The sequence below is a fragment of the Hibiscus syriacus genome, unplaced genomic scaffold (genome assembly GCF_006381635.1).
Source record: "Hibiscus syriacus cultivar Baekdansim isolate YM2019G1 unplaced genomic scaffold, ASM638163v2 tig00110831_pilon, whole genome shotgun sequence".
Lineage (NCBI taxonomy): Eukaryota > Viridiplantae > Streptophyta > Magnoliopsida > Malvales > Malvaceae > Hibiscus > Hibiscus syriacus.
In genome coordinates, this window is record NW_024062882.1 from 4,582,784 (window position 1) to 4,654,872 (window position 72,089).

The 72,089-nt window shown below is 33.3% G+C and overlaps 6 protein-coding genes across 7 annotated transcripts in view; 4 read left to right on the forward strand and 2 right to left on the reverse strand.

Annotated features, from left to right (window-relative positions):
- Positions 1-5,162, forward strand: part of LOC120142719 (phytochrome-associated serine/threonine-protein phosphatase-like) — a 13,279-nt gene extending 8,117 nt beyond the window's left edge. The window contains exons 10-11 of the mRNA XM_039157232.1: positions 626-780; positions 5,152-5,162. Of these exons, the coding sequence (XP_039013163.1) occupies positions 626-709 (84 nt within the window). The 3' untranslated portion in view covers positions 710-780; positions 5,152-5,162. The remainder of the gene's footprint in view (positions 1-625; positions 781-5,151) is intronic.
- A 2,039-nt stretch (positions 5,163-7,201) lies between these two features.
- LOC120142758 (protein Rf1, mitochondrial-like) lies at positions 7,202-8,995 on the forward strand. Its single transcript, XM_039157268.1, has one exon. The coding sequence runs from the start codon at positions 7,942-7,944 to the stop codon at positions 8,911-8,913; it is 972 nt and encodes a 323-aa protein (XP_039013199.1). The 5' UTR covers positions 7,202-7,941; the 3' UTR covers positions 8,914-8,995.
- Positions 8,996-13,331: 4,336 nt separating this feature from the next.
- On the forward strand, positions 13,332-14,564 carry LOC120142660 (E3 ubiquitin-protein ligase PUB23-like). The gene has a single exon (XM_039157189.1). It carries the CDS (start codon positions 13,371-13,373, stop codon positions 14,562-14,564), a length of 1,194 nt encoding a protein of 397 aa, XP_039013120.1. The 5' UTR covers positions 13,332-13,370.
- An 11,906-nt stretch (positions 14,565-26,470) lies between these two features.
- LOC120142772 (transcription factor SRM1-like) lies at positions 26,471-29,865 on the forward strand. Its single transcript, XM_039157278.1, is given in 4 exon segments — positions 26,471-26,534; positions 26,795-27,212; positions 29,230-29,579; positions 29,582-29,865. Coding segments are annotated over 3 exon segments (861 nt in total). The 5' UTR covers positions 26,471-26,534; positions 26,795-26,829; the 3' UTR covers positions 29,710-29,865.
- Positions 29,866-43,523: 13,658 nt separating this feature from the next.
- On the reverse strand, positions 43,524-45,994 carry LOC120142770 (transmembrane protein 53-like). 2 transcript variants are annotated; one of them, XM_039157276.1, is made up of 5 exons: positions 45,878-45,994; positions 44,818-45,726; positions 44,590-44,695; positions 43,979-44,184; positions 43,524-43,850 (listed from the first exon to the last, which is right to left on the reverse strand). In XM_039157276.1, the coding sequence occupies exons 2-5, from the start codon at positions 45,564-45,566 to the stop codon at positions 43,565-43,567; spliced, it is 1,347 nt and encodes a 448-aa protein (XP_039013207.1). In that variant the 5' UTR covers positions 45,567-45,726; positions 45,878-45,994; the 3' UTR covers positions 43,524-43,564. The 2 variants fall into 2 exon arrangements, with proteins under 2 accessions (XP_039013207.1, XP_039013208.1); XM_039157277.1 differs by lacking the exon at positions 45,878-45,994 and having other exon boundaries at positions 44,818-45,840.
- Positions 45,995-61,101: 15,107 nt separating this feature from the next.
- Positions 61,102-63,021, reverse strand: LOC120142746 (FAD synthetase 2, chloroplastic-like). Its single transcript, XM_039157255.1, has 5 exons — positions 62,762-63,021; positions 62,276-62,328; positions 62,053-62,188; positions 61,774-61,949; positions 61,102-61,659 (listed from the first exon to the last, which is right to left on the reverse strand). Exons 1-5 carry the CDS (start codon positions 63,004-63,006, stop codon positions 61,133-61,135), a joined length of 1,137 nt encoding a protein of 378 aa, XP_039013186.1. The 5' UTR covers positions 63,007-63,021; the 3' UTR covers positions 61,102-61,132.
- Between the last annotated feature and the right edge of the window lie 9,068 nt (positions 63,022-72,089).

A 72,089-nucleotide genomic window follows, 5' to 3' on the forward strand; every position in this document is an offset into this window, starting at 1 on the left:
AAATTTAATTCAAACACTTAATACTTCTTAATTAAGCTGATGACAAGTCAAATATAACTTCAAATTCAACTTATCAACTCTATTTCAAGATTTCACTCAAGAATTCAAAATCTTTAATATCTTCTAACTCCTTTATCTTTTGATTTTAAGATAATTTAAGCTTTCCTTAAGCTTAGTTATCATCTAATGATCAAAACTCAACTTAAATTTCAGCTAATAATCAACAACAACTAAATCTCACCTTTGCTTGAGCTTTCACGTGGAGAAAAGAAGAAGAAGATGAAGATGGAAGATAGAAGAGTAATCTGGAAACTTAATTTTCCAAAATGTATGCTCCACATGGGTATTATAATACTCATTAATTATTATTTTATTATTTCCTTTGTTCAATTACTCATTTGCCTTTTGACTCCTTTAATATTTACTAACAACTTTCAGGAAATATCTCTACATAAATCATTAAAAATTTTAACAATTATATTTTTGAAATTTTACAATTTAATCACTAACCCGTATTTTAGGATGTTACAAATCGAGTGAGATGCTAAACCAGCATAGAACTGGTTTAACCGGCAAAAATACATGATCTTTCATGATGCTTACTGTTTTTAGCACCCCGTTTCAGGAGAGAAAAGTTAAGTACTTCACTGAAACAGAGGAGAATAATCAGATGAGAGGACCGAGGACCGGAGTCCCGTATTTCTTGTAATCGAAGGCAGAGATACATACAGCAGTAGCTGTAATATTATCCAAGCATTTGATTATTGAAAGAAGGAAAGCGTCGTTTACATAAAACGATTTCGTCTTCGTCCTTCGATTTCATTTTCGCTTTTTGGTTTCTTTTTAATAGATGCTGCCTGCTGCTGCTCCTTGGTGTTAGTTTGGCATGTAGGTGTTTCATCTTGTGTATATTGCTTCATCTGTTCTCTAATTCTAAAATTTGGTCGTTGTTTCCTTTTCATGTTTTTCTTTTCATTTTATTTACCCTATATTGGGGTTAAAGGAAAAAGTGCAATTTAGTAAATAACTTAGTAATTTAATCCTAAATTGTTTGATGTAGGAACAAATAAACAAGATTTGATGTATGAATCGAAGTTTACTGTTTTTTTTATATATAATTGAGGCTTAATTTGATAAATATTATTCATTAATTTTAGGGTAAAAGTATTTTATGAAAATAAATTATTTTAAAATGCTTTTTAAAATGCATGCAAATTATATTATCAAGCTTTGGTAATTGAATACTAATTTTAAATCTATGAAAGTTAAATTATTAATCTTTTATTTCTATGAAAATAAATTCTTTTAAACGCATATTTGGGTTTTTTTATAAGGAAAAAAATGTCAAGGGCCAGGGCTTTGTTTTTTATGGTTTAAAATAGAGTTAATCGCATCATATTGTCCCCTAACTATAATATCCATTTTAAGTTAGTCCTTAAACTTTTAAATATTCTGATTTTACTGCCAAATTATGACTCATTCTAAGTTAGTCCGTAAACTTTTGAACATTCTAATTTCATCGTTAAACTATGATCCTCTTTTTGAATTGGTCCCCAAACTTTTTGAATATGCCAATTTCATCTCCAAACTCTTCCAAAAAAATGTAATTAGTTTCAATCATGGTTGAACCTAAATTTTTGTTTTTTTTGAAAATAATATAACTTGGCCTAAAGATTTTATTAACAAGGGATGTGACTAGTATGTACATATAGTTTGGGATGAAATTGGAATGTTTAAAAAGTTTGGGGATTAATTTAGAATAAAGGTCATAGTTTGGGGATGAAATTGAAATATTCAAAATGTTTGAGGATTGATTTAGAATAAATAGTCATAGTTTAGGGATAAAATTGAAATATTTAAAAATTTAGGGACCAATTCAAAATAAGGGTTATACTTTGAGAACATATGATGCAATAAACTCTTTAAAAAATAAAAAAGAAAAAACTATCCAATCAAATATTCACTTTTTATTTGCGTTTATACTTTGAAAAATTATTATTTTTTTCTGTTAAGTGGCTATAAATTTATAGATTATTCTTATCCTCGAGTAGATTAATGATGGAGGCATATTAGAAACACGACAAACATTCCTAATTAATATTTAAAAAGAAAACATTATGATAATCAAATGGATTAATATAATACCTTATGCGTTATCACCTGGAGTAAGTCAATGGTCTAAAATGATATAGATTGATAATTTTAGGTATCAAATGATAAATTTTTTATTTTAGATACCAAAAGTGATAACAAATATAATTTTGGGATAAAATGAACATTTCAACTCTTTCAAATTTATGAAATAACAAAACAAGTACTTAATTAAAGAATATGTTAAATTATAGTTTAAAAGCATAATTTTAAGAAATATTCTTAATTAATGTTTAAAACAATAATCTTTAAAAATAAATTCATGTACAAATATTCTTAATTAATATTACTATGGAGGCGATTTAAAATCTGACGAATATTCTTAATTAATATTTAAAAAATATTATGTACAAATCAAAAGAATTTAGTAATTAAATGATGATTATTATCTTTGGAGATCTTGAGTTGAAGCATCAGCGAGTGCACGTTCATTGTTAAATAAATAAATTTTTAGAACATATACTACCACTTATAATCATCTAGATTAATCCAAAAAATAAAAAATAAAAATTTATAACATTTACTTGAGGAATAAAAAGTTATATCCATTTCCCTCAATTGTCTAACACTTTATGATATGTTGATATATCAATCCAATGAAAAAAAACAATTATTCAATCAAAATTCTAACTTTTATCTTCAAAAACATTAAATATTTTTTTTATTTCCGTCGAGTGCTAACAATATTATTATTATTTTAATTATTAAATATGGATCTAGATTCGAAATCAGATAAATGTTTTTATCAATATTTAAAAATTTGAAATTAGAATATATCATAATCTTTTAAGGAATTAAAAAGTAAATTACATTATCAATTAGTGATTACGGCATTTTTGTATCACGTAAAATATTTTTCGAAAAATGTTCTTTATTTTCTAGTGTTTTATTGGAGGAAAACTAGTCGATCAATGTAAAATATTTTTCTGGTCAACAGAATTTTCTTTGCATTTGGAAAATTACTTACATATTAATTTTTCATAAGTCGTTTTCTGAACTTTTTACTTCAAAGAATAAATTCTCAAATTGATTTTATTTTATGTATTTAATATTAAATAATATTTTAATATCATTTTAATAAAATTATTAATTATTAAAATATATTTAATAATTTTTTTAATATTATAATAATATACTTAAATTATATTATAATAATATAAGATACTATATTTTTATTTTTAATATTATATAATAAATTAATAAATTTTATATTATTTATTAACTTAATAAAAATAATACTATTAAATTATTAATAACAAATAATATTATTAATGTATTTAATATTAATATAATAATATAATAATATTTTAATAAATATATTTAAAATATACTAACTAATAATTTTCAAAATATAATTTATAATATTCTTGTTTTAATAGAATGTATTAATCTTAACATTTTTATTTATAAAATTATTAAAATAATACTTTAATAATAATAATAATGAATAAATTATTCTAATATTTCAATAATGATAAGAATAAGTTTTTATGATAAATAATATAATTTATTGTATTAAATATTTGTAATAAATATTTTTTTTAAATTTTATCCACTAGTGGAAATTTCTTTACGCAACATTTTTCAAACATCGTAAAATATTTTCTAAAAACTATTTTCTAGAAAATGTAATTCATTTTAAGGAAAACATTTTCTACAAAATGTTTTCAGTGAAAACAAACGAACCCTTAGTTTAAGTAAAATTGCTATAATGATATGTTAAAAATATCATACAAAGTGCAAAAAAAAATTAAATAGGATGTTTGTTATAATATTCATTAGAAATTATTTGAATCATGTGTCACTTCTGAAAGACACCTAGATTATATGTCAACTTCTAGAATGTTATTAATTATCTCTGCTATCGTGTATGCATAAAGTATGAAGAATATATCTTGTAATTTATATGACTTTCAGAAGTTTTCGTGTATTTCAAACGACTTTAAAAAATCCTCGTACAATAATACTATAACAAACACCTTATTTTCACTTCATATGACCATAAGAAATCCAAAAAAAAATCACTCTTAGTTTAATGGGATAATTTTTTTTTATTTTTTTTTAAATAAAATTAAAGATATAAAATTGAGTTCAAGTCAGGCTTGAGTTAAATTTTATATTGGGTGGAGAGTGAAAAACCTATGACTCAACTTTATAGAGGGGATAATAGTATATTTTTCAATATAAATTTATGGATAATTGCTACAATATTTAATATCTATATAGTTTTTTTAATTTGATCCTTATTTTACATCAGATCAAGTTAGATCAAGTTTATACTCTAAAAATTCGAATTAAATCAATTTCAGATAAAGAAAATATGTTCTTCATATAGGATCAGATAAATGTATATATTTTTTGGGTCAAATCAAATTCGGGTCGGACATAACTTAATCCAACCCGACCCATTATCATCTCTACTAAGGTTATTTAATGACAGTGGCAGGTACACTAAGCTCCCATAGGGCCAAGTGTAGGGATGGACATTTAAACCCGACCCGATCGAGTCGATTTTTTATAAAAAATTTCAGGTTCAGGTCGGGTTTTTTTTATGTGGTGTTTGGGTCGGGTTGGGTTCGGGTTTAGGGTGAAAAAATCCGACCCGAAAAAATATAATTTTACCCTATATATTTAGGGATAATTACAATAATACCCCTCACTCTATATATTTTTTCAATTAAGCCACTGTTTTTATTAAATAAAAATAATTTTTTTATTATTTCGGGTCGGGTCGGGTTTCTATGTCATATATTCGGGTCGGTCGGGTGAAAACTTGTTTTGGTCGGGTCGGGTCTCGGGTGGAGACTCTCTTGCTCTCGGGTCGGGTCGGGTGGACCAAAAACCCGACCCATGCCCATCCCTAGCCAAGTGCATCCCATTATTTTAGAAAAATTGTTAAATTTAGTTAGAAAAAAAAAACATTTTGTTTACCCGTTATTTTAAAAAAATTAAAAATTTAAATTTCATTTTTAAATTTATGGTTTCGCCGCTGTTTAATAGGTTGATATTTTTTCTTTTTATTTTTCATCCCACCTTTCGAAGCAGATCTACAGTGCTTAGCTGGTACACTGGTTTTAATATGTTTCATAAATATTATAAATTTAGGTGTTAATTAACACATGAATTATTAATTAAATTTAGGTACTATAAATTTGGGGGTGGCATGTACACTTTCACCCCAAATTTATAAGTGATTTTAATAATCAGCGTTCTAGATTTAATTAATTTTTTAATATATAATAAAGATTAAAGATAGCTATATTTAATGAACAAACAATTTATATAAATTTATCCAAAATTTAAGAGAGAGATATGATTTGAACGAAAATTACATTTGTAAGTATTATGGCGACTCAAGATCAGGGTAGTCGAGTAGGGCGAGTCACATTCATTGGATGTATCATCTTAGTCTTCTTTTATTGTCTTTGTAGTAATTTCATTAATTGTACTTTTTATACGTTTCTAGCATTGGAATTTATGAAGGCCTAGAACTAAGGTAGCGGAGTAGTGTTCCCTTAGTTTAGGTTCTAACCCATTTGACTTTATCCCTTCTCGAAGCCTGCTATCGTTGAATTCTGTGTATACTGCTCATCATGTTTCATCTTTATATTTTTGGTCGGGTCTTATGTTTCTGTCTATATGCAGATATTTTTATGCAGGGGTTTATTTGCAGGGATTACTTCTCATTACAAACGTGCATATGATGACTGCATATGAAGATTGTTCAACTACGTATTTTATTTATTTATTTAAGCATGCATTATATTTTATCTTTATTATTAATTTTTTGAATGGCCGGAGGTCTTCCACGGAAGCTGCTCTCAACCTGGCGTTAGTGGACAGCTTACTACCCTATCTCCCCCTTATCCCATTGCATATGAGAATACGGTTTTGTTGTTGTTGTTGTTGTTGTGTCGTAAACTCTATTAACTGAATAGATATTATCTATATTGAATACAAACAAATAAAAATATTATAATTATATAAGATTAAATTATAAAATTTAAAAGTAAATAGGATTTAATTTTAAATTATTTTTTTTAAGAATTATATTAACTAAAAAATTTAAGAAATTTGATATTTGATTGATCTTTTTTGCATTAAAATCAACTGATTTTTTTTTCTGAATTAATCATTGGTATCTGATCTATTGACCGACTAATCTAGATCGGGTACTGCAGAAGCGAGGGTGACCCTCCTAATCCAGTTTGCTCCATTCGCAAATGCCATGATTTGAACCCCTAATCAACTGATTTTTTTAATAGTAAACAAGAATATAACAAACCCATGATTCCTCATATGCAAGCTTAAATTAAACTAGAAACTCAAAAATATAACACATAAAAATAGATTAACGTAATATAAAGTTGGAACATTTATTTCATAATAAGCCAATATAATCAATTTCTTACACTCAACCTATAACAGTAAAGGAATACCAATTAGGTCATAAACGGGGAAAATGTTTTTTCAATTTAGAGAAGGTATCAGAAAGGGCAAAAGTTGGAGCAGTGGTTACAACATCCATTGGAGTAAATCTCTTGTTGATACAAAGGCTTTGCCTGAGGGAAACGAAGTTGGAAGAAAGAGGGAATTGTGAATCTTTAATTGGAGAAAACTTGAGTCGAATTAGGGATAAATTTTAGGGTTTATAGGGGAAACTTTTGAGATTCTTGAATCGATTTCTCTTTCTTATTTGGATTTAAGGCTTGAATCAACTCATAGTCATGGGCTTTGACTGATCAAGAAGAAGAAAAAGAAGGGCTAATGGGAGTTAAATGTCACACGTAAGTAAAAATTAACGGGAGGCAACGATAGAGATTTTACTAAAAACGAACTAAAAGTTTGATGAATGTATTGTAAGTTTCAAAAGTTGATTGATCAAAATGCAAACGCCCTAAAAGTTTAGAGACTATTTATATACTTTACCCTAATAATAATAATAATAATTTAATCAAATTAACGGTTAAAATCGAATAAATTTTTAAATTTCGTATTATCTTCCCAAATTACGAACTGGGAGTCTGGGAACTACGACGATGAAGGCAGACCTAGGTTTACATACGATGAAGAGAATATCCTCCGCAATTCCTGCTTCGATTCTACCTTTCAGTGGTAAACTTTTCCGTTTTCTTTCTCTAAGCTGCCCATTTCGTGTTTCCTTTCCAGTTATTCTACTGCTTCCGATGAATATGTCAAAATGAGTATGTCTAAATCCACACATCTCGAGGCATTGGTCATAGATAAGTGCAAATCGAGATCCCTTGAGCTCTGGGTTTTTTCTATTCCATGATTTCGATGAGACCATTTCCCTCAATTGTGACTTTCAACCATCTGCTTGGAGCACTGTCCAAGATGAAACACTATGCACTTGTTGTTTCCGTGTGTAAACAGATGATGGGCTGTAGTGAATTCCAGCCTGATATCTTTGTAATGACCATTTGGCTCTGTTGTTTGTGCAATTTGAAGAAAGTGGACTTTGGTCTCTCTGTGTTTTCTATGATTATAAAACTTGGTCTTCAGCCTAACCATTATACCACGAATGCTCTGCTTCTTGGACTGATTGATGAGGGTAAGATTGCTGAGGCAAGGGGTTGTTTTGGAAAATATTGAAGAACGGTTATCGATATGATCAATACACTTATGCTATTATTATCAGGGGACTTTGTAACTCAGGGAATAGTCGTCTTGCAGTTGTTTTTGCTGATAAAGATGAATGTAAATGGAAGCTTTTAACCTAATGTGATATGGTATAATACAATTATTGATGGATTTTGTAAAGAGAAACAAATGGATAAGGCTTTGATTATATTTCAAGATATGTTAGATCGGAGAATTGAGCCAAATGTTGTTACTTTTAGTTCGTTAGTTAATGGGTTTTGCAGTGCTGGCCATGGGGATGAATCAAAACGATTATTAGCTGCCATGGTTGACAAGGGGATTTCTCCTAATGTGTATACCTTAAATGCTTTTATTTCTCCTCTTTGCAAGGATGGGAAGATCCAAGAAGCAATATCCCAATTCGATTTAATGACCCAAAGAGGCATAAAGCCTAATGTAGTCACTTATAATATGCTAATCTGTGCCTTATGCAAGTTTGGTGAGTGGAGACTGACCACAAAATTCTTTGAAAATATGATTGGATCTGAAATTTCACCCGATGTTGTAACTTTTCATTCCATGATAGACAGTTTATGCAAGGAGGGGAACTCATCGAAGGCTAGTGAAATTCTGGAACTAATGAATCGTAAAGGTGTGAAACCAGTTGCCTTCGCCTATAATTCTTTGATTCATGGATTTTGTCATTCAGGGAAATGGGAAGAAGCGACAAGTTTGCTAAATAGAATGATGAATGAAAGAGACAATCCTAATGTAGTAACTTTCAATTCTTTTATCAATGCTTTATGTAGGGAAAAGAGAACCGAAGAAGCCAATACCATGTTGGGACTAATGTGTCAAAGAAATGTAAAAGCAGACATCCTCGTCTACAATTCCTTGATTCATGGATTTTGTCATTTAGGGAAATGGGAAGAAGCGACAAGTTTGCTTCATAGAATGATGAATGAAAGAGTCAATCCTGATATAGTAACTTTCAATTCTTTTATCAATGCTTTATGCAGGGAAAAGAGAACCGAAAAAGCCATGACCATGTCGGAACTAATGCGTCAAAGAAATGTAAAACCTGACGTTGTCACCTACAATTCTGAGTTATGGATTTTGTCATTCAGGGAAATGGGAAGAAGCGACAAGTTTGCTCCATAGAATGATGAATGAAAGAGTTGATCCTGATGTTGTGACCTTCAATTCTTTTATCAATGCTTTATGCAGGGGAAAGAGAACCGAAGAAGCCAATTCCATGTTGGAACTGATGTGTCAAAGAAATGTAAAACCAAACGTCGTGACCTACAATTCTTTGATTCACGGATTTTGTCATTTAGGGAAATGGGAAGAAGCGATGAGTTTGCTTGATATGATGATGAATGAAGGAGTCCATCTGGATGTTGTGACCTTCAGTTCATTAATCAATTGTTTATGCAAGGAAAAGAGGACTAAAGAAGCCATTACAATGTTTGAACTAATGATTCAGAGAGATAAAACCCGACATTGTCACCTACAGTTGTTTAATACATGGATTGTGCAATTCAGGCCAATGTGAAGAAGCAACAAGATGGCTTACTAAGATGGTCGCTGAACATATTGTTCCTGATATTAAAACTTTTAACATTTTGTTGGATGCTATTAGCACACAAGGAACAACCGATAAAGCTCGTGAAGTATGGAAGCAGATGGATCAAAAAGGTGTGACGGGTAATGGATTTACATACAGAATAATGATCAGAATGTATTGTATGCTTGGTGAAATGAATAAGGCAAAGGATGTCTTTGATTCAATGGCAACTCAGGGTTTTGCACCTGATTTAATGGCGTATAAGATGTTGATCAACGGATATGCGAAGATCAAAAGAAAAGAGGAGACTGTGAGGCTTGCTGAAGAGATGCTTGAAAAGGGATTGACACTTGATGTGGAAACTCATAACATGCTAAGAGGGTTGACAAGGCTATGAAAGTTGTATGTTACAGATGGTAAGGAGATTAATTAATTAGCATTTCATCCTTTTTCTTATTTTTTCTTTGAGTTTTTTCAAGGATTTTGCTCACATGGAACTTAACCTTTTTGTGCACTTTGTGGAACTTATTCTTTTGGGTGATTGCTGTAATTTTCTTCTTTATGCTGCAGGTTGTAAGTTGATTGAGAAATAACTCTCTCATAATAATATGATGCGTCGGACAGGATGCATCTCCTTTGTCTTTATGTGATTACATTGCACGATAGATATTGCGTTGATAATTTCTATAAAATGTCATTGTCTTATGGTAAAAAATATTGCGTTGATAATTTCATGCTGCATAGTTAGGCAGTAGGCCCGTCTGGAGGGGAAGGCTTTGGTTGTAGATTCCTGGCATCAGTTCCATTGGACTGCTCCAACCACTGTTCTTGCTGCAACGGCTGTCCCTACTACTGCTGTTCCCTCTGCTTCAACCAATGTTGAAACAGACTTGCTGAATGTTCTGTCTGATTCATTTGCCATCATCCGAGTTACACCTGAAAACCATGCTACTGATTCTGATGCCAGTTCCAACTCCGATGCTATGACCTACCTTTGATACTAATCAGCAGCCATCTAATTTTGGAAATCAGGGTTTCGATGATTCATTTGGTGTTCTTTTAAAGTTGACCCACTCCCAACTACGCTACTTACATGCCTACTTTCTGGCCTGGAACAAACCAACATGCTGTAGTTCCTCAGCCACCTTCTACAAATTCTGAGACAATCGCAAACTTCAACTTTGAGGACTCATTCTCTACCAAAAAAAAAATAGACATACATACTGCTTCTTCTCCCTTGTCATCTAGAATCTTTTTTCTATTTAGACTTGAGCCTGAGGTGGACATGGAATCTTGAAGTTAGTTGGGGAAAATGTACTGCTCAATGTTTGCCAATTTCAATGGTCGCCTGTTATTAATTTTGCTAGATAAAAACTGACAGGTAGCTTCTATAATACTTCTTTTAGCTTCTTTTTTGTAATCCTTACAACGAAAATTGGATTCTTGAACATCTTTCCTCAATATTTTTTCTACTAAACCATAATGATTGTTAAGCACAAGCATTCGAGTTTTGTTGGTGTTTGCGAACATATCATTCATAATACCTTGGTCATAATTCATTTACTCATCTTTTAATATATATTTCATACAGGCATATGCAGCTGTGGGCATGCTGCACCAAAATTATGCAAATATTCTTTTGATGCTTTTGTGCGTACGTCATGGTTTTGATCATGGCAATGACATTTCCAAATGAGTTGCTCTGATGAATCTACTGAACTTCTTGGAAATGTATGCTTTTATCTGTCTCGTATGCAATTGGAGTCTTTCTTGAACGTAATATTTCTTTCTAAATCTGGCTCTATTGCCTCATCATCTGAATGTTGTTACAGTAGAAATTACATCTCTGTATTTTGTGTATGATGGTATATTGATGAATGTTGGCAAGCACCTTGTCATTATAACTTTTAAGATTTTAAGACCAAAGGTCATGCAGTTGCAACTCAATGTGTTTAATCTGGAAACGTTAACAGACCTTTTAACATTGTTGAATGAGCACTGTGGATTTCTACAAGTATTATTTTTCCTTTTGCCACTCGGTTATAACTTTCTTTTTTCATTTTTAGTCCTCTTTGGTATAGGCAGTAGATCTGAAATATTTTTCAATCCCATTCTCATAGTATCTCCTTTCCATGCTGTTGCTACCATTTGCAGTCATGTTTTCTGCCACCTGTGCCTGTCGAAATATCCAACTGGTGATGATAATTCCTGCCCTGCACCTGAATGTAAAGAACTACTTAAAGCTACTCTTAGGAGCTGTCTTGCAGGTGATCTTAATGGTAGTTCCAACCACCGAAGACCTGGCCATTGATCGAGCACGTAGAATCAATCAGATTCGTCCTGTTACTGTAACTCGGATCACCATCAAAGACAGTGGGAGATCGAATGTTCTCACAGCAGGTATTTCTCTATATATTTTCTGTGAAGGGCCGGAAATGTTTATCGGATATCGTCGCCAGGATCGGAACTGACTTGCCGCTTTGATTTGGGATGTAAACCTTTTTGGCTGTATTGATTCGGATGCCATTACCAAGGATTGCTGCATAATAATGTTCAAGTATCATCAACACTTGGGGTTCGAATGATATCGGTATCTCGATCCTCTTAGCAAGCACGGCGAACATAAATCAATTAGATTCGAAAAGATGAAATAGTGCAAAGATACACTAAAAGTTGATACCCCTGACATATGCAGTGTTCGTACCCGAGACCTTAATGAAATAAAATAAATTCTTTAACCACTTAGTTCGTATCATTTCTTTACAATTTAATTCCACATAGAATTAATCACGTTATTAACTTTTCTTTACCTATTCACAACCTAACATTCAGACTCTTATTAGTTACATTAATTATAAGATTAATTCACAATAATGATCGTCATTTTCATTGAATTATTCATTCCCGGTTGATTACGCAGCCTAATTGGCACTCCTTTCTGAATTTGTCGCCCATTGACGGCGTTCTCCGTTTTCCAAGTAAAAAAGCTCGAGGTTGATTGATCCAGATACTCTCAACACATCGAACCAATACCAAACCAACAATTTAGTTTTTATTATTCCAGATAATTAATTATAATCGAGTGGATTTCGTTTAAATATCTTTTTATAAATTGTATAAATGTACGAGAAATAAACCAAAAGTACCACTATAGAAATATTTTTTTAAAATTTTTTAATATTTTTTAACTGAATCAGTACTCAATTGATTAATGACAAGTTTCTGAGACCTCAAAAAAATTGGAATAAATTTTTTAGTTATTGAAATCGTTTGATTCGTGCTTATAGATATATAAAACATATTCTCCAATGATTTTTCCCTGGATAAGTATGGCACTAGTGGTACAATTTAATAAATTCAGTGATTATATTTGAGTATGTCATATATTAATTAGTTGATTATTGTTTGCGTATAAAAATTGAAGTATATGCTAATTTCAATTGTATCTTCAGCATGGTTAAAAGACAGGATTAAATTATCTATATTTAAAATAATATGTATTTATTAAATATTTAATCTAAAAATGTGGAAGAGTGAAAGTATAATTTAATTAAGTTTAAATTAACATGACTTAAAATACTAATAAAAATCTTGAGAATGGCAAAAAGTATCTCATACATTTATGGATGTTGATGGATAAAGTTCATTTTTTAGTTCATCCAAATCCAAAATTAAATTACTCCATCTATACCCGTCTCGACCCGAGTTTAGAAGGATCCATTTGACCCTAAAACTCGGATCGAGTTTTCATATTAAAATTTACACTCGACTCGACCTAATCCGAATTGTACCTGAAATTTCGAAGCGCTGGTTGTACATATTCTTTAGCCTTTAAATGTAGTAATACATATTGCATACTATATAGTCGTCAACCTTGAGCCTTTCAATTGCATGGAAAAAGTCAGCTCCTTTCTTGTTTTGACTTTCTCATGCAACGCTTTTATAATCTAACCCTTCTAACTTCATCTTCCTCTTCAAAGTTCATCAATCCAGTTCTCAGGTCTTTCTTAAACAAACTTAACCCTTTTTTTTTCTTTGGGTTGTTTTCAAAATGGATGAAATCGATGTTCCTCCATTTTTTATCTGCCCAATCTCTCTGGAGATCATGAAGGATCCCGTCACGGTTTCGACAGGGATTACGTACGACAGGGAAAGCATCGAGAAATGGCTGTTTTCCGGCAAGAACACTGCCTGTCCAGTTACGAAACAAGCTATTTCGGATTGCGAACTTGTCCCCAATCATACCCTGAGAAGATTGATTCAATCTTGGTGCACGTTAAATGCTAGCCATGGCATTGAACGAATCCTGACGCCGAAGCCACCCATCGGAAAAGCTCAGATTTCAAAACTCCTCGACGATGCCAAGTCGCCGTTGCAACGGATGAAGTGCCTCCGGCGGCTTCGATCTATCGCTTCCGAGAATGGTACGAACAAGAGGTGCATCGAGTCTTCCGGTGCCGTCGAGTTCTTGGCTTCGATAGTGAGCGAATGCGACTCCACGGCGGCTGACGAGGCTTTGAACACTCTCTACAATCTCCAACTCTCGGAAGCTGCTCTCAAGAATCTTATGGGGAGGAATGGTGATTTCGTAGCGTCATTAACGAGAGTAATGCAGCACGGTAGCTACGAGTGCCGGGCTTACGCGGTGTTCGTGTTGAAATCGATGCTCGAAATAGCCGATCCGATGCAACTCATCGGCTTGAGACCCGAACTATTCGTCGAGCTGGCTCGAGTTTTACGTGACAAAATTTCCCAACAGGCCACGAAAGCTACATTGAAGTTGCTGGTAACCATTTCTCCATGGGGAAGAAACAAGATCAAGGCTGCCGAAGCAAGCGTGGTTCCGGTATTGATCGACATGCTTCTCGATTCATCACAAAAAAGGCCTTGTGAGATAATTCTAACGGCGCTAGACGAAGTTTGTCGATGCGCGGAAGGCCGGACGGAGCTCCTAAATCACGGAGCGGGGCTTGCCGTTGTTTCAAAGAAGATACTTAGGGTTTCTCAGGTTGCAAACCAGAGGGCAGTGAGGATCTTGTGGTCCATTTCCAAGTTCTGTGGCACATGTGATGTGGTTCAAGAGATGGTGCAGTTAGGGATCGTGGCTAAATTGGGCTTGGTGCTTCAAGTGGAATGTGGGCACAAGACTAAAGAGAAAGCTAGAGAGGTGCTCAAATTGCATGCCAAACTATGGATGAATTCTCCTTGTATTCCAACTAATCTGCTCTCCTCTTATCCAGCTTGATATTGCTAATGTGGTATTGTTTTAGGGATGTCAAGGGGTTGATTTTCCGTTGATCCGAACTTGATCCGATATCATAATAATAAAATTTGATTCCGATCCGATCTATGATTAAAAATAATTTTATACATCTTTAACTCGACTTAAAATTTAATAAAAATAAATAAATCCAAATTTAATCCAACCTGATTTAATAGAATTTTCAATTTTACACGTATCTATTTTTTAAAATAGAATAAAAGACCAATTTATTATGTATAATAACACGAAATTGAAGTGAATTTTACAGTAAGTTTAGTATTCTTCATACTATATTTTTTCATCAAAATCTAAGTAATAATATATAAATACATAAAACTGTTATTCATAATTATTATAGAGCAGGATGAGACACATTCTTTCTAAATCCGAACGCGACGCGATCTAATCTAACGTAGAGAAAAATTCAATCTGAATCTATTGACAAAGTTAATATGTTTGTAATCTTGAGTGATTAGGTTGGATTCTTATTTAATTTGTATAAATTATATGTGAATTTTGTTTAGATTTATATTTAAATTTCAATATAAATTCTATTCTTACTTCTCGCATATAAAATGTTATTGAAACAGCAATTTAATAGATCAAATTAATTGATTAAAAAAGTTCTGAAATTATCTCGTAATCATCTCATACTATTAAAAAAATTTAAAGAATAAATGATAAGCCGATTCGAACACCCATCCAATTTTTATTATTACGTCAGATGAAAGTAGAAAAGTTATAGTAAAACCCTTTAATTAGTAGTTGATGTAAATACCATCTAGATCTTTGATCTTTTAAAATTAGTAGAAAAGATGAACATCAGTTTAAATTTCAAAAAACCAATAACCTAAAACGCCAATCCTTCAACGACAACGGTCTGCATAAGCCGTCAGACAAAAAGTCTTAACCAAGCATTTTCTGGGGACAAAAATGAAAGCCCCAAAGGAAGACATCGTCAAAAGGAGCCGAACAAGGTTGGCCGGAGGCAGCTACGGTGGACATAGTCTGAGTTACTTGAGATCGATTCGGTCATTTCGAGCTTTTTTAAGCTTTTACGAGCTTACAACTCATGTTTTTAAGTTCGAGTCGAGTATGAAAATTTTAAGTTCGCGAGTTTTCGAGTTGAATCGAGTTTCATTTCAAAGTTTTCGAATCGAGTCGAGCTCAACAATACTCGAGTCGACTCGACTTTTTACAGCCCTAGAAATGACCATCTCGTTATATCATTAATAATTTTAGGGTAAATTACACCGTTCCTCACTGAACTATACTCTCTCCTATTTTACTCACCTTACTTTCAATTCTTCTATTTTGCTCACTGAACTTTACATATTGAATCATTTTGCTCACTCTGTCATTAACTATTTAACGGCGTTATGACTTTGCACATGAATCAAAATTGTAGTAACCCAAATTTTGGATAGAGACTAAAATGTAAGTTTTGAAAGTTTTATGACTAAAGTATAAACTTTGAAAATTTTAGGGACCAAAAATGTAATTTTAAAAGTTATATATTTTAGCCCATAAAAAACATTTTGGCATAAACAAGAATTTTTATGGTAATCAGATTTTCGATATGAGATTTGTGTTAAAGGCTATAAAGCATTAAAATTCAGTATAGAAATCGGATAATCGGATTGAGTCGAAATTTCACAAAAATTTGAAGAATGTTAGATAATGGTTGGAAATATTATTTACATTTTTTAAATTAGATAAATTTAGCTCAGATCAGTGTCATTTTTTAGTTTTGGCTGAACAATGGAATTTTATGACTAAAAATGCAATTTTCAAATATTGCATTGCCAAAGTAGAAAGTCAAAGTCAAGTTGGTTATCTTTGACTATGGAATATTTTAATGGAAGATAATGCAATGTCAGTTGGTAATTATCAAGTTTCATTAATGATATTTTTGAGATTTCTCATTAATTGAATTTTAAATTTAGTTATATTATAAAGTAACCATGTGTTAAGGTTGTTAAATACTAGAATAATCAATAAATTAAACACATTTTCAGCTCTTGAGCAAGCATAGGTCGAAACTTCACTCTTCTCCAAGGTAAGATTTTATTTTTGATTTTTAAGTTTACATGATTGATTTTGGACTAAGTTGTGAAATAGAGAATTAATCTATATGAAATTATTTATCATTTGATATAAATATTACATGATGAATATGCTTGTATGTTGAGATTGAGAAGTAAGGTTTATGGATTTTGAAGAATTGATGAAATATTTTTATGTTTTTTATATTGGATATTAATTCTAAAGCATGTATGATGATTAAAATTATTTATACATGCTTATATTTGGTTCGATCACTTTAGGGTTTATGAAGAATTGATGGAAATTGATGCAATTTGATGTTGTGATGGTTAGAATAACATGAATTTAATGTAAGGAAGATGAATTCATGCTTGAAATTGAATGAAAACCATGTCCTAAAGTACTATATAGGTTCGACCATATGGAGGAAATTGGGGGGAAATTATTGAAAAATTTCCTATGGTCTAGAAATGATATTAGAAGTGTTCTATGTGATTTGAAGATCAATTTGGATGCTTGAGTTAGTAAAAGGGTTAATATACAAGTTTTCAGGGGTGGCAATTGGGTGGAGAAAAATTGAAAATCATGGGGATTCGAACCGACAGGGATGGGGAATAACCGAAATCTTCACCCAGGGGATGGGGATGGGGATGTTTCATCCCCGAAGCTCAAATGGGTATGGGGACGAGGATTGCTATATCCAAACCGTGGGGATAATCGAATTGTACCCGTGAGAATAACTGTGGGGATCCTCGAAAAATATCCATAGGGATCCTGGATATTTTACAAAATTTTAAAAATATATATATATATATATATATATATAATTTATCTATATAAATTTAATATATATTTCAATAAAAATTATATATAATAAGATTGTGAGTTTACGTGTTGCCACTGTTACATCTCAAAGGAACTAAAATTGAAGTTTAAATCTTTTCTCATTTAATATACATTGATTTGTTGAGATTGAAAATTATTAAGATTGTACATATACATTGGGTGTTAGATGAATATTGACTTTTGAAACTTTCATATTATAGATAGAGACCAATTTGAGACAATCTGATATATCTTACAAGTTTTAGGTGTTACATTGATTTAAAAAATATTTTTTTGGGATGGGGATTAACCGAAACCCGTAGGGATTCGTAAGGGATGGGTATGGGGAGAAAAATCCCCGAAACATATAATGGGGATTCCCCAAAACCGTACCCGCAAGTGTTGGGGATGAAATGGATAATGCAAATCGTCCCCATCCATCCCCGTTAGCACCCCTAAAAGTTTTTGAGAATTGTGGGATATTATTGCAAAAATGTGAAGTTTGGGTGTTCAATGTTAATTTTTAACATTGAAATGCTGGAATTTTAAGTTAGAAAGTTGATTGGAATCAAATTGCAAGTTTGGTCAAGTTGAGGGTGGAATTCAAAAAGTTTCAATATTATAGGGTCTTGATTGCAAGTTTATTAAATGTAAAAGTATCATTTGAGTAAATTATTGCAATGCTGAAAATTTTTAATAGTACGCTGCTTTTTGGATTTAAATATTGAGTTGAGGTTGAATTACTAGTTTACTAAATTGGATGGTTGAATTTGAAAAGTCTAAGAAAGTTTAGGATGAAATTGCAAGCTTTTGAATGTTAAAGTGTTGATTTGAGTATTTTATTAAGGTGTTGGAAATTTTAGTAATTAATATGAAATGATCATATTGAAGGGCTATTATGAATTTAATGGAAAAGTTGAGATGAATTCTAGAAAGAATTCATAATTAGTGGCTTGATTATGCAATTGGCAAAAATCAAGGGATTAAAGTTGGAAATAAATATTTATGGAAGTTAAAGGGTATTTTGAGAAATTTGAAATTTATGATGAAAGCATGGCTTAGTGTAGTATCGATTTTATTTTATAGACTCTTATATTTTTAAGTTTAGATTATGTTAGTTTGATACTAACATATAGTTTGAATATATTATGGTATTATGTTATGTTGTCAGACTACGAAAAATCTAGTGATCCGAATGATACGAAAGGAAAGTATAAAGCTCGTGATTAGGAATATTGCTTAAAAGGTTCAGTAGTGAGGCAAAGGTGAGTGCATTTTATTTATTTAATTATTTTGATCGATGACGACTTGTGATAAGTCAACCTCATATTATTTTTGAAGCATGTTTTATACTTTAATCATGGATTATTTCCATAATGTTTACATATATGTTTTATGGATGATTTTTAGGGTTTGAACTGCCCAAGTACAAATTTTATGAGAAAGAATTCTAAATATTTATGATTTTTAGACGTTGATTAATAAATGATTATATTATGAATTAAAAGTCCATTGTATGTTGCATTAAGAGTCATAGGTACATTTGGCATGTCATTAAATTGAGTACTTTCAAGTTAAGTTATGATACATTCGTGTATATTATGATTTGCACCATTGTGCTCATGTTATGATTGCACTTGGAGTGCATTATATGATCAATTATGATTGGCACCGTAATATGCCTATTGTGCACCTTATGTTCTACTCACGTACCTTATATTCTCCTAAAAATGCATTGGGCTATGAAAATGAAATATGAAAGTATGAGTATGTTAAGTTTGCAGGAAATATGATATGTTCACATTATCTGATATTATTTATCATGATTTTTATAAGAATATGAAACAAGTTGATTTTCAGGTTACGATGCAGTACTAGACTTGAATAAGTCAGATTGAATGTTTAATGTTTTATTTAATCCATTTCCAATGTTTTAAGTATTTATGATATTTTAAAAAGTTTTATCTCACCTTAGCTTACTACTACCTCAATAAGATATACTTAGCGCGTAATGATTTTCATGTGTAGGTTCTGATAGAGATCTGAACGTGCAGTGAAGAGCCTCTCGAGCATCTTTTTGGAGATCATCTACATTATCAGTATCAGTAAGACATCTTTGATGTTACTTTTGACTAGTAGTGACATGCATATTTATGTTTTTAGTTAGCTTTATCAGTTTTATTCTAAATGGTCTGTAATAGTAACTAGGACCATTTTTTATTAGACTAGCTATATATGCATTTATGAATGAACCACTATTTATGTTATTATATTTTAAATGGTTTTAAAATTAAATAGTTTTTAGGCAATACTATATAGTTTATGAAACATCATTAAACTGCCTAATTGCTATCCGAAAATGGATTTTCTTTCGATGTTTAAATATTTGTTTATGACTTAATTGATTAAGAAAACAATTTTATAAATTTAAATAGGAATTTTTAAAACAAAACAAAATTTTAAGCATTTATGATTAGTGAATGTCTGACAAGTTGAGGTGACATCTTTAGCTTGTATTTCGAGACGTATACGAGCTATGAGTGTTACAAAAATAACTTCGTTTTGAAAAACTCAAATATACGTCTTTTTGGTGAGTAAAATATGAGAGAAAGTAAAGTTCAGTGACTCATGGTTTTACCCTTTTTCCTTCTCTTCTTCATTTTCTCTCCGTCGGCCACCGCTTCATTTTCATTCCGGCCACCGTCGACCATCGCAGATGGTGGTCTTTCGATCCCAAATTTTATGAGTCAGTTCGTCTCAACCCCCTGAGTCTGAATCTGATGGTTGTTTCACCGAAAAATGTCTCAAAACCCTTGAATTTGGACTAAAACGTTTCAGTTTCCTCACTTTCAATCTCAAATTTGTAGGCTTTGGACCAAGTTCCGACAAAATAGAGGTCGGATTCAAACTCAAGGTGTCGAGGAGAAGCGACCCATCCCATTTTGGGACCAACGGCCACCGTCTACGACGGTCGACGGTGGTTGACGATGGCATCCGACCACCATTGTTCTTATTTTATTTTTTAATTATTTTATAATAAATAATAATAATAAAAATGTCATATCATCAACTGTTAGAGAGAAAACGGTCGAGTGAGCAAAATGATTCCATTGTAAAATTCAATAAGCAAAATAAAAAATAAAAGTACGGTGAGCAAAATAGGAGAAAGCGTAAAGGTCAGTGAAGAATGGTGTAATTTACCTATAATTTTATAGTTAATCATTCTAATGGAATGCAAAGTTAAAATTTGATATATTGGAATGTTTTATAGATATTTTAGTTGTCTGTGAAGTTATTGTTATTTTTAAAGGTATCAAGTTTAAGTACATTATATGTTAGAAATGTATAAATATTCACTGTCAAACGAGTTTAGAATTTTTTAAACATATGTTATCTTTGTTAGACAGTTAATAGTTTGATGTTAGTTGACGATTAATTAAAAATTTGTTAGATTTATTAGGTTGTTAATATTAGATTATAAATACTCAATCATTGTAATGTGTTTATCATCTTTGTAATTCATTTCTACATTTAGTAAAGAAACATATTACTCTCCATTATGTTTGGTATCACCCATTGCCTTTCTCCTCTTCATTAAGCGTTGTCGTTCAATAATGCCCGGCCTTTGTGCCGGAGCATCAAGAATTCATCAATCTTTTACTTTAAATTAATAAAAAAAACTAAAATTAATGCAAAATAATTTACATTAAGTTATCTCCAACGCATCGTTGGAGTGGCAAAGATCTCCATTTTGGAGATGATCCTATGCTTCAGCCCATCGTCACTTTGTAGTTGTACTGTGACGATAATTACAGTGCACATTACAACTAGCGTTGTACTATAATTGCGCTATATTTTTTTTTATATTTTTTTTTTATTTTTGATTTTTTATTATATATAGAGATATTGTTGGAGAAATTGCTGTATAGTAGAGATGAATATCGGAGATGACCTTAGGAACCGAAGAAACGCTCTAATTATGAGTGAAGATAGTGGAGACACAACAAATTGCTATTATTAAAGCCATGGGCCACATACCACGTGCTTGCAAGACTCGTGAACTTCACTTTTCGCAACGTGGCAGTAAATCGTTGACTCCTTGTCTCGTATTATTACGAGATCTCTCATTCTTTTTAGAGTTAACTATATGAATGATAATTTATGTTGTGTTTTTTAATTTTTATTATTGATTTTAAAAAATATTATATATGATATTTTTATTTAATTAAGATATGGTTATCCTAAGTTAATTGTCATTATAACAGTTAAATATTTTGATATAATCATACATTTGATCCATGATATTTATATATTCTCTCAGTTAGTCATATTTTTAATAAATTAAAATAAATTTAATTTTTTAATCAAATGATACCACGTGTCATCATTCAATTGGAGGATTAATTTTATTTGAATTTAATATATTTATTTCAACCAATCAAAAGGTGACATGTGTCACCCTTTGGTTGAAAGAAAACAAAGAAAATCACATTTGTGAAAAAAAATTCAAACATTGGTCACTTTGGAAACTAAACATTTATTTAACCATTAAGCCAAGACTATTGTTTAATTTAAAGTATGCAACATGGTGTATATATTTTATATCTTACTGTATAAATGTTTAAATTTATAATATTTTATATTTATTAACTGACAAATATTTTTTATATTAATGTATTAAATATATTTTAATTTAAAATTTATTTAAAAGTATGACTAAATTGAGAGAATATGTAAATAAAATGGACAAATGTATGATTATAACAACTATCACATCACATAATATGTTAATTGTTAACAATAGTTAACCCGTGATGACCACATCTTAATTATATAAAAACAAAAGTGATAATATCTTAATTAAATAAAAACGAAAGTGACTATATCTTATGTTTTTTAAAACCAGTGACCAAAAGTGGACAACACAAACTTAAGTGATCATCCATGTAGTTAGCCCTTCTTTTTATTAGCATATAACAATAGATAAATTATGCATTTAGTACTTAAACTATCAATTTTAGTTTATTTTAGTACCCGAACTTTCAATTTTTCAAAATCATACATAAAATTTAGTTTCTTTGTTTCATTTTAGTACCACTATTCAAAATTTAATGTTAAGTTTTGAAAAAAAATTAAAGTTTAGGTACTAAAATAGGCAACAACTGACAGTTTAGGTATTAAACGCATTAAGCTTTTAACGATAGGTACTAAAATGAAACAAAAATCAAATGTTAGGTATGGTTTTGAAAAAATTGAAAGTTTAAGTACAAAAAATGATAGCATATGTACTAAATGCGTAGTTTACCCTAGAATAATTAGAATATAGTTTGACAGACTCTAAGTTATTTAACAATGAACAGTCAAATATTCTTATAGATGTGTTTGAATTCAAAATCTTTAGGAGTGACAATCCTTCTTTAATCATTGATGTCACTTAATTCGTGCTCTTTTCATTTGAAAGTTAGTATCTTTTCATTTGTTTAGATTTTCATTCAAATATTCTTTTCATTAGTATAGAATAAAGAATACATTACATGTTTATTACCTAAAATATTAATTTTGGTCTATTTTAGTTTATGAACTTTCAATTTTTTTCAAAATCATACCTAAAATTTATTTTTTGCTTTATTTTAGTACCATTATTCAAAATTTAACATTAAGTTTTGAAGAAAAAAAATGAAAGTTAGGCACTAAAACATGCCACAACTAGGGGTGTTAAAAAATACTCGACCTAATTGATCCAACCGTTGACCCGCCAACCCAAACCTAAAAATATTGGATAATTCTCTAAAAAATTACTCGACCGGGTCGGGTATCCGACCTGTGATTTTTCTCGGGTAGTTGGGCCGGGTCTGGGCTAATTTTTTTATAATTAGGTACCCGATCCAACCGGATAATATATATAGTTTAAGTTATATTTTTATTTTAATTTCCTTAATATTTTTACCTTAGAATTAAATTTAAATCCCTAATTTTTCTTAGATTTTTGTTATGTACTTTTAAGTTTTAAATTTTACAAAAAGTTTGTATTGATTTGTCAATATGAGATTCGAAAAAATCACGATTGATATTAATCACTTTAATTTGTTTTCTTTTGCTAATAAATTTTAATATATATCCAAATATTTATCCTTAAAACTAACTTCAAATCACTAATTTTTGCGTTTGGATTGTGTATAATAAACTTTAAAAAATTTATGTATTTTCTATGTGATTTTGTTAAAAATAATTTTATTTAAAAAAAAAATCGATGAATCGGGTACTCCTGACCCGAAAATGTGGGTACCCGGCTTTTACAGGTACCTGACTACTAGGTACCCGAACTTAACAAGACATGTCACAAACAGAAAAATATACTACCTGGAGAACCGAGTATCCGAGAATGCGGGTACCCGATTTTGAACACCCCTAGCCACAAACTGATAGTTTATGTATTAAACGCATTAAGCTTTTAATGATGGATACTAAAATGAAACAAAAACTAAATGTTAGGTATGATTTTGAAAAAATTGAAAGTTATGTACCATAACTAATAACATATGTACTAAATGCGTAGTTTACCCTAGAACGCTAAGCCCTCATATTCTGAACTGTTATTTGAGCATCGAAACGCAAATTTAAACAATAAAGATGTCCTTTTGATGATTTCAAAACTATTCCTACATCACCTTCTTCCTTGGTTGTGGATGATTCATAAGAGTATAAGGTCCATTTTCCATCTGCTACTGTTGTAATCTGCTCTATCTCATCAAGAATTTCTTCAGAAAGCTCAATAGAATCTTTTGATGAGCCAGTATATTTGAAAAAAATTGACCTTTTATCGCTTTGGGAGTGACACACATTCTACGTCAAATTCTGACAGTTGTAACAACCATCTCGCTGTCCTTCCCGATAAGGCTGGGCTTGATAGCGAGTACCTTCTCGAATTAACCCCCACAACCAACCTTATCTTGTGCGCCAACATATAATGTATTAACTTTTGGTCTACATCTCTCAATTATTTGACAATCAATATTCAAATATTCTTATTGATATTATATTTGAATTCAAAATCTTTAGGAATAACAATATTTCTTTAACCAGTGAACTCACTTAATTCATGCTCTTTTCATTTAAAAGTTAGTATCTTTTCATTTGTTTATATTTTCATTCAAATATTCTTTTTATTAGTATAGAATAAAGGATAAATTATGCGTTTTGTACCTAAACTATCAGTTTTGGTTTATTTTAGTATCTAAACTTCCAACTTTTCAAAATCATACCTAAAATTAACTTTTGTTTCATTTTAGTATCACTATTCAAAATCTAACGTTTAATTTTGATTTTTTTTTAAAGTTTAGGCACTGAAACAGACCACAACTGAAACAAAACTAAATGTTAAGTATTATTTTGAAAAAATAGAAAGTTTAGGTATCAAAACTGAAAGCATAGGTACTAAATGCGTAGTTCACCATAGAATAATTAGAATATAGTTTAAAAGACTCTTAATTATTTGATAATGAATATTCAAATATTCTTATAGATGTAGTGTTTGCATTCGAAATATTTAGGAGTGATAATCTTTCTTTAATTAGTGAGGTCACTTAATTCGTGCTCTTTTCATTGGAAAGTTGGTATCTTTTCATTTGTTTAGATTTTAGTTTAAATTATATTTGTTTCATATAAAACATATTTTTATTATTGAATTTAAGTAAAATAGATTAGTGAATATAAAATAAATTGTATGTTAATGAAAAAATGCTTTAATTTATGTAAAATGGCTTATAATGCAATTTTACATTTTTACTATAAGAAAAATGATTTAAAAAGTAACTAATAAAACAGTCCAAATAGCTCAACTGCACATTCATTGCATTTTGACTTGCTGTTATATTCCCACCTTTTTTTCACACCTTTACAACTCGAATTAAAGTTTGAAACTTTGCTGTAATTTCCAAATTTCTCTTTAATTCCAAAAAGTTTTCCGTTTTAACAAAAACAAATCTTTTGTCTACATGCAAGAACAACAACAACCAAGTAATGGATTATAATCAAAATCATCACAGATGCTCTGCAAATTGTTTATATTTGATCACTGACATCTAAATTTATTTTCGTTTGTTTGATCTCTTAAGAGGAAGAAGAAGAAACAAATTTCTCTGTCAGATATTTAATGGGAATTGCAGATTCTGTGCCAGTAGTCTTTTAAAGATGATGGACCAATCATCCATTTCCTGCAACTTTCTGCATAATTTCTCTGTCCACCCTTTGTAAAATTTTCAAAAACCGTGTCTTTTTTCTCGAGCTTTCCCCACTTTTGAACTTGTTTTTGTTTTCTTCCATAATTTCTTTTTCATTTTGCTTTTGTGATTTCTGAAAGGTTATATTCTTGTGTTTTGGTTGGTTAAAAGGTTTACCGCCGGAATGTAAAAGTTTAATTAATTTTAGCGGTTAAAGTGTCAGTATCACGATGGTGCCATTACAATGACATGCAGGTGGTCTTCCCCTTTTTATGGCGTTTTCTACTGTTTTGTGAACAAATTTTTAGATTTAAATAGTGACACGAGATATAAGTTGATGTGAGTTTTCCCTGTTCTGATTTTGTTAAGAGTTGAAAATCTTGAAATTTATGGGTTTCTCCTGGTTGTGTCAGTGAATGAATACATACAAAAAATTCTGTTTGATTTCCATTTCTGGTGCTGAATTGAAGATATATTTTTTTTGGATTCACTGAGCTGTTTTCAGTCAATTGCTATATAATTTATGGTAATTTTTATTTTGATTGATTCGTTGAACTGAAGAATTTGTTGTAAAAATATGTTGTTTTTTCCTGCAGTTACTTAGGCCTTTGCTGTTACAACTGTTGTTATCAAAGTAAACTTTTGATTTACAGAAAATTTTTGTTTGGAACCTTGAATTCTCAGTCTATTTGTGTAGGATTTCTGGGGTTTTTACTTTTAATTTGTTTTTTGCATTGTCACTTTCATGATTTCGCAATCGAAAACCCTAATAATTTTGTTGCTGAATTCACATAGCACTAGTTCATGGTTTAGAGATATTTCTTTTTCTCTAATACTTTGTTGCCCTTTCATTCATCAATAGGTCAGGAATTCAGGGGGGGGATGTCCAATTTTTCAATCCCCTGAGCAAAAAAGTTTGTTGAATTCTTCACATGCTCTTCTGGGATTTTCTGGGCTTTCGTTGGAATTCGATCTCGGAATAAGCTTTCCTTTGCCATTTCTGGGTATTTTTTGTTCTCTGTTCTTGCATCTCTGCTGTTTATGAAAATCTGTGGTTTTGGAGATGGATTCCAGGCTATTGTAATTTGGACATTTAGTGAACACAATTCTTGCTTCCTGCAGGTGATATTCAGGGTACCGGTATTCGACGAGCTTAGATGAGTGTGGATGAAGCCAGTAGCAGCTCCGAGTGGACTAGGGAGCAAGACAAGGCATTTGAGAATGCCTTTGCAACTTATCCCGAGGAATCTTCAGATCGTTGGGAAAAAATTGCAGCCGATGTACCTGGAAAAACTTTGGAAGAGATTAAAGAACACTATAAGCTTCTAGAGGATGACATTAATGCGATCGAATCAGGCTGTGTGCCTCTTCCTCCGTATAATTCTACCGAGAATTCTGCAGGCCATGCTGGTGATGAAGGAGCCGGTAAGAAGGGAACCGGCCATGTAGGACATAACAGTGAGTCAAATCATGGGAGTAAGAATTCAAAGTCCGATCAAGAACGCCGCAAGGGGATTGCTTGGACAGAGGATGAACACAGGTGAATCACTCTTCAAATCGGTTTTCATTTTAGATTGATTGTGCACCTTTAGAAGAATCTTATTAAGTTTTATTTTTCCTCGTAGAACTTTAGTACTTACTGTTCGTATGCTTCATATATGCTAATTCGGTGCATTTTGTATGTTTTGATTGCCTTGAATCGCCTAATCTGTTCGTATTTAGAATCATTGCTTTTTATTAGTTGTTAGGAAGCTCTATGTTGCTTTGAAGTCATTAGTGTGTGTGAAAGGCCAATCAATGAATTATACATCCGGAAATGATGCGAAGCGATCGAAGTGGGCATGGAATTTTGATGTTACAACATGGTGGAGAGATCTTGCTGTTGGTTCTTCATTTCCTCTTTTCCAGAAAACTCGTGCCCTAATAGATGATAATCACTTCTTTAAACGTCATTTGTGCGATATGTGTGCCCTTAGTTTTATGTTTTGATTGCTTTGGGATCTTGTAACCTGTTCGTATTTAGAATCCTTGATTTTTTGTTACTTGTTAGGAAGCTCTACATGGCTTTGAATTCGTCGATGCGTGTGAAAGGCCAATAAATGAATAATATATCCAGAAATGATCGAAATAACCGAAGAGATCGTGGAATTCCGATGTTACCACATGGGAGAAAGATCTTTTTGGTTGTTGTTCATTCTATGTTTTCCAGAAAACTAGTGTACTACTATCTTTAAACGTTACTTGTACAACATGTGTGCCGTTTAGTTGTTAGTTTTGATTGTCTCGGAATCGCGTAATCTGTTTGTTTTTGGAATCCTTGATTTTATTAGTTGTTAGGAAGCTGTAAGTGGCTTTGAAGTTTTTAATGTGTGTGAAGTAACCGAAGAGAACATGGAATTTCGACGTCACCACGTTGGAGAGAAATCTTTCCGGTGGTTTTTCACTCTCTTTTCCATAACACTTGTCCCTAAAAGATGATAATTACTATCTTTAAACGTTACTTGTATGACATGTATGTCCGTTTTTTTCGTATGTTTTGATTGCCTTGGAATCGCATAACCTGTTCGTATTTAGGATCCTTGATTTCTGTTAGTTGTTAGGAAGCTCTATGTGGCTTTGAAGTCGTCGATGTGTGTGAAAACTCGTGTCTTTTAACGTTTCTTGTATGAAAATTGTACCCTTTATCCGCTGTTTAACCGTTTAACCCTGTCTAACACGAGTTAATCTTTCAGAACAGCCTTCCTTTTAGTGCTAAAGTTGGCATTTGAGGATTTGATTGCTTTCTGCTGACATATGTAGTGCTAGCCGAAGTTGATTCTGATACGGAAGGAAATGAATAGCTCGGGAAGGGTTATGTTCGAGGATATGAATTTAGTTTGTTCGGCCACTTAAAAGCTTGCCGATTTTGTATCGTATTAATGATAATTTTCTAGAGATATTAGAGATTGATCTGCTCCTTTTTCTCCCTTAATTTTCCCAAGTTCAGTTCTAAAGGACAATGGGGAAAAGAGGGCAAACATAGAATTCGAGTGCAGTTCTTTAGGTGTGCATACCCGGTCTCGGTTTCTGTAAATATACTAAGAACGGTGTTTGTCACAATGCTAAGACCCAAGTGATGTCATGATGAATTCTTCAGAAGCCCATGATGTCAAAGATTTTGAATTATCATGAGCTCTCATGCTAGCGAAACACATGCACTCTGGTTTTGTGAGATTGTTAAAACGACTCTCCGGAGCCCCACCCTTATACTATCTTCATTAGGAGTTGTTTGTGTGATGCCTTGGATCTTAAGTTAAAGCGAAGTTAGGAGATCCCCTCGAAGTTTCGTCGGATATAGACTGAGAAATTATTCGAAAGAATCGTATAGGAAATGGTAGGTTCCAATGTTTTGAATATGCTTCGATTTGTTATCGGTAACGGGTAGCGTTTCTGATGGATGTGAAAATGTACGTAGGTTGATTTGAGTTTAAGTGCTCCTTGCAGTGGATGATGAGAATAATCTTCTATATTATGATTTTAATGGTGTGTTCTATTTGATTTTTAATCTTGAAAATCAGGTTATTTCTTCTCGGTTTGGATAAATACGGGAAAGGCGACTGGCGGAGCATATCCCGGAACTTTGTGGTCACTAGAACACCGACACAAGTTGCAAGTCACGCACAAAAATACTTCATTAGATTGAACTCGATGAACAAAGATCGGAGGCGATCTAGCATCCATGATATTACCAGTGTTGGCAATGGAGACGTTTCGGCACCCCAAGGTCCGATCACCGGTCAATCAAACGGCGCTGCGCCCGTAGGAAAACCAACCAAACAGCTTCCAGTACATCCGGCTGCACCACCCGGTCTCGGTGTGCATGGTGTTCCAACTATAGGGCAACCGATAGGGGGTCCCCTCGTCTCAGCAGCGGCACACCCATGAACCTTCCTGCCCCGGCACATATGGCTTATGGAGTCAGAGCGACTTTACCCGTAACTGTCGTTCCGGGTGTTCCGGTGAGTTACCAGATGCCGCATGCATCTGCTCACAGGTAATAAGATTTGCTTAACTGCAAGCACAAGTTATGTCTGTCATTTGTTTAATCCTAATAAGGCCATAGGGAGAGAATCTAAATGTATTTTTATAGGGAAACTATGGAAAAAAGTCTAATGCTAAATATGGCAGATTTATAACTAGGACACCATTTTTGCATCCTTTCTTTTATTAGCATTAGACTCTGCCGATGCATTATCACCGGAATCATATTCGAATATGGGTTTTTTTTCCTAGCATGTCGAAAATGGCCTATTCAGTTGTCATCGTATTCGTATCATGTCTCGAACTCTTCTCAAATAGAGTTCTAGGTGTCTCTCGCTTAATCAGAGGATTGTCCGATAACCGGACGTACATTCTCGTACGTTGAAACGGAGGATTACCGTCGATAACCGGACGTACATTCTCGTACATTGAAACGGAGGATGCCCATCGATAACCGGTCTTGTACATCGCCAAACTTGAAAATATGCTCGTAGACGAAGGCGTCAAAATGAATTACACTTGTTTGCAGACACAGCTGCCTTGCTAATGTCATTAAAATTTTAACATGTTACGAAAACGATTATTTCTTTTTCTAAAAAAAAACGGAAGGTGAAATTTAACGAAAAAATAAATATGAAATTGATAAAAGGTAAATTGAAATGAAAAGCATATAAATTGTAAAAAGAAGTCCAACATGCAATAGAAATGGATATAACATCGTTCAAGGAAAAGTTGGTAATTAAAGGGGAGTTCTACTGTAGGGCGCCTAAAATAAGGTTAATCAACGGTGTGATCAGTAAAAAATATTACAGATTAAAAGCGCTACCTATAATATTATAAATTATAACTGAAAAAGTTATTGGTCGGATTAATATAATAGGTTGTACTAAAATATTATATAAGGTAAGAAAATGAGTCCTAAACAATAAATATTATGAATATTATTACTATTTTAGGTTGTATCTAAAATGTTATCAGAGTTTAAGCTAAAGGAACATTAGATTTTTCCACTATAAGAAAATAAGTTAAAAATTGAAAATGTTATAAATATATATAAGAAACATTGTTGCGTCCAATAATGTCATGGTTCACTAAGAAATATGTTGTTATCTGTAATGTTAATATTTTATTAATAAAATAGGTTATGCCCAATAATGTCATGGTTCACTAATAAATATGTTTTGATCTGAAATATTAATATTTTTATTAATAAAATGTGTTACGCCCAAGAATGTCATAGTTCATTAAGAAATAGATTACGAATATAGAATGTTAATATTTTTATTAATAAAATAAGTTACGACCAAGAATGTCATAGTTCACTAAGAAATAGGTTGCGATATAGAATGTTTATATTTTATTAATAAAATGGGTTGTTCACTAAGAAATAGGTTGTAATATGGAATATTAATATTTTTATTAATAAAATGGGTTGGCTCAAGAATGTCACGGTTCACTAATAAATAGGTTGCGATCTAGAATTTAATATTTTTATTAATAAAATGAGTTGCACACAAGAATGTTATAGTTTACTAAGACTGAAAAGTTGCAATCTGGAATCTTAGTTTTTCTATTATAAAAAAATTTGAAAGTATGAATATTTTTCTAAAAGTATCGATACTTTCGAATTTAAATAAAACCGTGGAAAATGAGAAGGTTGCAAAGTATCGATATTTTTCCAAAAGTATCGATTTAACTTCGAAAGTTAAAATATCATTTTCTATTTTTTTAATTTGAAAGTATCGATAGTTTTCCAAAAATATCGATACTTTTAAATTTAAAAGTTAAAATATCATTTTTCATTTTTTGAAAAAAATTGAAAGTATGAATATTTTTTAAAGCTTTTACGTTAACTGATAACTCCATAAAAATATTATATTTTTGGTTTTTTTACTTAAATTATTGGGTGTCTAAAAACACTGCCATAACATTTTAGTTGTATTTAGTTCATTTTGGTCATATTTGAATGTGGTGAAGAAACTTTTGCCGCGGCATGTTTTTCTTGATAACACTGATGTTGCTGATGAGAAGGGTAATTTGTTGGTGTTGATCGTGGAGGTATGGAGAGCAACCAAGGAGAGAAATTCTTGCCGCGACATTTTGGAGCTAAAGGCCTGAGAGACTGTCGATGCTAACCATTAAGGATCACTGATGTTGACCGAGAGGAATTTCTCGTCGCGGCAAGTTTTTCTTGAAATTCTAAACGCAGTACAAGATAAATTAGCTGACATCGTGCGACCAACTGTCCAATGAGCCTCACGTGAACCCCTACCCCTGCTGCTAATTTGGGACTACAATCAACTGACTTGTTGTCACATTTTGGGCATGAAATCAAGGGTAAATGAGGGAATTTCAAGGGCACAAAATCCTAAAAATTCCCCACTATAAATAAAATATGGTGCCCATATTTTTAGGGATCCCTATAATTTTCATATTTTGAGCTTTTGGAGGCAGCAACACAATTTTCTTTATCTTCCTCCTTCTTCCTTTTTGGTGGTAACCTCCATTGCCGAGCTTCGTCAGGGTAGAGGCTAGGCCCTCGAGATAGGTTAGCCTGCTGGAGCAGTCATTGGCGATGGTCTAGGCGTCACGACAACAACCCTGTTTTGGGAGTTTCCTTCTCATTTGCTTTACATTTTCTTAACTTTGTTGGGCTTGTTTTAAGGATTAACTTGTTTGAACTTAGCATCACCATGAACTAATCTATTTGGTGTTGGATTTGTTGTGATTGATATTTTATTTCATGTTAATGGATGATTTTTAGTATGTTTATGTTTAATGTTGTTTTGTTCATTGTTTTAACTTTATGTCATGGCAATGTAAGAGCTTTTGAGAGATTGCCATTTTCCATAACCTAACATGCTTGGTCATTGTAAGAGCTTTGGAGAGATATTTGTTTTCTAAGTGTTGATACCTAATATCGTGAGAGTTATGTTAGTTCTACGTGAACAAAATACTAATCTGAGATGGTGAGGTTCCAATCTACCTTAGAGATAAAGAGAGGGTTTCAATCAACTAAAAGGGATAGCACTCAACCGATAGGCTAAGTTCATAGTTTATGCCGAGAGGTATTGACGTGACAAAAATTTATTAGGTTCCTTACTAGATATAGCTTACAAACACTTTAGTAAATCCTATCGGCCATCATAAGCATATGGTACTCAGTCATCCATACATAGAATACTTTCTCGCCATAGCAAGTCCAACCATTTACTCCATAGAAGCTTGTTTGTATGAGGTTATCAGTCTATTTCCAGAGCTCAAATAAATTCTTGTCGTAGCATATTTTTACTTTACTTACTTCAGTGTTTATAGAATTTCTTGCCACGACATAATTTTCCATTTTTTCATACCATTTCTTGCCACGACATAAATTTCCTTATTGTTCATTCCCATTTATATTTTTACCTAGTGGCATCCCTTTGCTATAACATATTTTTAAAAATGCTTCAATCCCTGTGGAGACGATACTCACTCACTACAATATACTTGGTTGATTATGTATACTTGCACATAATTGCGTGCCACAACACTATCTATTTACATGTGATCAAGTTTTTGGCGTCGTTGTCGGGGATTGACAATTGGGGTTTTCAAAAGTTTTATTATAGCATTATTTTATTTCTTTATTTTTTTATGGATTTATTTGCTATTTTTATTTACCCTTTTTAGGTGTTGAGTTGTTGCATAACCTGTAGAAGACCCAATGAATCATTATCTCATTTTGAACCTAAAATCGAGCAACTCTTCTGTCAAGAAAGAGCTGTTCAAAGAGCTCAAAGAATTATATATGAAGTTCAAAATGAAGTGGATGAACTTGAAGAATTAAATGTCATGGAAAATAAAATGCAATGAATGTTGCAAGACCACAAACTATTATATATCAGTTAGCTCACACCTTGGACGACCTAAAACCTGCTATTGTAGCTATCGAGATTCAGACAACTCACTACGAACTCAAATCGATGATGTTTTACATGTTGAACTCTATTGGGCAATTTGGTGGTGCGTCTCATGAAGATGCAAGTCAACATATTTGAGCATTTTTGGAGGTGTGTAGCTCCTTTCTGCAACAATGTGTGCATGAAGATGTGTTGAAATCAAAGTTATTTTCATATTCTTTGAAAGGTCGCGCCATGGCATGGTTTAATGGAGTACATTCCAACTCGATAAAATCTTGGGCAGACTTATGCAATAAATTTTTACTACGGCATAATCTATCCAATCTGAACAACCATCTTAGGAATGACATTGCTTCTTTTCTTCAAGCTTATGACGAGTCTATGTTTGAGTGTTGGGATAGATACAATAGACTCCTACGCAAGTGAACCAACCATGGATTCCACGATTGGACTCAAGTTGTTATGTTCTACCATGGTGTGAATGCTCCAACAAAGATGATTCTAGATGCTATGAAAAATGGTAATTTGCTGAACAAGTCACCTAAAAAAGCATTTGATATCCTTGATAGAATAACAATCAATGATTATCAATTTCCATCCATAAGACTATGGACTGGGAGGAGAACCCAAGGGACTTTTGAGTTGGATGCCAAGGATTCTATGTCAGCATAATTGTATGCCAAAACAAATATGTTGAAAAAACTGCAGTGCCCTAGTAAAGTGCAGGAAGTGAGGAAGGTGGCCAGTTATGCACGTTTTTTGTGCCATGGAAATCATCATGAAAGTGAATTCCCTGACAACCACGATTCAACCAAATACGTGGGGAACTTTAATCGAGGCAACAACAACCTGTATTTGAACACTTACAATCTAGGATAGACTCAACATCCAAATTTTTCTTCGAGGAATGAAGGAGCCAACAATTCCAACAACTCAAATTGGTAGCATAACATGACTGAACCCTTAGGTTTTCAACAAAACTTGTCCTGACAAAATTTTCCTAAGAGGGTAGCAACTTCAACGAACACCAACTCTTTGGAAGCTACTCTCCAATACTTCATGACAACTACCAAGGATCTATTGCAAGATCACGCCACATATATTGAGAGCCAATGAGCATTATTACAGAGCCAAGGGACTTGCTTGCAAAGTCATAGTTCATCTTTGTGAGCATTGGAAATCCAAGTAGAAAAAACTACCGCGACAGTACTTGCACACCCACAGGGTAGTATACCTAGTGATACTGAAGTTACTAAGGCTCAAAGAACCTAGCCATAAGATTGTGCACGGAGATCCAAAGATGCAAGAAGACTCACATTCCATGGAGAGAAAGGATGAGGGTTCGAAGAGTACAATCAATTAAGACAAGAAAAATGTTACCACGAAAAAATATAAACCTTCACCAACATGAGTGAATTAGCAAAGAGTAACTTCCAATGTCTTCAACACTCTCAAATATGTTGATGATTCTAAGGAGTGTGAATCGCTTCAAGATGTAGAATATATGATCGAAGAAGAAACTACATAATTTTACCACGATAAATTTTTATGCACTGATGATCACTTTAAGCACGATGAAGAAGACGAATAGGAACTCGAGGATATTCCAAAGGAGATGAACCAATCTATCTTACTCATAGCTAGATCATGTATGAAATTTGAACCTTTGGATTTCATTGAATTTACTCATCCTAAACCCCAAGTAGTTGCCCATTTGTCTAGGCTAGAAGTTATGAAAGAATTAAGGAATAAAATAAAGATTAAGGAAAAATTCCCTAATGAAAAATTATTATTTTCCATAACATTTTTATGATATGTTGACATTGTCAATTTTCTCGTTAGTTGTATTTTTCTTCCTTACTTGAATAGTCAGGGAAAGAACAAGGTCATACACAATATGGGCTACTGTCATTGGGATGACCCCTGCCTCTTCAAAGAATTTGCTGCCCAAATGATTAGAAGTTGTCACAACAAATAGGAGCGAAAAGAGATCTCGTTCCACTGTCATTTAGCTTCAGGCGGAGAGCACTTTAAAGGAGAAGGGAATACTGCAAAGTTCCTATAATTCATATGTGCAAGACACAAAATGGCAGGGCAAAATATTTTGAAGGTGGAACTGTTATATGTGTGGGGCATTTTGGTTTATACTGGTGCTCCGATCGAATACGATAAAACTGTCATATCAATTCAGGATGTTTTGGAGTTTGCATCCCTTAAACCCTCTTTAATTTTTTTGATGGCAAAATTTTGTTGTTGTTGTTGTGTGTTTTTTTTTTCTTTGCTTTATTTTTTATTTACTTTAATATTAGTTTTTTTTAGAAGAACAAGCTCCCAAACATGTGGAAAAGGGTAAAGCCCCTATGGACGTTGTACCCACTTAGAAAGAAGACTCAATTAGTGTTGGCACAAACCATGATATTACTGATGATGTCCACCCATTCGCACAAATGCCATGGCGAATTGCAACACCTCTGACCAAACATTGCCTGAAGAGGACAAACAATCACATTTGGAAATATCCACATGAGGAATCTGTGCAAAACAGCCCCACCACCATCAAAGTAGATGTTAGTCAAGGTACCTCGCAATGCATTTCATCTTTAGTTTAGTTTCCATGCATTGAGGACAATGCATCCCTCACGTTTTGGGGAGGTATTGTTCATACTTAGTCATTTGCATTGATAATGTTTAGTATAAAACTTTTTTTTGTTATGGCATTAGTTAGAATTAGGCTAGTTATTTGGAATAAGTTAATGATGCCCGATGGTGATAATTTTTTTGCCACGACTAGAAATTAATTTACATGACTGTTGATGAGGATATAATCAACCCTAAGACTTAATTCTTTGTGACTCTTTGAACACAATTGTATGTTTTCTATGCTTAAGGAACTTAGAATTTTTTTATGAAAGAACTTTTTCATGCCTTGGCACAAATTTCTGGTAATGATCTTAAATGCTAAATCAATGCTTGAAAGGCTAAGTTAAACTCCTTTATGCTTTAATTTTTGTTGAATTGCGAATAAATGCTTCAGCATAGCTGTAGAGGGACTCCTCTATGTGATGGCATTACCTAGAAACCTCATATCGAATAAATAATAACCTTAGCATATGAGTGAATGAAATTAGTCATATGATGACTCTACTCGTCTGCTTTGCAAGGAATTGCTTGGATACTGCGTTTCAATAAATGGCAGCCACGACATTCGTAGATGGAAGTTGTGATAGGCTTACTCCCCTCGTGAAGTGTTATAAAAAAATTGAAAATTTAAAAAGTTTAAGCGTTGAATAAATATGAGTAATATTGTGCTTAATGAATAAATTTATGCCTTGGCAAAACAAGAGAACTTACTTAGAAACTTTCTAATTTTGTTAAGCATAGACTAAATACAATCACACACACACTATCAAAGGATCTTGGCCTAGGGAAAGGAACTTAACTTCTCGATCTGTTTAGCATGTTGAAGCCAAGCTATTTCTAAAGGCTGAAATTTTAAACCACATGACCATCATGATCTAAACTTTGCCATAGCAAAATTTTTTATGTTAGTCATTATCCATTGCTTGAGGAAAACAATAGCTTAAGTTTGGGGTGTGATAACTCCGTAAAAAGACTATATTTTTGGTTTTTTACTTAAGTTATTGGGTGTCTAAAAGCCATTGCCATAGAATTTTAGTTGTATTTAGTGCAAGTAGGTCAAATTTGCATGTGGTGGAGAAACTTTTATCGTGGCATGTTTTTTTTATAACACTGATGCTACTGATGATAAGGGTAGTTTGTTGGTGTTGATCGTGTAGGTATGGAGAGCAACCAATAAGAGAAATTCTTGCCGTGACATTTTGGAGCTGAAGGCCTGAGAGACTATCGATGCTGACCATAAAGGATCACTGATGTTGACCGAGAGGATTTTCCTGTCGCGACAAGTTTTTCTTGAAATTATGGATACAGTACAAGAAAAATTAGCTAACGTTGCACGGTCATCTGTCCAATGAGCCTAATGTGAACCCCTACCTCTGCTGCTAATTTGGGACCACAACCAGCTGCCTTATTGTCACATTTTGGGCATGAAATCAAGGGTAAATGAGGGAATTTTAAGGGCGCAAAACCCTAGAAATTCTCCACTATAAATAGAAAATGATGCCCATATTTTTAGGGGTCCTTACAATTTCCATATTTTGAGCTTTTAGAGGCAGCAACACAATTTTCTTTATCATCTTCCTTATTCTTTTTTGGTGGTAACCTCCATAGTTGAGCATCATCGAGGTAGCAGCTAGGCCCTCGAGAGGTATTGTCATGGTGGTGGTGGTCTAGGCGTCACAACAACAACCTCATTTTGGGAGTTTCCTTCTCATTTGCTTTCCATTTTCTTATCTTTGTTGGGCTTGTTTTTAAGGATTATCTTGTTTGAACTTAGCCACACCATGAACTAATCTATTTGGTGTTGGATTTATTACGATTGATATTTTATTTCATGTTAATGGATGATTTTTGGTATGTTTGTGTTTAATGTTGTTTTGTTTATTGTTTTAACTTTATGTCGTGACAATGTAAGAGCTTTTGAGAGATTGTCATTTGCCATAGCCTAACATGCTTAGTCATTGTAAGAGCTTTCTAGAGATAGTTGTTTTCTAAGTGTTGATACCTAATATCAAGGGAGTTAGGATAGATCTACGTGAACAAAGGAACTAATCTGGGATGATGAGATTCTAATCCATCTTAGAGATAAGGAGAGGGTTTTATAGTTTATGCCGATAGACTAGGTTCATAGTTTATGACGAGAGGTATTGTCATGACAAACGTTTATCAGGTTCCTTATTAGAGATAGCCTAGGAACACTTTAGTAAATCTTATCAGACAACATAGGTATAGGGTACTCAATCATCCAGGCATAGAATAATTTATCGCCATAGCAAGTCCATCCATTTACTCCATAGAAGCTTGTTTGTGTGAGGTTATCAGTCTATTTCCAGAGCTCAGATAAATTCTTGTCGTAGCATATATTTACTTTACTTGCTTCAGTGTTTACAGAATTTCTTGCCACGACATAATTTTCCGTTTGTTCATACCATTTCTTGCCACGACATAAATTCCCTCACTGTGCATACCCTTTTATATTTTTACCTAGTGACATCCCTTTGCTATAACATATTTTTAAAATCTCTCCAATCTCTATGGAAACAATACTCACTCACTACTATATTATTTGGTTGACTGTGTATATTTGCACATAATTACGTGCCACAACACTATTTATTTACACGCGATCATGAACCTTCTTAATTTCATGAATATAAAAAAAATAAAACACAGGACCATCACAACCCATATTTTTCTAAAATAATCAAAATTCTGATTATAATTGAATGAATATCATCTTTTCAAGATGAACACATGAACCAGCTTAACTATAAGTGTTCAAATTTCATTGTCATGTTCGACTGGTTCATTGAAACTGTATTCTCACTGTAAGCTTCAATTTCATTCAGATCGTTGAAATCCTTAAACTGCAATGAGGATTGTAAATATCAAATCTTAAATAGGTGTGATTCCAGCAGCTTGAAGCATTTAAATTTGAAAGTATATATATTTTTCTAAAATATTAATATTTTTAAATTCGAAAGTTAAAATATTATTTTTTATTTTTTTAAATTCGAAAATATGGATATTTTATAAAAAAATTACGTGAGTGTATGCAAGACTTGCTCCACTCTCTCAAAATATTATTCTAACATTTTTTATATATTTTAATATCAATTTCTGATTTCAAATATTAATATTTAAATCATTAAAAAGTATTGATCGGTGAGAATAAATATTGATATTTCTTTTTAAGTATCGATATTCTAGTCATGAGTATTATTAATACTCAAGTCAAGTGTGTCAATATTTCTTTTATGTAGAACAAAGAGCATATACTCATCATTTACATTGTTGTGTGATATTCTAGTGTTTCATCACCTACATTTCTCGTAATTAGACTTACTAAATGGGGTATGTCGGGTCTAGTTAGGTCATATTGATTCGAATTTTAAAAGTTCTAAGTTATTTGCTTGATTTATTTTAGATTTGATTTATTATAATTTTAAACTATTTCATATTTGGATTGTTTCAAGTTACTTTTAGATCACTTCTTAGTTTAGATCATTTTCAGGTTTAGATTTATTTATTTAGGTTAATTCGATCTTTATTTTATTTTATTTTTGTCATTTTAGGTGAATTATTTTGAATTTAGATAATTTGAATTTAAACAATTTTAACATCAAATCGTATAAAGTTGGAGTCATTGTGTCTTCAAATAAATAAATAATTTCAAGTCACTTTTAGTTTTGTTATTCGTGTTTAACACTCGGGTTGAAATCATTTTATGGCCACTTGTTCAAATTGTTTTAGGGTTTAGAGACAAGTTTAATGTTAAGGGTAACAAATTATAATAGTTGAGCTCATATAATGTTAAGGTTAACAAATAATAATAATCGATCTGGAATGTTAAGGTTAACATTCTTGTGCAAACTATTTTTTTAATAAAAATATTAACATTCTATATCGTAACCTATTTATAAGTGAACCATGTTATTTTTGGGCACAACCTATTTTATTAATAAAATATTAACATTACATATTGTAACCTATTTCTTAGTGAACCACGACAATCTTGGGCGTAACCCATTTTATTAATAAAAATATTAACATTTTAGATTGCAACATATTTCTTAGTGAATCATGATATTCTTGGGTGTAACCCTTTTTATTAATAAAAATATTAACATTCCAAATCGCAACCGGTTTCTTAGTGATCCATGACATTTTTAGGCATAATCGTATTTTTTATATATATTCATAATATTTTCAGTTTTTAACTTATTTTCTTATTGTGAGAAAATACAATGGTCCATCATATTAAACTGTGGTAACATTTTAGGCGCAATCCATTATATTAATAAAAATATTAACATTCTAGATCACAACTTGTTTCTTAGTGAACCATGACATTTTTAGACGCAACCATATTTCTTATATATATTCATAACATTTTCAGTTTTTAACTTATTTTCTTATTGTGGGAAATTCAACTCTCCATTAGCTTAAATTGTGGTAACATTTTAGGTGTAGCTCATTTTATTAATAAAAATATTAGCATTCCAGATCGCAACCTATTTCTTAGTGAATCATAACATTCTCGGGCACAACCCATTTTATTAACAAAAATACTAACATTTCAGATCACAACATGTTTCTTAGTGAACCTTGACATTTGTAGGCACAACCGTATTTCTTATATATATTCATAAAATTTTCAGTTTTTAACTTATTTTCTTATCGTGGGAAAATTAAATGCTCCATCAGTTTAAATTGTGGTAATATTTTAGGCACAATCCATTTTATTAAAAAATACTAATATTCTAGGTCGCAACTTATTTCTTAGTGAACTATGACATTCTTGGGCACAACACGTTTTATTAATAAAAAATTAACATTCCAGATCTCAATATATTTCTTAATGAACCATGATATTCTTGGGTGCAACCTATTTTATTAATAAAAATATTAACATTACAGATCGCAACATATTTCTTAATAAACCATGACATTTTTAGGTGCAACCATATTTCTTATATTCATAACATTTTCAGTTTTTAACTTATTTTCTTATCATGAGAAAATTCAATGCTCTATCAGCTTAAACTTTAGGAACATTTTAGGAACAACCTAAAATATTAATAATATTCATAACATTTATAGTTTATAACTTTTTTTTTTACTTTTATAACATTTTAGGTATAACCTATTATGTTACTACATTGATAGTTTTTTCAGTTCCGCTTTATAACATTTTGTATTCCGCTTTTAACTTGTAAGATATATTTTTCGGCTCCACCATCTAAAGTTATTTTAAAATAGTTACAACTCAATATATTACAAATAAGTTAACATTTTATGTGCCGCTAAACCTATTTTGTTAAAGTTTTTTCATATTTTCGGTTGCGCCATTTTTTAGTTTTATATTAATCTGTCGTTCCTTAGAATTTCCCGTAATTAAAACAAATGCACTACAATCTGCATAATAAATTAGTATATTTTAAAGGCTTAAATATACAAAAGATGCCTAACCAATGCATTTTTTACAGTTTAGTGCATAAAGTTTTTTTGTTTCAGTTTGATGTCTAACATTTCATTCTGTTAATCAAAATAGATCAAACCGTGAAAGACCGTTAAATTTGATCGTTAACCCATTAAAAAAGCCACATCGCATATTTTTTAATATTAAAAATTTGATTTTTGAAAATAAAAAAATAATTAAAATGAAAAAATGATTTCTTTCCCTCTCTCCACATTTCTCTTTCCCTCTCTTCACCAGTAAAGTCCTTGGTGAAATAAAGGTCAGTTTGCAAACTTATCTCAAAAAACACCTTAGCACTTAAGGTCAAACCCCAAAATCCTATTACTAAACCCACCATTGTTTCTTCTCTTATATCCTACCTAATGAACAGCTCCATTAACGAATCTCATCGAAGTATCCATCTTCAAATTCATAGTTGGGAGCAATGGCAGCAATCTTTTTCCAACAATTTTCATTCATTGAAAATAAATAAGGTTGAATCAAATTTCCATCCTTGCCAAACCTAACAATAAGTATCTTGTAATCATTGGTTTTGGAATCAAACCCAAACCTAAAATTTACATGCGCGTGCTGCAACCCATGCTAGGAGGGAGCAAAAAAAACATACATTTGAATCGGAGGGTTCCAGAAAACAAAAATCATACCATCAAGGAAAACAAACCCAAGAAAAATCAACCCATTGCAAGAACCAAAATCTATAGAAAACAAAATACAGTCAAAGGCGGGAATTGAAGCTGCTTCAACTCATCAAACCGATCCTTATCATAGTGTAATAAATAGTTTTCTTCTCTGTTTTTGGAGAACCTGATGAGTAGTAAGGGAGTGTTGTTGGGTGGTCTCGAAAGGGAAGCTTGGAAATGAGTTGAAACGAACGATGGGTCGCAAATGAGACTGTTACAGCTCTAGCAAACTGACTTACATTTCACTAGGGACTTTACTGGTGAAGAGAGGGAAAGAGAAAGGGGAAAAGAAATGGGGAGAAATCATTTTTTTCATTTTAATTAATTTCTTACTTTTAGAAATCATTTTTTAATATTTAAAAACATATCATGTGGCATTTTTAATAGTTTAACGGTCAAACTTACGGCCGATTTGATCTATTTTAAATAATAGAATGAAATGTTAGGCACCAAACTGAAATAAAATAAAAATTAAACATTAAACTGAAAAAACTAGTATATATTAGACACATTTTGTATACTTAAGCCTATTTAAACTTGGATAAACCCCACTTTGATCCTTGAATTTTTGTCTAGTTGTTTATTTTTTTTGTTATTATGACAAAATTATTAATAGAATGATGACATGATCATTATTTTTTTTCAATATATATTATTAATTTCGGTCATTATTTTATTAATCGTTAATCATCATTAATTATCATTCATAATAACAAGCTTAATATTTTAAATTGTTTTATTCATAATTCACTTAAAATCAACAAAATTAGTCTAAAAGTAACTTTCTAATGTTTTAATCTTTTTCAATAATTATATAATGAAGTTAGTTTTGGGACAGGTTAATACTTCTCATCGTTTCAAATTAAAAAAAACTTAAATTCTAAAATTTAATAGATTGATTTTTTAAGTTCTAATTTTTTTTAGAAAAATATAAATCAGCACAAAATCAAGGGTTTAGACACATTGCATGATCAGATCCAAGGAACAACACAAGATTATAAAAAGAAAGAATTATAGGTGCCCATCTAGTCTTTACAAAGCAAATTCTTTCAGTATTGAACAGAAGAATTTTATGAATGAATTTGTCGTAATGTAAATACAAGTTCATGTCAGAAAAATTGATTTATTTCTCCTAAATGATTCAAAAACCTGTATATGAATATGGTTGTAGTCAGTGCTTCAATGGTACCTGAGAATCTTTGCAACAAGTAAGCACACAATCCTCCAAAAACCGGCTGAGCTGGCTTGTATACAGTTTTGGGTCGTTTCTAAAATGATCAACATGCGGCGTCGACACGAAGTTGCACGCCCGAACCTCGTGGCCGCACCTCTTCTGCTTCTCGATAAATGATTCCACGTGATAGGCAGGGATGACTTGATCCGCGGAGCTATAGATGTATAACTGTGGACAGGTAGGTTGTCCGGACGACAACACGCCTAATACATCGGAGAGCCTCCTGCAAGATGATGTTAAACAGTTAGGATTGCAAGTATATAGCAGGCTTGTTTCTTACAAGAACATCAGTTATGTAACTAGAAATGGTCAAACATTCATTCGTTTGCGACCGGTTTCAAGGGGATTTACCTGTTAACTCCAGGAAAATTCAAAACCACCCCAAAGAACTTCTCCAGGACAACCAGCAAAGCAGCTTCTGTTACTGCAGGCTTGGGTACCGAGATTTCTTTTTCGCCGGCTGATGTCCCTGAATCCGGTTCACTTGATACCGGAAATCCTTTTGTTGCAACACTGTGTTTCTTCAGAAAAGCTGCAGAGAAACCTGAAGCCCAGACCTGAAATTTTGAAAAGCTTAGGTTATTAAGCATTTCAAGTGCATTGATACTAAAATAAATCACAAGGAAAAAGAACTCTGATAGGGATGAGCATCTCCAGTACAAAGACAAAGACGAGAACAAGAAATGATTACATAACAGAAGCCAAAGATCTAACGTATTACAATACTAGATCACATGCATAAACACAAAAAAAAAGGTACAACGTTCATTTACTTGGGAATATCCACCTAAATATAAAGCATAATAAAGTGACACTAGAAACTTATCACAGTCAGGTGGAAAACGGTCAATGATCATAGCTAATTTTGCATTTTCATATATAAAGAATCATGTACAACCTCCATCATAATGTTAGTTAATCAAGTCAATTACAAATGTGAAATGTCTTTGAGTATCATTTACCTGAGGGTCAGGAGCTGCAACGGGAGCCGAATCCACAATGCAACCTCTTATCCTCCCCATTAAATAAGGATCTTGCTTCTGAAACTTCTCAAGAATAACTCCATATCTGCAACAATTCCGACCAGAAAATTGGTTCAGATAATTAGCATAAACAGAACATGCATGAATGTAAGACATATAGTTATCTTGCTTGCATGTGTATCGAACACTTTAAGAGTGAAAACTCACGTTAACCATCCGGTATTGCTAAAAGTGTGAAAAACAAGGTTTTTCCCGTACTCCTCTTCTAACCAATCAGCCAAGTGATCAACAAGTATGTCGACATTCTGCTCGGCTTTTCCGCCAGCTTGGTAACTGATAATGTCGCTCATTGGAAAGGTGAAGGTAATGACATGATAGCCTCTGGAGGTATACCACTCTGCATATCTCTTGAGATGTTTCTGCTTTGATCCTAACCAGCCTAACAACACAACAACCGTTCGAGACTTTTCTGATGAACAATCAGAATTTCCATTAACATCAATGGCAGATGGCTCTGGCAAATGCCATCTGTATAAAACATCAGGAGCTGAGGCAGGGATACTGTGCTTAAATGCAACAGGCTTTGATGCTTTACATAACTCAGCCGACCGATACAAATTAACCAGCAGCGGAGATGATACAATTGAAGAACAATCGACATTGGGAACAAAATCCCGGCCCGAATTCGGAACCGGAAAGTTAGCATCAGGGAGAGGCACTCGGATTCTAGTAACGAAAGAGAAGCTTGCAAGCTTGGAAGATGATATATGACCCACAAATGAGGACTTGGCCTCTGGTAAGGAATAAGATATGGGAGTTTCAATTTGTTCTGAGGTTAAACAAGTATCCGATGAAGGAGATGGACGCTTAACAGTAATATCGGCAGAGACCGAAGCCATGGCAACAGCGAAGGCGGCGGCTAGAGGACGTTGAATCATTCCAGACAAGGAACCCATATTGAAAACCCAAAACGGAAACTCGAATACCAATATGAAGCAGTCCTTAAACAAACATTAGCAAACCCAATCCAAAAGTAGGAAAACAAAACTCAATCTGCTCAATACTCAAAAACCCAGAAAGCCTAAACACAATAAAAAGGTTAAAAACAAGGAACACCTGCGCAGAATAAAGAGAACCCAGTTATGACCCGAGGGATTGAATCAAATGGAGAAATAGAGAACGTGAAGAAACAAGCGATAAACATATGCCAAGCAAATAAGCATATTCCATGTTTTATAGCTGTATATTCCTTGCTATATTTTCTCACCTTGGAAAAGAGTTAGACAAAGAATCGGGCTGTCAAAGAAAATTGACAGCCCGATCAATTATCAAACACCGACCAAGAACCTTCCTTTGCGTTTTAGCCCTACTGCAAGAAAAAGAAATTCGATTCAATAAAAAGATGGCCACAAATTATTCAACGTGATTAAATTATTAGGTTAAACTAAAAGAGGAATATATTCAATGTTAAGACTAAATTAAAATAAAAGAAAAGCGCGTGCTTAAGATGTTTTGCAAAATCAGCATACATCAAATATACCTAATTATTGAATGCCACGTGTCTTTTTAGCCATGCTTAACAGGGATAGATCGATAGCTATGACGTAGGAATTCAACAACCATTAGATATATTTTATCAAATTTTAAAAATAATATTATTAAAATATTATTTATTGATTTTTATGCCACTAATTAGATATATTATTATTTTTAAAAGTTAAAATTAATCATAATTATTTTAAATATTTTATACAATTAAATTTTATAAAATATATATTTTAAAACTACTTAATTGAAAGTTTTTAAGATATATTTTTATCAATAATAAATTTTAAACAATAGTAAATCAAGTTGAAAAAAAAATGATAAAAATCCACTGTGTACAAACTTAATGATATAGAGAAAAAGTATCCAATAATAATTTATATAAAATAAAGGCGTAAGTGTCTAAATCATATTCAAAGCTAAATTGTTGGTATTTTTTACTAAAAAAAAATTGATTACACTTTTAAATTCCTATCGTTTAAAAAATATTAAGTGAAATTTGTCACGTCTAGATTTTAAAAAAAATAAAATTTTCTTTTTAAAAAATTCTAGACGTCTTGACAAGTATCTCTTAACCTAAAATTATAACGAAAAAAATTTTAGATAATTATTTTTAACAAAAAAATCTTTAAACACTAAAACATTTTTCGATACATTCTTTAGGCATTTATTTTTTATTAAATTTAAAATAAATATAAAAAATATAAGCCATAGAAAATACTAAATGACCAATTTGCCCTGCTGATTCCCTGTTCTTGTTCTTTAGACGCCACCTAAAGAACGGGAATGGGGTTTACCTAGATTTATTTCTCCCCTTTTCTGGGAAGGGTAGAAGAGGAATAAACTGTTAGGCTAGGGGTAATATAGTAACGTCAACTTAATCGTAAGCAAGTGCCCCAAAAACAAAGAATCTTTTGGATCATTGGACGTAACGTAAAGCGGTCAAAATTCAACCTACTAGAAGAAATAAAATACCCGTAAAAGTGAAAACCGGCACAACGGCCGTCGTATCGGGTGGTCGGATACTAATCAACGCGACCGCGACTCGGCTGGTTGAACTCAGCAACCAACCAAGCGAACGATAATCGTCCTCGCCATTCATTAATTATCAAATGATTTTTTAAAAAAAATCGAAGCGTTTTTTTTTCAAATTCGAAGACGAAATTGCAAAATCCGACTGAAAGCTGAATCGATAAATGATTTGCGATGATCGAAATCAAACGCCGAATACAAAATGCAGGCAATGGGAAAACAAAAAGGCAAAAATGAGAGAAAAGGGAAGAGGAAGTCACCTGAAAGGAGATGGTAAAGCGAGGAGGGATCGGTTGTTGAGTACTACTTATTTGGATCGATTTGGGGTTCCGGTTTTCGGTTTTCGTGACGGAAATAATGCGCCCCCTCTCACTGTAAAGCCATATTTCTGTTTCTAGGTTTCTAAATATCTTAAATATCGGTGCCATTAATAGGCTGCATCCAACTCAATTTTAACTTGATTAATTTTTTTTTAAAAAAATCGCTAAATAATTTTAAAATATTTTTTTAGATTCTTAATTTTTAAAATTTATAAGATAAACATTAAATGTTTTTAAAAATAACCTAATAAAATTATATAAAATTAATTTTCATGCTCCATACGATAATTAGATTTTTTATAGGTTGAGTGACTTGTTCAATTCAATTTATTTAGATAAAGATTATCATGATTTGATCTGAATAGTGTTTAATTAATTTAAAAAATATAATTTTATCGATAGTAGTTGTATAAATATACAAATCTTAATATATATATATATATATATATATATATATATATATATATTTATATATATACTTTTCAAAACAATGAAATAGACCATTGGACGGTTTAGGTTCACTACCAGATTCAAAATTATTTTAATCAAGCTTAATTCGGCTCGAGTCATAAATAAATTTAAGGGTTAATTACATGGATGGTCACTGATATTTTTGTTTTGTTCATCTTTGGTAATTGATTTCAAAATACATAAGATATTGTAGACACTCATTTTTTGTTTGGATTTTTTTTTAATATTTTTCTTTTTTTTCCTTGAAAATGATTTTTAAAAAATATATAATATAGTTTTTTGAAAATATTTTTAAAAGTGTATAGTTTTTGAAAATATTTTTGAAAATATATATAATATATGGTTTTAAAAAATATTTTAAAAAAACATATATATTATATAGTTTAAAAAACATTTTGAAATATATATAATATGATTTTTTAAAAACATTTTTAAAATATATATAATATATGGTTTTTAAAAACATTTTGAAAAATGTATAATGTATAGTTTTTAAAACATTTTGAAAACTATATAATATAGGATTTTGAAAACATTTTTAAAAATATATATAATATATAATTTTAAAATATTATTTGAAAGTATATTATATGATTTTAATTTTTTTTAAAACATATATAGTATATATATTTATATTTTTTTAATTTCATTTTTATTATTTATTTATTATTTTTATTATTTATTCATTTCAGGTTCGATAATGAGCCCAATAGTAAGTTAGGGTTTCCTCAAAGTTCAGCGCCGCACAGTTCTTAGCCGTTGGATTAAGATGAAAATTAAAGACCAAGGTTGCAAAAGAATAGGGTTTCATTCAACCCTCATCACGTCGTAAAATCAGGGAGCCAAACGGTCAACAGTGCCAACGGCAGGCCGAGATCCCCGGGACTGACCCATCCTGGGGTGACTGCCACAACGGCCACGAGCGCCCTTATTTCGGGACCAAGAAACTACCATCGAGGCTATAAAAGCCCCCGGTGAGACCAATATGGGGGGATCACCGAACAGAAAGAGGAGAGCCACCGTAACCACGAGAGCAAACAGAGAACCCACGGAGAGGAAGTATCATCGGAGGTACCCAAAATCGAGACCCATGGGGTCGAAAGGAATCACAGAAACCAACAGTGAAACAACCATCACAAAGACAAAAGAATCATCGACCAACAACAAAGAACGAGACAGTACCAAATACATACAAAACCCACAGTAAACAATATCATCGAGCCGAACCACGAAGCAAAGCATAACCAAAATAACCAAAGGCCGAAGCCCCGCAAATATCACAAAGTGCAAAGCAGTATACAACAAGAGCAAGCCCAAAAGCCAATGCAAAACGAAAAAGCAAGAGTCATCAGAAGCGGTAAAGTCGTCGGAAAAAGGTAAAAAACCCGAAGTTTGTTTCCTAGATCTACGTCGGTGGGGGCATTATTTGGGTGTTTGGGCTTCGGTTTTGGGTTGGAGAGGTTGAGAGGAAGCTTTGGGGTATTTTTGTTTTCCAGCGGTGGCCGGCGGCGGCGTCTGACGGTGGTCGGGAATCGCCTGGGTGGAGAGTGTCTCTCGTTTGAGAGAGATGATGCTTCTGAGAAAATGAGAGAAATGAAGTGTAATGGGGCTCATTTGGGCATTTATATACGAGGGACCATAGTGCAAATAAAGGATTTTTAAATCCTTTCCGCAGTCCTTGAACGTTTGAGTCGCAATTCAATTTGGTCACCATCTGTAAATTTGCCTCCATATTTCTAATTTAATCAATTTGGTCATTGCTTATATTTTTTACATTTTGTGAATTGGTCCCCTAACTTTTTATTTGTTCTTTTGCAGTTAATTTTCTAATCCATTAAGCTCAATTTGTTCCAATTTGGTCCTAAGGATTTTTTTTTACTTTTAAATATTTTTTTTAAACTTAACCTTTTGTTATTATTTTTTTGTATTTTTTTAAAATATTTTTCTTTCATCTCTATTATCTTTTTTATCTATCTTTTATTATCATATTAACATTTTGTTTTCGTGTTTATTTTTTGTTTTTTATCTAACATATTTTGTTTCAGTCGTAATTTCAACCGATCAAAGGGTAAGTGATTCGGATCGAATAATTTAAATTTTAATTTAAATTCCAATTTTTGTAATTAAAGACAATCGATAAATTAATTTGTACCGAAATGGCGATTCAAGGGTGATAATCCTTCCTTGATCATAACCGACTCCCGAACCCGACACGTTTCTGGTACAACGCATATCAGGTAAGATGGTGTCCGACCCACCTAAGTTCATTTTAAAGTGGACGGTGGCGACTCCAAATCATTTTTTTCTAAGTCGAAGCCCAAATTCTGGGGCCCAACCGAAAGATGGTCGCGATAGCTTGGCGACTCCACTGGGAACAAGTAAGTGAGTCAGGCCAGAATTAATTTTCGGTTGTCTTTTTATGCGAAAATGGTAAATTTAAAATTTTAATTTATTTATTCGATTCCAATTAATTACCTTTGATTATTTTTTTCAAATAAATAGTTGTACTGACATTTTTACAATGATTTCAGATTTTTAAAGTTTTCCATTTAAGACTCTATACCCGAGCTCCGAACCCTATTTAAGTAGGGGTGAAAGCGACGCCTTCGTGTGAATTTATTCACCGTGCGGGCCTAGCAAGTAGCCTTCGGGATTCATATACCTTATGTCTTCGTGTGAATTTATTCACCGTGCGGGCATAAGGGAATGTTTCCTCTCGAGTTTAACTTAGTCCACACAAGCCTGTGATGGGCTTAGGACTAAGGGTCTGGTAAGCCCAAGGGGGCACCAGCAAGGAGAACTCGAGTACCTTTTTTAGAACCTAAACCGGGAGAGTACATGGAATTAGAGCCCACCCCAAAACCTCATTCCAAACTCTAGGCTATTTTTATTTCCTGCTATATTTTCTGCTCCAAGCATGCGAACTAGACAAATATGCGGTTAGGATTTGTTTGAAATTAGCATGCAGGATAGAGATCATGTCCGGGTAGGAATAATAAGCATGTGGGGTAGGACTTTTCATTTTCATCATTTTTTTATTATTTTCCTTATCTCACTAACTTTTTTTCCTCCCTTTCATTTTTATTCTTTGGCATTTTTTTTATCATTCGCATCATTAAAACGAGGTGTTGATCCACCAAAAATGTGTTTGTTAAACGTAAATAATCTGCATTAATGGACAAAGGGATTATAATACAAAGAGATAAAAAGCTTAGAAGCCCAACCGTGGTCAAAGAACACTTGGAGGCAAAGGTTGCAGGGGCAAGACGAGGAAAATGTTACTGACCCGGAGAGTCCTTTCGAAAACTGCGAGAACAAGATGGCGAAACCCTAGTTAAGCTGGAGATCATTATTGATAAATTCTAGAAACAAGTCGATAAACTTCGGGTGGGGGGCCCCGATGGCACTTTCGTTTAGAACAATCTCTACATAGAGTGAAAGCCGGAGATACAGTCCTTCGAGACCTTTTTTGGGGCAAGCAGCTCGTTATTTGCACATTTTAGCCAAATGAGCCGGAACGGTTTGATAGGGTATTCAACCGGTGACAGACGAAGGCAGAAGACTAGTCAACCTATCAGAAGTTGTTCGAGGTCTATGCCTTCAAAATATTTTTGTCTCTTAAGACGTAACACTTTTGTCTCAATAAGGATTATTTATAATAACAGGTACATTATTGGATCAATGCCTCGAACATTTCATGCATCATGCATTCAGACATATTGTGCATTTTGTTATTTTTCTTTACATTCGCATTATTTTCCCTTTTTTATTACATTCACATGTCTCATCAAAAATGAGAACATTTCGATCCTATGACATATAAGAAGTTTTACCAACAGTTGTTTGACGCACACGTGGTGTCACCATATCCAGAGAAATCCATGAAGCCCCGTAGCCCGGGGAGTGTGATGAGAACGCTCATTGCGAAAATCATAGCAGAGTCTCAGGGCGCACTATCGAGAATTACTCCACAATCAAGAGAATCATACATAAAATACGTAACAAGAATCGGATCGACTTCAACAACTTGGGGGCATCCAAGTGAGGAAGATCATTTCATCATTTGAGGCATTCTATTTGAATCTGTTTTTTCATTATTTCTCAAGTTTTTGTAAGGACTTTTGAATAAACTTATGTTACTTTAAAGATGATAAGCAATGAATCACATTTGCAAACTTGCAATTCTTTGAATATCATATGAATTAAGGAACTCTGTAAGTGGTTCAAAGTTACAGATCTTTGACGCAGTTTAAAACAAGGACTTTGACCTTACCCAGAATATACCCTCAAACATTATGCCCTGCTCTTGTAATTAACCAATATAACATTTTCCTTTCATAAGGTGCGAACAACATGGGGCATCATTTGCATATGACAATTACTATACTTTTTGTTTAAGACGTTCAATGATGATCATTATCTTTACAGATGAAATAGTCGAGTAAGTGAATCTAGTTTAGGTTAGTTGCTTGAAAATTGAACTCTAAAGATGAAATTTTTGACTTTCAACAACACCTAGACTTTAACAGGTTCTTCTTGACAGTCTTAAAAAATCCGTAAAACTGAGCTATTCCATTAAGGCAATTGGTTATAGAGGAAACTTGAAAACCCTGGCCTTATGAATAGATTATATTCAAACCATGACATTGCTCGAACACTTGGCAATTCGGTGTTTGCTCCACTGCTTTTGTCAGGCCGAAGACTTTGTGATGAGATGAAACCTTGAGTTAAACCTGATAAAAGTGATTATAATATTAAGCTATCCCTCTAAAGCAATTGGTTGAACACCCCGACTTTATGGATTCAGCTAGCCAGATCACGACAAATTAAATCAAATTTATCTAAGCAAGAAATTTTCGGTAATGATGGACTAAGGGAGTTAAGGAACACCTATTATAGTCAATTTCACACGAGCACTCAAGAATTTCATTTTTAGAGCGATATTTTTTGCACTACCTTCGTTAGAGGAGCCTACAAAGCTTGAACAAATGGAAGATTTCAGAGGACTGAAATAAAAGGTCTAGTAAGTGATCATGCTAGTTGCGTCATTTTGTCCGCACCCAATTGAAATACCAAAGCATGTTACGATATTTAAAAATGACATTTTGGGTTACCAAAACCTTAGAAAGGAGGCCAACCTAAGGCCAACTCATCCATTTGAACATTTGTCAAAGAGCTGCGACTCTAAAAGCATTAAAAGAGCTCTTGATTCCTTTGATATTCTTTGAACTCACGTTTACAATTTGAGTCAATTGCCAACAATATTTTACAATATTTTTCTCCTAAAACAAGAAAAAGGAGAAAAACATTTTCAAACAGAGTAGTCTCAGATTTGAAAGGTCTGTAAAGCCAAAGCTCAAGAAGATAATGGGGCACGATCGATTCTAAGGACCTGATTGACAGACAAAGCACGAGACTCCATCCAGGAGATAACACATAATTCATTCATATTGCAGGCATCTTAGACATACTTAGGTGCATCACATTCTTCAGTTTAGCATACACGTTTTTGCAGCTTTTAGAGTCAAGTTTTGACTTCAGGATGAAAGATACTCGATTCTCAAGCGCCTTCAAAGAAGGATGGTGGTTGCTTAACTCGGTAGTAAGAAGCTACACCTCAACCGACTTGACATCTCAGAACCAATTTCAGATAGGTTCGAGAACCAGTTCAAAACAAATCCAGTTCGACTCAAACTCAACCATGAACAGCATGTTTCCAGTTAACACTTTCAAGCCAGATTTCAATTCCACGACAGAAGATATCTGGCTTACAAAATTTGGCGAAAGGGGCCATCATTCATTTAAAGGAAATTTACAGCACAACTTAAGTCTAGAATAGTTGTCTGTCAACAAACAACTTTCCAATTTCATTCAGAGTCTATTTCAACTTCGCAGCGAAGAAAATTGGACTCGAAACGACACAATTAGCTCGAGAGCAGATTTCAAATTCACGATGAAGGATATCTAACTCAAGGCCAAACTTTATAATGAATGGGTCATCCATGGTTTCAACTTCATGATGAAGGGAATCGTGTCCACCCGCAACATACAATACTTGGAATGATATTCAAGTCAGGGCTCAACTTCACAACGAAGGGGCCATCCACAATTTCAACTCCATGACGGAGGATATCGTACCCACACACCCACGATTTCAACTCTAAGACAGAGGATATCGTGCCATTTGAGGCTCAACTTCACGACGAAGGGGCTTCCCAATTTCAGAGCCAATTTCAACTTCACAGCGAAGGATATTGGACTCAAGACAGCACAAGCTCAACTTCACAGCGAAGGGGCAGTTGACTGTCAACAAACAACTTCTCAATTTCAGAGCCAATTTCAACTTCACAACGAAGGATATTGGACTCCAGACAACGCAAGTTCAACTTCACGACGAAGGGACCGCTGGTTGTCAATAAACAATTTCCCAATTTCAACTTCACAACGAAGGATATTGGACTCAAGACAGCAAAAGCTCAACTTCACAACGAAGGGGCGGTTGACTGTCAACAAACAACTTCTCAATTTCAGAGCCAATTTTAACTTCACAACGAATGATATTGGACTCCAGACAACGCAAGTTCAACTTCACGACGATGGGACCGCTAGTTGTCAATAAACAATTTCTCAATTTCAGAGCCAATTTCAACTTCACAACGAATGATATTGGACTCCAGACAACACAAGTTCAACTTCACGACGAAGGGACCGCTGGTTGTCAATAAACAATTTCCCAATTTCAACTTCACAACAAAAGATATTGGGCTCCAGACAACACAAGTTCAACTTCACGACGAAGGGATCGCTGGTTGTCAATAAATAATTTCCCAGTTCCAAAGCCAATTTCAACTTCACGGCGGAGGATATTGGACTTGGAACAATACAACGTACTTGGATTTCAACTTCACGACGAAGGATATTCAATTCCAAGCTCAGCTTAACAACGAAGGGGCCACCCGCAGTTTCAACTTCATGACGAAGGGAATCGTGCACACAAGCAACATCAGTCTCTAGATTGGATTTCAACTTCACGACGAGGGATATCAAACTCACAGAAGGAGTGTCTGCCAACAAAAGACCTTTGAGTTCGACTACGCTCAGCTTCGAGGGCACATCATTTGCAGCATAACTTAAGTCGAGAAGGGTTATCTGCCAACCAAAGACCTTCGAGTTCGACTACGCTCAGCTCCAAGGTACATCATTTGCAGCATAGCTTAAGTCGAGAAGGGCTATCTGCCAAAGACCTTCGAGTTCGATTACACTCAGCTCCAAGGGCACATCATTTGCAGCATAACTTAAGTCGAGAAGGGTTATCTGCCAACCAAAGACCTTCGAGTTCGACTATGCTCAGCTCAAAGGCTCATCATTTGTAGCATAGCTTAAGTCGAGAAGGGCTATCTGCCAAAGACCCCAGAGGTCGATTACACTCAACTTCGAGGGAACATCATTTGCAGCATAACTTAAGTCGAGAAGGGTTATCTTCCAACCAAAGACCTTCGAGTTCGACTACACTCAGCTCCAAGGCACATCATTTGCAGCATAGCTTAAGTTGAAAAGGGCTATCTGCCAGAGACCTTCGAGTTCGATTACACTCAGCTCCAAGGGCACATCATTTGCAGCATAACTTAAGTCGAGAAGGGTTATCTGCCAACCAAAGACCTTTGAGTTCGACTACGCTCAGCTCAACGACACATCATTTGCAGCATAGCTTAAGTCGAGAAAGGCTATCTGCCAAAGACCCCCGAGTTCGATTACACTCAGCTTCGAGGGAACATCATTTGCAGCATAACTTAACTCGAGAAGGGTTATCTGCCAATCAAAGACCTTCGAGTTCGACTACGCTCAGCTTCAAGGCATATCATTTGCAGTACAACTTAAGTCTAAAAGGGTTGTCTGCCAACAAAAGACCTTTGAGTTCGACTACGCTTAGCTCAACGGCACATCATTTGCAGCATAGCTTAAGTCGAGAAGGGCTATCTGCCAAAGACCCCCGAGTTTGATTACACTCAGCTTCGAGGGCACATCATTTACAGTATAACTCAAGGCAAGAAGAGCTATTTGTCAATAAAATTGTCGAGTTCGACTCTATTCAGCTCGATGATACCTCAATCACACTACTGTCCGGCTGCAATCGAGGTTTTCAAGTCGAGAAGAAGACCCGGGTTAACCGTGCCTCAATGACAAAAGCTATCTATCAACAAGGACCTTTCGAGTTCGATTTCATTCAGCTCGAAGACCTATCAACCACACTGTGGAGTCAAGGAACTACTTTCCAGTCGAATTTTCCAACCAAGATCTTTAAACCGAGAAGAAGACTGATGTTGACTACAATTTGGCAACGAGAAGCCACATTTTGATTCAAAGTCCGAACTACGGTTTCAATTCCATATCACTTCAAGGTGGACTCGACCTCGCGAAGGGGAGCCAGCCGCAACTCAAATTCGACAGGGAGTTATTCTTCAACTCCACCGAACGAAAATTTGTGCCCTTTTATCTTTGTCCTATTTTTCGTTCTACGAAAAAGGACAAAGAGGGGCAGCTGTAGACACTCATTTTTCGTTCGAATTTTTTTTAATATTTTTCTTTTTTTTCCTTGAAAATGTTTTTTTTTAAAAATATATAATATAGTTTTTTGAAAATATTTTTAAAAGTGTATAGTTTTTGAAAATATTTTTGAAAATATATATAATATATGGTTTTAAAAAATATTTTAAAAAAACATATATATTATATAGTTTAAAAAACATTTTGAAATATATATAATATGATTTTTTAAAAGCATTTTTAAAATATATATAATATATAGTTTTTAAAAACATTTTGAAAAATGTATAATGTATAATTTTTAAAACATTTTGAAAACTATATAATATATGATTTTGAAAACATTTTTAAAATATATATATAATATATAATTTTAAAATATTATTTAAAAGTATATTATATGATTTTAAATTTTTTTAAAACATATATAGTATGTATATTTATATTTTTTTAATTTCATTTTTATTATTTATTTATTATTTTTATTGTTTATTCATTTATTTTTTGTTTATTTCATTTCAGGTCCGATAATGAGCCCAACAGCAAGTTAGGGTTTCCTTAAAGTCCAGCGCTGCATAGTTCTTAGCCGTTGGATCAAGATGAAGATCAAGGCCAAGGTTGCAAAAGAATAGGGTTTCATTCAACTCTTATCACGCCGCAAAATCAGGGAGCAAAACGGTCAACAGTGCCAACGGCCGGTCGAGATCCCCGGGACTGACCCATCCCGGGGTGACCGACCACAACGGCCACGAGCGCCCTTATTTCGGGACCAAGCAACCACCACCGAGGCTATAAAAGCCCCTGGTGAGACCAACATGGGGGGATCACATAACAGAAAAAAGGAGAGCCACCGTAACCACGAGAGCAAACAGAGAACCCACGGAGAGGAAGTATCATCGGAGGTACCCAAAATCGAGACCCATGGGGTCGAAAGGAATCACAGAAACCAACAGTGAAACAACCATCACAAAGACAAAAGAATCATCGACCAACAGCAAAGAACGAGACAATACCAAATACATACAAAACCCACAGTAAACAATATCATCGAGTCGAACCACGAAGCAAAGCAAAACCAAAATAACCAAAGGCCGAAGCCCCGTAAATATCACAAAGTGCAAAGCAGTATACAACAAGAGAAAGCCCAAAAGCCAAAGCAAAACGAAAAAGCAAGAGTCATCAGAAGCGGTAAAGTCGTCGGAAAAAGGTAAAAAACCCGAAGTTTGTTTCCTAGATCTACGTCGGTGGGGGCATTATTTGGGTGTTTGGGCTTCGGTTTTGGGTTTGAGAGGTTGAGAGGAAGCTTTGGGGTATTTTTGTTTTCCAACGGTGGTCGGCGGTGGCGTCTGACGGTGGTCGGGAATCGCCTGGGTGGAGAGTGTCTCTCATTTGAGAGAGACGATGCTTCTGAGAAAATGAGAGAAATGAAGTGTAATGGGGCTCATTTGGGCATTTATATACGATGGACCATAGTGCAAATAAAGGATTTTTAAATCCTTTCCGTAGTCCTTGAACGTTTGAGTCACAATTCAATTTGGTCACCATCTGTAAATTTGCCTCCATATTTCTAATTTAATCAATTTGGTCCATGCTTATATTTTTTTATATTTTGTGAATTGGTCCCTTAACTTTTTATTTGTTCTTTTGCAGTTCATTTTCTAATCCATTAAGCTCAATTTGTTCCAATTTGGTCCTAAGTTTTTTTTTTTACTTTTAAATATTTTTTTTAAACTTAACCTTTTGTTATTGGTTTTTTTATATATTTTTTAAATATTTTTCTTTCATCTCTATTATTTTTTTATCTATCTTTTATTATCATATTAACATTTTGTTTTCGTGTTTATTTTTTGTTTTTTTATCTAACATATTTTGTTTCAGTCGTAATTTCAACCGATCAAAGGGTAAGTGATTCGGATCGAATAATTTAAATTTTAATTTAAATTCCAATTTTCGTAATTAAAGACAATCGATAAATTAATTGCTACCGAAAGGGCGATTCAAGGGTGCTAATCCTTCCTTGATCGTAACCGACTCCCGAACCCGACACGTTTCTGGTACAACGCAGATCAGGTAAGATGGTGTGACCCACCTAAGTTCGTTTTAAAGTGGTCGGTGGCGACTCCAAATCATTTTTTTCTAAGTCGAAGCTCAAATTCTGGGGCCCAACCGAAAGGCGGTCGCGACAAATATGATCATCTTCGTTTTTATTTAATTAAGATATGATCACTTTTGGTTTTATTTATTTAAGATGTGGTTATCACAGATTAACTGTCGTTAACAGTTAACAGATCAATTGAAGTTATATTTTGGTGTAATTACACATTTAGTCTTTATTATTTATATATTTTCTCAATGTAGTCTTGCTTTTAATAAAATAAATTTAATCCTTCAATCGAATGATGTTACATGTTATTGATGTTATGTGTCGTGTCACATGTCACCATTCGGTTGGATGACTAACTTTATTTTAATTTAATATATTTATTTTCTATCAATTTGCTTTGCTTTCTTAAATTAAAATAAAATAAAGTAAGTCTTCCAACTAAATGATGACACACGACACGACACGTGGTACCAATAACAATGACATCATTCAATTGAATGATTAAATTTATTTTAATTTATTAAAAGTATGACTACATTGAGAGAATATATAAATAACAGAGACCAAATGCATGATTATACCAAAATATTTAACGGCAGTTAATTCGTTATGACCATATCTTAATTAAATAAAAACGAATGTGACCATATATTATGTATTTTGAAATCAGTGACCAAAAGTGGACAAAATACAAATATAAGTGGACAAAACACGAACATAAATTCTTCTGGTTATGATTTTCGGGTTTACATGCCAAACGTAAGTATACAGAACCCACTTTCCTTTTAAAGGCTTTGAACCATTTACGCGTTTGAAAATTTATTGTTCTATTAATTTATTAATTCAAATTAAATACTATAAAAAATATGGGTAAAGTATATAAATGGTCCCCGATTATAATATACAATTTTATTAAGTCTTTAAATTATTAAAAATTACAAAAGAATCCTCTGACTATAGGAATTTGCTTTATTGAGTCCATTGACTATTAAAAGTTATAAAACGGTCACTCAATTGTTCATTATGCTCCAAACTCGTTATTTTTTGTTAAAATTTTGATGACAGTCTGAGTTTGACGTTAACCTGGTGATTAAGATATGATAAAATCCGATCTTATAATCTCATATCTCAGTTAACATATTAACATCGAACTCAGTTGTCAGTTAATTTTTTTTTATGAAAAAAGACAATTTCGGAACATAATAAATAGTCGGATGGCCATTCTGTAACTTTTAATAATCGAGTGACTCAACAAATAAATATTCTACAGTCAAGGAAACATTTGTGTAATTTACCCAAAAATCATTATAAAAATAATTTTTTAACTTAATTCTCTGTTTATAATTTTTAATCTTACTTGCTACAACCCAGAGTAGGAGTAGAGCTGATTAAGAACACATTTGATACACATTGTTCATAGGACATTTGTAGTCTTTAATCCGGATTAATCGACAGTCAGATATAGATGAATATACTAAAATGCAAATGATGACAAGATGATTCAATGCTCTTTATAAGTAACAAACTCCATGCCGTCAAACTTTCTAATTATCATTAACATAAACAAATCAATGTCACATTATGGAACAACAAACTAAAGCATGCATAATTGTTCACAAGAACTAATCAAATTCTAAATTAACTTCTAAATACACCAATGTTCACTGATAACAAAATCAACCAAATTCAAAATTACAGAATCAAAGTACTCGACGAAGCCGATTATATATCGCCGTGTATACTCTACTTGTTAGTCATCTAATGCCTTCATCAAGAAATGAACTGCAGCACAACCCATTTCTCTCTTCCAAAAATTTTTCAAGAAATATTACTGATGTATCACTAATCATATTGTAAAATGCCTAAACAAAAGATGCTGCAATATGCATCATGCCTTTAGATAAATATGGATCTAAGCCCTAAATTTCCAAAAGAAGAAATACATGAATCTGAAGCCCTCACTTTCCCAAGGTTACAACAAATGAAAACAAGATTAGATCTAAAACCAGAAGAAATCTACAGCAAGTATGGTTTTCTGTACTTAGCTCGAAAAAACTATTGAGCATCCGAGTGCACACTTTTCCTTCCTTCCAGCCTCATTGCTCGTAATATGTGAGTTTATTTTTTAGAAGCATTCACGAGGACACAAACCTTCAATCAACTGAAAGCATGCTGAAGCTTCATTAGAAATGAAACCAGTGAACAAATTTTAAGATGCACGCACTCACCAATACTGCATAGGACGAGTAGATGAAACTCCTCAAAGCTAACTCGAACTCGTTCAGAAATATTTTTGAGCCACGTAACTAATCGATACAATCAAATGAAAGAAATTCTTGGGGGAGGAAAACATAAATCATTTCCAACAGTAACGAAGGGGATATGAATCCTATATTCAATCATTTAACAGGTAAAGAAATACGGCCCTCTCATATGGGGAGTATGGGTATGGTCACTGCACTTAAACACAAGTACTTTCCTGAAATGAACTTAAAAACATGACAAACTAAACTCGATTAACTCTCAATTCACCAAATTCAATACCCAAGACCTGAGAATTTTGAGAATAGTCATAATAAAAAGAATCTATCCGATCCATCTCTAGATGGATACGCGTTGTGTCAATAGATACTCTACATGTTACTGGTTTATGTTCTCTGACTAAAAGAGCACAGTTCTCGTAAAAACCATCTTTTGGTGGTAGATTTAGCAAAGAAGATTTTGGAGCTGACACCCTTTGTGTACTGCTAGTGCTAGTTAAGTTTTCCCGGTCTTCAATATTTAATAACAAACGATGCGGGCGGCCTAGAAGCTCCGACACGAATTTCATGTCACCTTCAGCTAGAGCATGTCGAACACGGGTAGAAGAAACTTGTCCTTTATCTTTTAAATCATAAAAATTCATATTTCTGGAATCTTGGTGCCTGTCCATGACGGAATTTATTATGTAAGCACCCATACCAAACTCATCACACAATCTCACCAATTCTAAAGCATCACCAGCAGCTTTATAGCCGAATCGATAGTTTTCACCTGTGACAATTAGCAATTGAAACAACCTATCTTAACTTATAGGTATTAAGCTTTTACTTGATAATTTTGATACAAAGAAAAGTATTATAAGAGTTGTCGCAGCTTTTAGCATACCTGCCACAACTCCACAAACTCCAAGCTCCTCTGCTAACATCTCCACAAACTGCCTCGGACTAAGATGCCTAACACTTCTAAATTGTATCTGGAATTCCTTGGGAGCCACATTACCACAATATGGAGCCCAAGAGGAAAGAACACGCCCACGATCACATCGAGCAACTATGGGATGCCTGTTGAAAACCATACCCAGCTTCATTAGAATCAAGTGAAAATAGCCAATGGCTTAAAAGCATTACACAAACATTATAGTATACGTAGATATATAAACTTTACCTAGGCTCCCAACCAAGGACTTCAGCCATTCCTACAAATGACAAAAGATATGGAGCTCCAACCTTTGATGCTTGAATTGCAAGTTCTCTATGACCGATATGAAGAGCATCAAACTTTCCCAACGCAACGATCCCTCCTGATGTATTAATGCCAACAAATAACATAAAACCACTAACACAAAAAAAAAGTAAAACAGAAGTGTAGTAGAACACAAAAATGAAACCTGCCACTGCGGATAATACTTCAGAAGGCTTCTCATGATCATCTTCTTGTTGGCTTTACACAAAATAAAATCATTTAGTTCCCGAACTAGATACTTAATCAAAAAAACAGAGCCCTATATCAATATTATCGTTAAAACTACAGTTTTGTCGTGCTTATACTTGAATAACTTAATCTTTATGCTACTGGGACAATATCAATTGTTGGGAGTTCGACCATTGTGACAATACTTTACAGACTTCTCCAGAAGAAGTCGTCAGATCACTAGACAGACCTCATATTGCTAAATTTTAGAAAGTTCATGTCAGTATTTTAACTCTTTTGTCCTAAATAAGTTGATCCAATTTCAAAAAACCAATTAAGTAAATTGATTGATTCTTTTAAAAAAAATCAAGCAATATGCTGAATAGGTAACATAAGGGAACCGGAAGATTATAACAAATTTTATTGCTAAAAAGGTATTTGGGGGGAAGAGAGGGAAAAGAACCTGACAGAGCAGGGGAGAAAAGGAATGTCGCCAGCGGATTTGGACTGGAGACTGGAAGAAGAAACAAACCGGGGATGGAATCGATGAATATGGAAATTATTATAGACAAGCGCTACGGAGGAGACAGAGGAGTAGGAGGAGGAGGAGGAGGGAACTTTAACCAAGAAAGAAGATGAGAGCTGCAAGATTCCGGCGGAGCAAAATCCTAACCCCAAATATTGATGAGAGCTGCTACGAGCCAACATTTCTTATTAAAATTAAGGTATTGGTTTATTTGTTTTTGTTTTGATTTTACTATCTATCTTCTTCCTCCACTAGAACTGGCACTATATCGTACTAGAGCGAAGAAAATGATGAAGCAGTGCAGTCGGGTAGGGCTTTTGCGGCTTTGTTCTTTACACCGTTACGGAGTTTGGCGTTGGTAGGCATTTAAACGAGCAGAACACACTATTCATTTAATAAATAAATAAATATTAATGAATACGAACATAAACGAATAATTTTTTTTGTTCATGTTCGTTCATTAGGGAATATAGCTTGTTCATGTTCTAAACGAACATAATAAATGAACATAAACGAACAACATAAACACAAAAAACAAACTTATTCGAACACAACAAATTAATGTAAAAAAAGTAAACAACAAGAATAGCAACTTAAAATTCTTTAATATAACCTACAACTTTACAATTAATTTGTTTGAATACGACAAAAACATACATAAATCATAAATAAGTTATATGAACATTCTAAAGTCTTAAAGTTAATTTGTTCAACAAAATAATATTCTTGAAATCTAAACAACTTCAATAATCTTCGTAACATATTTAACTTGCCTTCTGTTCGAACATAAATGAACGAACATAAATGAACATAAATGAACGAACATAAACAAACATATAATCGAACGTTCATGAACGTAAATGAACGAACGAGTCATTTGTTCGTGTTCGTTCATTTAATAAATAAACGAACTTCCCGTTGCACGGTTCGCTGAACGCTCAGTTCATTTACAGGCCTAGACGTTGGGGCCAACCTGCTTTTTGGGAAAACTACTAGAATAGTGACTTAACTATAGGATTCATTCTATTTTGACTACCGAAGTAAACTTTTTATCAATTAAATCACAAAATTATTAAAATTGTTTCAATCATGTTTCTTTTCGTTAAATATTAACATAAATTTAATCATTCGTGACATCAACTGATTACATGATTTAATTTAACAAATTAAATTAAGTTTAAGATCAAATTAATAATACGTGTAAATTGTATAATTGTACAAATTTACTTAATTATTATCTCGTAAAATACAGTGGTTTGACTGAAACCATAGCTTAATTTTATTTTTTCAATTTTTTCAATTTTTTCGTTAATAATTTTTTTATCAAATCCTTCTTCTTAACGAGAATGATTTCAAAACTTATTTTTTATTTTAGTGACCAAAGTGAAAACACCCAAAAAATACAACGACTATGAATGTACTTTACCCTTTTGATTATTCATGGTTTTCCTATACTCAACAAAAAATAGGTTTCGTTGGAGCGGGCAGCCGTCCTATGCTGTCAACTTTTTCCTTCAACTTTGGAGGAGGCCAGGCTGGTTTCGGCAGCAACCAGCCCTTCTTTTCGAACCACTCGGGTTTGAGGAGAGCTCTCAACCCTGATTTGTTATAATGCACTCTCCTCACAGATCCACCTGCAGCTTCAACTGCTTCCTTGGCTCTAACGGTCACCCTCGACACCTGAAAATTTCAACAGTAAGACCAATTATTTTCTTCATTCGATTCAAGAAAAAGAAATATTATCGATAATGAGAGAATCGACTCTCGTAATCTACAATGTTCACCAACTTCGACATCGCAGCACCGAGAAAACAGAAGTAGGAAACTAGAAGGCTATAAGTGTGGGGTACTTCTGTTGTGCAGCGCCTAAAAAACGGTTAAAAAATGGTGTGACCGGTTAAAGAAGTGGCCGGTTAAAATTTAAATCAGTTATGTTATATCATTTAATCGGAGATATTATCAAGCACAATAACATATTAGGTAGCGCTTATATAATGTAATAGGTAGCGCTTATATAATAAAATAGGCATTTAACAAAAAATATTACCAAGTACAATAACATATTAGGTAGCGCTTATATAATGTAATAGGTAGCGCTTATATTGACATATTTTCTCATAAAACTGATAAATTTCAACCGGTTACATTGTAAATTGGCATATTATATTATAATTATCGGTTTCGATATTTTTGGGATCGATATAATTTTAAATGTATCGACATTTTATGCGTACACCTGTTTGTGCTTTCATTTTAGAAAAAAAGTATCGACACATATTTAAAAAGTGTCGATACATAATGTAGACATATTTGCTAATTAACAGGTATATTTTTAATTGTAACCTGTTAATAATTATCGGTTTCAATGTATTGGGATCGATACTTTTTATAAATGTATCGACAGTTTATGCGTACATCTCGTCTGGACAAATGTATCGACACAAATTTAAAAAGTGTCGATACTTTATGTTGACCTATTCTCTTATTAACCTGATATATTTGTACCGGTTACATTGTAAATGTATCGACACTTTATGCGTGCCTGTCGTTTGGCTATTCATTCTAGACAATAAGTATCGACACAAATTCTAATAGTGTCGATACGTTATGTTGACCTGTTTTATAATTAATCGGTATATGTATACTTGTTACATTGTTAATTTACCTATTACATTATAATTATTTGTTTCGATGTTTTTGGGTCGATACTTTATGTATACTTATTTTCTCATAAAACCGGTAAATTTAAACCGGTTACATTGTAAAGTGACCTATTACATTATAATTATAGGTTTCGGTGTATTTGAGATCGACACTTGTTATAAATGTATCGACACTTTTTTGTGCATTGGTTTGGAAAATACATTATGGACAAAAAGTATCGACATTTGTTGGATTTGTGTCGATATTTTATGTATACTTGTTTTCTCATAAACCGGTATATTTAGGCCGGTTACATTGTTATTTTACCTATTACATTATATCTATATGTTTCGATGATTTTAGTATCGACACTTGTTATAAATGTATCGACACTTTGTCGTGCACTTGGTTTGGAAAATACATTCTGGACAAAAAGTATCGACACTTGTTAGATTTGTGTTGATACTTTATGTATACATGTTTTCTAAAAAACCGGTTTATTTAGACTGGTTATATTGTTAATTAACTTATTACATTATAATTATGTGTTTCGATTTTTTGAGATCGATACTTGTTATAAATGTATCGACACTTTTCTCGTGCACTTGATTTGGAAATACATTATGGACAACATGTATCGACACGAATGAATAAAACAAATTCATTATGCACATTATCACTAGTGTTGATATTTGAAAAATGTAAGTTGTTACCATACAAATGGAATTTGATGTTTTCTCCCGATGCATCCATTGAGTAAGTTATTTTTTGGATGGATGAAATTTCGATTTAGGGCTAATATTTATAGTGAAGTCGAAATTTACATTTAAATTCAAACTCAAATTGAAATTGAAATTCAAACTCTAATTATAAATGAAATGAAAATGAAATGACATGTTAAATTGAACATGAAAATTGCATAGTTGATGGGGTTGTCACACTTGTCACATGGAAGAGATAGATAAACCCTTCCGAATGGAATATTTACTGTATAAGTCACATGTTATAATGTAATATTCATATTAAAAGACACTGTTACGGTGTTATATGATTTAGTTTTTTTTAATGGAATGAAAATATACACACAATATAATCAAATCAAAACATACATATTTTTAGCCCTGTATCGACACTTTATAGGCGCTATCACTTCTTCTCTTTTAAATTCCAAAAGTGTCGATACTTATATTAAAGTATTGCCACTTTCAACATATCCGGTAGTTCTTTATCGGTTTTGTCATTTTGAGACCGGTTTTGTCATATTTTTAGCTATTATATTGTTATGGATCGATACATTTTCATAAAGTATCAACACTTTTTAGGCGCTATAACTTCTTCTCTTTTAATTTAGAAAGTGTCGATGTTTATATTAAATTATCGACACTTTCAATATATCCGGTAGCGCTTTATCGGATTTGTCATTTTGGGACCGGTTTTGTCATATTTTTACATGTTATATTGTTATGGATCGATATTTTTTTTAAGTATCGACACTATATAGGCGCTATAACTTCTTCTCTTTTAAATTCCAAAAAATTTCGATACTTATATTAAATTATCGACACTTTCAACATATCCGATATTTTTTACCGGTTTTGTCATTTTTGAGACATGTTTTGTCATATTTTTACCTGTTATATTGTTATGGATCGATACATTTTTTAAAGTATCGACACTTTATAGGCACTATAACTTATTCTCTTTTAAATTCCAAAAGTGTCGATACTTATATTAAATTGTCAACACTTTCAACATATCTGGTATCGTTTTACCGGTTTTGTCATTTCGAGACCGGTTTTGTCATATTTTTATCTGTAATATTGCTATGGAGCGATACATTTTTCATTTGTATCGACACAAACCGACAAGCTAAGTTTGTCGGTTGCCAAATTTTTTAATATTTCTTCATGATTTAGACCTACTACATTAATATTACTCAATATTTCCGGTAGCGCTAAACCGAATTTGTTAAATATATTATAATGTATCCGGTACCTCCGTATATTAGTCTGTCTTTCCTGAGACAATCCCATAAGGTGTGATCAATCTATCTGAAACTAGAATCTATAAAAGACGACACAGGTTGAAGTAAGGAGAACGACGTTAAGGTAAACTATAAATCACAACCCCTTAATTTTCTTCACACTCTTAGTTTGATCTTTAAAGTTTGAATTTTTTTAATTTATTCATTAAAATTTTAATTTATTCCTATTTTGATCATTTGTGTTAAATCATAAATGAAAAATTAACATGATAATTACATGTGTTGACGTGGATTGTTTTTTATCAATGAAAAATTTATGTGTCATTCACGTTAATTTTTTTATTTTATCTTTTTTCTTCAAAGATGGAAGATTAATGGTTTCATTCTTGTATAATGTCGATGGTGTAATTATCATTCTTTGATGGCTTCATCGATCGGAGCCGCTTTAGACATTTTCAGATTCTTAGGCAAAAATTTTTCAAAAAAAAAAACCTCTACATAACGAAAGTATATTTTGTTCCTTTGAATAATTAATTTAATATTTTTTAATTCTTTTACCTTATATCGTTCTTTAGTGTTCCAAGTTTTTTAGAGGTCATTAGGGTTTGCGTATATTTCCAACTTCAGGCCCGCCTCAGGTAGGGGGCTTCTCGGAGGTTTCGACGATGCTTAAACGTCAGGGTTCTCCGGTGACGATGGAGATGCAACAAGTGGCAAAAGGGGTCGTTCGTCATCCTCTGATGAACAAGGTTCGGCGAATCAGAACTCAATGAGAATGGAGGACTCCGACGCGATGGATGTAGAGGGTTTGGACCCGTTGAACGATGAAGGTATTGGGGATGTACCTTTGGTGAATGTAGGGGCTATAAGCATGGAGGAGTAGCATACTTTGTTGGGAAATAAAATGAGTAATATCTCTATAACCATATTAGCTATAATGCGAAATAAAAGTGAAAAAATAATACCCGAAATTGATAACAGAGTTCGACCAATTATGCCTACATCTCAAGACTGCTGCAGATCTTTACTAAAGAGAGGAAATTTACTGGTGTTTACAAAACACTCACAACTCACAAGAAAACTCTCTAAACTCTTTAGTATTGGGAGAAAGAAATGATTTGAGATGATTTTGAAGCTAAATGGGTTAGGGTAATTGAAGCTTAAGGACTAATCTTTTAAATACCCTAAAGTTACAGGGATTAAATTTACAATTATCCCTTACTAATTTTCAACAATTTGGTGCTGCCTAATTTGGTTTAGCTTCCCCATTTGACAGCCGCCCCATTTGCCAAATCAAATTTGCATTTTCAACAATCTCTCACTTGAAGAATGATTTTATTCTGTCTTCACACTTTGATCAATGCAGCAGCATTTCTGGTCTTGTTACTCTAGCATGCCAACTGAAGCTGAACACAACTTCAGTTTGTCCGTAGTCACCGTCTTTGTTAACATAAGCGAGTCCATCTCATCTTTCATGGAAGACTCCCACTTGACTGAATCCTCCACCTGCATTGCTTCATCATAGCACTCTGGTTCACCATTGTCAGTCAGCAATAAGTAGTGCAAAGAATGCGAATAACGATGGGTTGGTTTAGGAATTCTGAGGAGCGTCTCAGTTCTGGTGTGCCTGGTTCTTCTTGAACTGCTTCAGGACTGATCTGAACATCATTTCCAGAGATCTCCTCAAACTCAACAAATTTCTTTGTTTCAGCTTCGGTATTGGAGCTACTTAATTATATGGTTGACATGTCTTTGTACATCACATTCTCATTGAAAATGACATCCCTTCTTCTGATGATCTTTCGATTTTCATAGTCTCAAAACTGGTAACCGAACTCATCACCACTATAACCAACAAAGACAAATTTGTTGGACTTATCATCAAGTTTACTTCTTTCAGTAGAATTTATGTGTACAAAAGAAATACAACCAAACAATCTTAAGTGTGAAAGGTTTATTTCTTTTCTTCTCCAAACTTCCTCTGGTATTCAACTATCCAAGGGCTGAGGGCCCACGGTTGATAAGGTAAGCTGCAGTGTTGATAGCTTCAGCTCGTAGTAATTTGGGCAAACCGACATGTATCATCATGTTTCTGGCACGTTCATTCAGAGTTATGTTCATGCGCTCTGCTATGCCATTCTGCTGCGGTGTCTTGGGAACTGTTGTCTCCATCTTGATCCCATTGTTTGCGCAGAAATATCTGAATCTATTATTCATGTACTTTCCTCCATTATCAGACCTCAACCGTTTGACTTTCAAACCAGTCTCATTTTCCACCATGGCTTTCCATTTTCTGAAGGTATGAAATACTTCTGATTTCTTCTTCAGAAAATAAACCCACACCTTCCTTGTAGAATCATCGATGAAGGTGACATAATATAGTGAGCCTGCAAGAGATGGAATTGGAGATGGTACTCATACATCAATATGAACCAACTCTAACTTTTCAGCCTTGGGCGTCTTGTCAATCTTTGCAAAACCGACTTTCTTTTGTTTGTCAAAGATGCAATCCTCACATAGTCCGACATCTATATTATTTAGATTCGGCATCTTCCCTTTTGACAAAAGTGTCTTCATCCCTTTCTCGCTCATATGGCCAAGCCTTTGGTGCCATAGATTTGATTTTCCATCAGCGTCTGCTACTGCAATGATATTCTCTAAATTTGAGGTTACATAGAGAGTACCAGTCTTCTTACCATGAGCAATGACGAGTGCTCATTTGGTAATCTTCCATTTACAGCCTGAAAAGGTTGTACAATATCCTTCTCCATCAAGCTGTCTAACAGAAATCAAATTTCTTTTGAGGCCAGGAATATGTCTCACTCATTTCAGCTTCCAGGTGGTCTGGTTTGGCAACTTTAATCGGATGTCTCCTTTTCCGATAATCTTCAAGGTTTCATCATCAGCTAGATGAACCTTCCCAAAATCACCACTGATATAGTTCTCCATGATTTCTTGGCATGGGGTGGAGTGGAAAGATGCCTCTGAATTCAAGATCCATGATTCAATCGGACTGTTGACGCTTAGAATCATGGCATCACCTGTCTCCTCTGTCATGTTGGAAGATTCCTGTGCACCGGTGTCTTTCTTCGGTGCTCGACAATCTCTTTTAAAGTGACCCTTATTGCCACCTTCAAGGTTTCATCATCAGCTAGATGAACCTTCCCAAAATCACCACTGATATAGTTCTCCATGATTTCTTGGCATGGGGTGGAGTGGAAAGATGCCTCTGAATTCAAGATCCATGATTCAATCGGACTGTTGACGCTTAGAATCATGGCATCACCTGTCTCCTCTGTCATGTTGGAAGATTCCTGTGCACCGGTGTCTTTCTTCGGTGCTCGACAATCTCTTTTAAAGTGACCCTTATTGCCACAATTATAACAGTTAAAATCTTTCTTTCCCGTTCTTGATTTTCCCGTTCTGGATTTCGATCTGCCACGATTTGAATTTCTTTCTGAAGTTATCCCTCTAGACTCTGTGTGCAAGGATGAGGAGCTTGATGCTTCACCCGATTCTCTCCGTCGAATTTCTTCACTCAATACTAGATCCCGAACATCGTCGAATTTTAATTTACTGTTTCCCGATAAGTTGATGACTGCTGTAACAGTAGCATTCCAACTGTCTGGTAGAGATGATAAGAGAATTAAAGCTCGAACTTCATCATCGAATTTAATTTCCACGAAACTCAACTGGGTTGTAATTGTGTTGAGTTCATTTAGGTGTTGAGCCACTGATGCCCCTTTCGCCATCTGCAAATTGAATAATCGTCTCATCAAGTGAACTTTGTTTGAGGTCGATGACGTCTCATACATACTGGAGAGAGCCGTCATAAGACCCGCCGTGGTCTTTTCCTTTGCTATGTTGAAAGCAACATTGCGGGATAACGTCAGTCGGATAACTCCGAGGGCTTGTCTGTCGAGAAGAGCCCAGTCTTCATTCTTCATGCCCTCTGGTTGATTTCCTGAGAGAGGTTGATATAGATTTTTTTGGTACAGAAAATCTTCAATTTGCATCTTCCAAAAGCCAAAGTCCGCACCATCGAACTTCTCAATTTTCACATTCCCTTCGTCTGCAGCCATCGTTCCCACTCGAATCTGGTTTCTTTTGGATCATTTCTGACAATTCTTGTGAACCACCGTGTATTAGAACACCTCCGTCGATAAACTCGTATCGCCGATCAAATTTTACTATTTATATAAATAGTAACCTCGCACAAAAACTGAAAAAAATTCACCACCAAAAGCTCTTGATACCAGTTGTTGGGAAATAAAATGAGTAATTTCCTTATAACCAAATTAGCGATAATGCGAAATAAAAGCGGAAAAATAATACCCAAAATTGATAACATAGTTCGACCAATTATGCCTACGTCTCTAGAATGTTGCAGATCTTTTACTAAAGAGAGAAAATTTACTGGTGTTTACAAAATACTCACAACTCACAAGAAAACTCTCTAAACTCTTTAGTATTGGGAGAAAGAAATGATTTGAGATGATTTTGAAGCTAAATGGATTAGGGTATTTATAGTTGAAGCTTAAAGACTAATCTTGTAAATACTCTAAAGTTGCAGGGATTAAATTTGCAATTATCCCTTGCTAATTTTCAACAATTTGGTGTTGCCTAATTTGGTTTAGC

What these genes read in the sequence shown, in the direction of transcription:
- LOC120142758 (XM_039157268.1), top strand. Translation starts at nt 7,942, where the DNA reads ATGGATAAGGCTTTGATTATATTTCAAGATATGTTAGATCGGAGAATT.
- LOC120142660 (XM_039157189.1), top strand. Translation starts at nt 13,371, where the DNA reads ATGGATGAAATCGATGTTCCTCCATTTTTTATCTGCCCAATCTCTCTG.
- LOC120142770 (XM_039157276.1), bottom strand. Translation starts at nt 45,566, where the DNA reads ATGGGTTCCTTGTCTGGAATGATTCAACGTCCTCTAGCCGCCGCCTTC. An exon ending in AGCAATACCGGATGGTTAAC is followed by an intron (nt 44,696 to 44,817) that starts GTGAGTTTTCAC and finishes GAATTGTTGCAG; the next exon opens with ATATGGAGTTATTCTTGAGA. An exon ending in TTGCAGCTCCTGACCCTCAG is followed by an intron (nt 44,185 to 44,589) that starts GTAAATGATACT and finishes TCAAAATTTCAG; the next exon opens with GTCTGGGCTTCAGGTTTCTC.
- LOC120142746 (XM_039157255.1), bottom strand. Translation starts at nt 63,006, where the DNA reads ATGTTGGCTCGTAGCAGCTCTCATCAATATTTGGGGTTAGGATTTTGC. An exon ending in GTCCTTGGTTGGGAGCCTAG is followed by an intron (nt 61,950 to 62,052) that starts GTAAAGTTTATA and finishes GGTTTTCAACAG; the next exon opens with GCATCCCATAGTTGCTCGAT. An exon ending in AGTTTGTGGAGTTGTGGCAG is followed by an intron (nt 61,660 to 61,773) that starts GTATGCTAAAAG and finishes TAATTGTCACAG; the next exon opens with GTGAAAACTATCGATTCGGC.